Below are 72,089 nucleotides of genomic sequence, written 5' to 3'. Positions count from 1 at the left end.
TTTAAGTTCTGTTGAAATGTTTTATAAAGATATTTTGAAATAGTAAAAAATGTATAGAGATTTTATTTTAACCAACACATACTGATATAATAGAAGATACACATATTTCGCAAAGTATAATAGTTTATTACATTTTTGTTGAGCCTTCCGACTTTTGTTGCAATAGCTATCTACAAACCACAAAAAATTACTCTGTGGGTAAAGTGTTTGAAACTTAAATAACTTTCTTAACTATCCTGGATTTCTAATAAACTAGGACAGAAGCTTGTTTATGATTAAGATAGCTTAAAAAAAAATGTTTATCCGTATTTTTATTTATAACTGATTTTTTTGGTTTTCAAGTTCTGTAAGCTGATAAACATGCACTCTGGTTAGAGTTTAAAAAAAATCACATTTTCCAGTCGGGGCCTTTTAGTGATCGGTCGACTATATGGAAGGGGTTTTCTCGTTTTTGAAGACCTGATTGTTGCCTACAATTGCTTACATCCACTTCAGATTAGGAGGTTGAGCGTACACACACATGCATGCTTATCACGTCATCTTCTTTCTGTGAAAATCCCAAGTCAGTGGCTTGTAGTTCAGTGGTTGCCGTTGGTTCATGTCTGGCATATTATTTTATTTTTGGTTTTTGTAAATTGTTGTTTTTTCTAGATAATGCCGTTAGTTTTCGAATTTAATTGTTCAAAACTTGTTTATGTTGGGACCTTTTATATATATATATAGCCGATTATAAGGTATGGTCGCCTAATATAGCTTACATGTGTACATCCAATTAATTTGATGGATAGTTGTATAATTGCAAATTATATCACATCATTATTGAATATAAGCTTTGATAAGTTGGACAAGCGATTGTACAGGAAAGGCCCAAGTGATAGTACAGTAAACTCGTAAGCGATTGTACAGTCAATTAAAATTTATCCGATATTGAAAAAAATATATTTGTGAATCTCTACTGGTGCAATGGCTTTCAAACTTTCAGACAGGTAAGACCATACATCAGATCTAGAAATAGTACTTTTAAAATTTCTGGACTCAACGATGTGTATTTCAATGATTATTGACATTTTTATCGCTGTTGTGTAACAGTTCTGATCGATATATTAAAAGCTCCTCCATTCGACGAAAAACGTTTGTATGCATACGTCGTTTATTATTTGATTGGTTCATATATACATATAGAATGTTTTGAATGTCTAGAAGAAACGTTATATTGTATCATTTGATTCACTATTGGAAAACTTTCCATGTAGCAACTTGTTATATTTTCGAATGTCGAAAATGTAGAAACCGTACAGTTCCGTTCCCACACAATATAATAATGATGTAATCGGGTTTTTAAGATCCCCACGAATGCCACATTTTCCCATCTTAATGTCTATCAATCTCTTATGAAAGTATGTACAAATGTAAACTCCTGTGGTGTTAAGATGGACATAAAATAAAATTATTCTTTCATCAAGTTGAAAATAAACTACGCTAAATCATTAAGTTTATTCTACAACTATCATAAACTTATCAATTAGTAACGATCAAATGACAATTGTTTATTGGATAAGGTTGACTGAACATTGATGTTTGGGAATTTGCAATAAGCCTTCGGTCACATGGCATGCGCTGATAAAAAAGAAAGTCAATTTCAAAATTATGATATATATTGATACCCAAATTTATATTTATGAGTTATATACTTATATCTTCTCATATCCATGTTTGTGGTCTAATAACATCGTTTTAATGTCCTTAGTGCAAAAACTTTGTTCTTAATGCACCAATGATTTGTATAGTCCTTCAGTCCACTAAGAAGTCCTTTGCGGTATTTCTACACACCGTACAAAATTTGGCTGTGATCAAAATGTTAAAAAAAAAATACCCATTTATTATAACAATTTTTAAATATTTAAGATTAAATTATGCAAGGAAAAGTGTCTTTGTTTTCTGTCAAAATGATTTACCTTTTTTGACATAAAGTTGTCGATAAATAAATTGGATATGCATTTCAATAGCATATTATCAAATTGCTGAAAGATCACCTACATTTTCTTAACAGGGAATCCGTTAGTATTGAAACCCCCTGTCCTTTAGGGTGAATGGGGTATAGAAATATCGTCACTTGGCCAGTCTTCTCCCGACCGGCAGTAAAACGCTTGCCGAAATGGGGCGTCCATTTGGCTGTGCGGGATGTATCAAGTTCGCAGTCACGTCCGGTCAGAAGGGGGACGTGAAATCTGATGCCTCGTGTAAAGAGACTGCAACGCTCTTTGCTCTTTGCACGTTAAGAATCCTTGCAACAACTCTTTTGAGGGGTCCGTAGGTGGCCTGTTGCAAGACAAAATTTCTGTCCCTATACAAGGTATCCTCATTTTCCAGTGGCAGTCCAAATTTCCCTGACCATCATCCCAGATGGCCTCTATCGTATCAACATACCTAGTGTATATATTGTGAACTTGTTCTCGTCCTAAATATGCATGAAATATTTGCCACTGGACGTTAAGCAACAAACAATCAATCAATCATTCAATCAATCCCTGTCCTTAATAATTCAATTTGTCGTTCTGCATTATTTTGGCGTAAGAAAGACGCACACATTCAGGCTAACGCCCTTAAGGTGTATAGAAAATAGATATAGGAAGATGTGATGTGAGTGCCAATGAGACAATTCTCCATCCAAATTACAATTAATGAAAGTAAACCATGGTAGGCTTATGTACAGCCTTCAACACGGAGCCTTGGCTAGCAACGAACAACAAGCTATAAAGGGCCCCATGATTACTAGTGTAAAACCATTCAAACGGGGAAAACAACGGTTTAATAGTTTTGTATTTTATATAACTTTCCTGCCCTTACACCCACACTAATATAAGCTGTGATTTCTGTGTGAATAAATTTTTTTAAAGTTTCAAATGAAGTGCATGGATGTAAGTAATGATAGGCAACCGCAATGCCTTCAATAATGAGAAAAAAACATAACGTATAATCGGCTTTACATTGTCCCGCTTGATCATTATACGTTGTTGTTTCCTATAGAGAAATAAATTATCGATTTAAATTATTTTTTACATCATAAAAAAGGGTACAATATCATAAAATCAATTTTGTGAAAAGCGATGAAAATTTAGTGACCCCAATATAAATTTGAACTCCTCTTAATCTTTCCTGTGTTTACGAGCACAAAATTCAAGGATCCCTAATTTTTTTAACTGTCTTTATGAAAGTTAGCACCGACTGTTAGCTTTACACTAGTAAGTTTGTCTTAAAGATAATTGGCTTTGTGTTAAAACTGTCGTTACGTTGCTGTCTTGCGGACGAATACCCGAAATCTCTGTGTCATCAGCAATCATACAGAAATGACTTTATATCGGGTTATTTGGTTATTTTTAATACTCTGTTCTTTGCATAGAAATAATTCTTCGTTAATCTGAGCATTGAAAGAATACTTCATATCACAAGATATAAACATGGATACAAAAAAAAATCTAGGCGAAATCGATAATACCGCAAAGCATGAATAAATGTGTTGTATTTCAGTAAATAACACTTGTTTTCGTTTGATTGTAAACATGTTGTAGCCCATCATGCATTGTTTCTTGTTAAGTGGATTGGTAAAAAAAGCGCCCCAAAAAAAGAGTTCAAAATAATTACGTCACACGTTAATACATTATAACAAATGCTCGGACATACGTATGGTAATTCATGCATATCCTAAAAGGTCGTGTTCTCGATCTATTAAAACGGAAATGACACGGCCGGGTATTGTAAAGGTTTGAGGGACTTTTAATGTCAAATTCATATCCCTGGGCAACGAAATTATCGATTTGTTAAAAAAAACACCGTGTTTACGCTGGTGTCTTCCTCGAATGCCAACATTTTATATGTTACCTATTCCTTGAATGCCAACATTTTATATGTTACCTATTCCTTGAATGCCAACAAAAATATTTCTGTTTTTATAAGTATTTAACTTTAAAAAATAATTAGTGAACTTGATGAAATTGTAACATTTTATCCCATTTTGATAAGAAAAGTAGCAAAATTTAAGGGTTAAATAATTATGAATATAAAGATAGAAAGAAAATGATTTTTGTTACTATTTATTAAAAAATAAATAAATTTGGGAATGAACAAGTTTTATTAACATAAGACATATATATAAATATAACATTTATATTTAGTTAAATATAATTATTTCAAACTAAAAGAGGATATTAGAGATTTATTGTGTTCCATATTATTATAAATATTTATTTGTTACGTATATATACATGAATTAAATGAATATTTTAATTAAACAATTAACCATAAAATAGGGTAACAAGAATTTAGTCTATAGCGGATTGATTTTTTTAGTTGTTTGTGGCTTTGAACTAGATGCCAGTAACTGCAAGTTTTCTCAGAGGATGTACTTTACAAGTGTTTTTTGTTTGTTTGGATATACAAGAACCTGACCACGTCTATTCTGTGTAGTATTTCTATTTATTTACATCTGATAAGTTAAACCGGTTTCATCTGATGTGTATAGTTAGTTCCACTATGTGGTATGGGCTTTGCTCATAGTTGAAGACTGTACGGTGGCCTATACTTGTGAATTTCTGTGTCATTTGGTCTCTTGTGGAAATTTGTCTCAATTCCAATCAAACTACATTACTTTGTTTTATAAGAACACCGATGATTTGCGAACACGATAAACCCCTTACCAGTATCATTTTATGAATCACTTGCAAAAAAGTGTGTAGTATTATTACAAACTGAACATAATACATCAATAGTATTCTAACACGGTAGGATGTTACAGCACACACAACTATAGAAATATTGAAAAAAAATTTCAAAGTCCAAAGAGGCTTCACATTTGTGTAAACTGGAATTTCTCACAATATGCACATGTGATGCAACACTTTTCAAAGTTTCATTTTAAGAGAATCCATATTCATTCAAGTAGTATCATCAGAAAAAAAATTCAACAACGTAACAAACATGAATTAGATTTTAACTATCTGTTTAATTATGCCTCGTTCACGGACATTTAATTCGAATAAAAAAGAAGCGTGTATGTACGCGATTAGCGAATTCGATTCGCATTCGATTCGAATTCAATTCGAATTAAAGAAAATTGAGAATGGAAATGGGGAATGTGTCAAAGAGACAACAACCCGACCAAATAAACAAACAGCAAAAGGTCACCAACAGGTCTTCAATGTAGCGAGAAATTCCCGCACCGGAGGCGTCCTTCAGCTGGCTCCTAAACAAATATATACTAGTTCAGTGATAATGAACGCCATACTAATTTCCAAATTGTACACAAGAAACTAAAATAAAATAATACAAGACTAAGAAAGGCCAGAGGCTCCTGACTTGGGACAGGCGCAAAAATGCGGCGGGGTTAAACATGTTTGTGAGATCTCAACCCTCCCCCTATACCTCTAAATGTCCATTTTTGATAAGCATGCTCTCGTGTTGTGATAACTTTTTGCACCTATTCCTCGAAAGCCAACATTATTTATAGGTAAATTGTCGGTTGATCAAAGGATGTTGGCATTCAAGGAATAAACCTATACGCTGACTTATAAAAGTGTTTTAAAATTAGTCTTTCATGCTGTCTAGTCTGAGCAATGTTTGTAGGACGTTATAAATAAAAAAGGAAAACCGTCAAAACATTATGTGAACGGAAAATACATGGGCGTTGCATACGTGTCTCAAACGATTTAGAAAATCTAGAATATGTGTGAATAATGAATATTTATATTATTTAGACTTTAATATTGTTGTTTTTTGAATATTATATCTACAAGTTCATGACGATTTAGAGCTTGGCATTTCGTGTAGACACATGTTTCTTGTTGAAGACTAAACATGCGGTCTTGATTTATCTATAGTGTTTTTGTCGTTTGGTTGCCGTCAAATTGAAATATATCCCATATCTCTTATATTATGAGCTTTAACATCAGCTTATAAGAATTCATTATTGAAAGGTTTATTTGTAATTTTATATGAATATGCCGTAATATATTTATCGGTGTGAGCTGTACCACATCATGACTTATATATGAACTTTATTAATTTCGATCTAAAAAAAAGTTCCTAGAAATAGATATTTTAAAAAGTCTTAATAAATTCCAATGATCACAAATCCAAACTAAATCCATTTTTTTCCTGATTCTAACATACGTTGTTCCTTTTTTTTTGGTTTAATTTTGTAGTAATTTGCTAGTCAGTCAGATTCGGATTCCGGGTGACATTGCGTACGCTTTGTCCTTTGATTTAAAAATACATAATTTTAGCATTATTATTTTTTTTATCTTTGCTACGCTCGATGTTTTTGCTTCCGCTGTATCAAAGCTAGTGAATTAGTCAAAATGTCCGTACAATGTATAGTAATATTTCTTTTCATGACTTGTTTATTCTTCAATATAAGCGTTGGCTATTTTTATCTGACAATATCAAATTTGTCTAGAAAGTTCGCTGTAGTGTTCCATAAATGTCTTAGGGCTAGTGCACCAAAGCGGCCTGGTGGGTTTTAGACGTACCGGCAAGTCCCTGGACCACAATTGCACAACCGTCCTTTTGATGATCAATTTGTTAAATTGCTGGGACTATCATACTAATAACATAGTAGTCCCCGTTAATTTCAGAGCTCTACCGTTAAATAGTAATTATTACTAATGTTATAATTTTATTTTTACGCTGTCTTAATTTGTAAATAATTATTAAGTATAATATGTATAGTATAGCGTCGTGTAAGTCATTTTTGGGCTAGACATTGTTTGCTTTATAGTGTATTGAATAATTTTTATTGCAATCAATTTATAATTCATTACAAGGAAAAAGTGGACCGTATGTCATCGCACACAAGACAGCTGATTGGATAAATATGATAGGCTGTTACGCCTACATTGATACTGATGTCCAATCGAATACCAGCAGACACCTGTCAGTAAAAACAAATTTCAAGCGTGAATAATTAGAGATCTATTTGTGTATTCGATATTTGAAAAGTAAGTTAAACTATTCGTTTAATCTTTTTTAGGTGAATTTCAAAAACTGTTTTTTTCACTTTCTTATAGGAAGGTATTCAAATATGAGCGTACCACATGTAACGGAATTTTACAAGCATTTTATATAGCGAATTGTGTTTTCCGGAACCAGAGGCACTGCCGGAACGTACTATTTTCAATTAGATCATACAGGTTTCATCTACCATGTGCATAAAAAGCACTATCAAATTTTATTTGTAAATTGTAAAAGATTAAGAATATTTTTGTATATGTACTAAATAATCTGAAATAAAACAAAACATATTTCTCTCGGCCTGAATTCAATCGTAATCTGAAATAAAACAAAACATATTTCTCTCGGCCTGAATTCAGTCGTAAGCAAATTTTCATACTTTTTTTTTTTTTATCTATTTGCAAATGACGAAGAATTCTCCTTAAACTGTGATTCATTAATATTTAATATTACTTCCATGATTAAACCGACAGACTAACTTTAAAGGACAAAATACAAGAGTGTACTACCAGCCAAGGAAATGAGTTTAATTAGAGTAACTAATCTAAGTGGTCATCGATGTGTAATATTTGACACTGGGCATTATTTGTGGACCAATGCAATAAAATTAATGTATACTATCAATCAAAATTAAATACTTTTGAATGTAACAATATGCTACAAATTCATTTGATTCACTGAATTTTTATATTTTTTTTTTATCTAAATGAAAATGTAATAAACTGCTCCCGTTTAATATAAATAAGAAGATGTGGTATGTATGCCAATGAAACAACTCTCCGTCAAGTCACATGGTATAATTTAATTAGAGGTCAAAAGTACGGCCTCGACACGGAGCTTTGGTCCTCATTGAACAGCAAGCTATAACGGTCCCTAAAATGACAATACAATTAAGATGGAAAACAAAAGTATAATCTATAAGTACGGTAATTTCGCTACGTTTATTCGTCAATTCCGAATTACAAGTAAGCGTCTCACTGTTTATCAAAATGAGTAGTAGCACTTGTGCCTAAAAAAATCTGATTCGAAACTGAAATATAAACCATTAGATTTTATCCATCGTGTCTTAACTAACGTTGTTTGATATTTTTTCTATGATATGATTAACTCCTGTATTTATTTCGTGCTAAAAATATAACGATAAAAAAGATCAATGGAGTTATCGACATCGGTCTTTATATGTATATAATGGTCAATATAAACTGTCAATTAAATTTTTAAAATATACTTATATTGTTGTTGAATTTATTTTAAAAATAAAATGATGTTTTTTTGTAAATGTAATAATTCAACCCGGTTGAACCTTTTAAATTTTATATTAAAGATAAAACATGGAACTTCATTCATCATACGTCCATTACGTTCACGAATGGGTAACTGATATTAGAGTATAAGGCAGCATATCATTCGTTAATAAACTTCAGAAAAAAAAACGCAATTTGTAATCTGTGGTTTGAATTTTCGTCAGATGTGCCACTGACATAATGGCTGTATTATGGGTGAAATATTTGCCACTAGACGTTTAGTAAAACCCATTCAAATCCAAATCAAACCGCTCTATTTGATGCAAAAGAAACGTGACAGGCAGTGCTATCGAGGTATATGATCAGATTTTTTTCAGCCATCAGTGCACATGATAAATAAGTGATGCACGAAAAAAAAGGAGATGTACGATATACGCCAATGAGACAGCAACCGAACTACGGAAATAACCGAAAGCCATCTAAAGGGAGACGTGTCGACTTCAACAAAAGACAAATATTCCAACATTATGTCTTATAAGTGCTATCAATTATTTATTTCGGACAGAACTCGGACATCGTAGAGTCTATACATTTGTAACATATTGGACTTTCATGTTACGTATCGCATTGAAACATGAACGCGGACCTCGATGAGAACAAATGAATTGAAAGTTTGCAAGTTTACTATTTTATTTTCAACAGAATCACATTTTTTAAACCGTGCATCAATATTTTAATGTTTTTATTTAAATTTCTTTTAAAAATGTCACATCTATTGTTCATTCATTTGTTAACAATTGTGAAGCATGCAACTTTACTAAGAATACACACATTTAACTGAATTCGATAAAATTGGATGAAAAAAAACCCCGATAAATAAATAAAGTTTGTCTTGCTTGAGTGATTTATCTGTACAAAGCTCGGGTCTCAACGATGTTTAAAACGAATTGATGCCTGTTTGAAATAGTTTAACGGGGGCGTGGCCTAATAGTTGGACGTACATTACCAGCAACTTGATTTCAATTGATTCACCGCAAAGAAATCTATTTGACTGGCGTTAAAATGAATTGAAATGAATTGAAATGAAGTAAAAATATTTTTTAATTTTTGTCAATTTTTATCAAATAACAATTAATCTCATTTAAATAGCGTAAACACGTTTTTGTCCGTTCAAGCTAAATTCGGGTTACTAGTGGACCCAGGTGGTCGTGTCGTCTAGCGGGACGGCTGCAGTGCAGGCGATTTGGTGTCACGATATCACAGTAGCATGGGTTCGAATCCCGGCGAGGGAAGAACCAAATATTTGCGAAAGCAAATTTACAGATCTAACATTGTTGGGTTGATGTTTAGACGAGTTGTATTATACATTATTTACACAGCCATGTATCACCATCATTGATGGCGATCCGATGGATACATCTGTTGTAGGGTTGTCACTGACTCAGACGTACTTATGAATATAATTATTTTCTGTGACTGTATCTTACATTAATTTGTAGGATCCTTAACTATAGATTATTTAGCTGATCTGTAACAATAACATCTTCATGCCTTATATATCATGTACTGTAGTACGCCGCTAGATTAAAACTGACGTGGAAAGGTAACACATGTCCACCGAAAGCTCTTTTTTTGAGAGCCCAGGTGGTCGTGTGGTCTAGCGGGACGGCTGCAGTGCAGGCGATTTGGTGTCACGATATCACAGTAGCATGGGTTCGAATCCCGGCGAGGAAAGAACCAAAAATTTGCGAAAGCAAATTTACAGATCTAACATTGTTGGGTTGATGTTTAGACGAGTTGTATATATATATATATATATATATATATATTTTGATAAATAAAAAGTCCTTGGTACAGAAAATATAATTTTAAAGTAAAAAACACAAAAAATCACATCATAAATCGAACATTGTTTCTGTTAGCGCTTTCACCGCATCTCCAGCGGTTCATCAGACAGAATTGTTATCGTTAATAGTAACGACTTGTGACGTTACGTTATAGTAACGACTTGTGACGTTACGTTATAGTAACGACTTGTGACGTTACGTTATAGTAACGTCATGCGGTAATTGTATATATCTTACGGAATTTTATTAACGGATCGAATTTCACTTCCTATTTAGTGTGGGCTTATAAAGTTCAATAAAATAACAGAAACAATGTTCGATTTATGATGTGATTTTTTGTGTTTTTTACTTTAAAATTATATATATATATATATACATGTATATGTATATTCAGAAATAAATCATACCAACACCAATGGAATTTATTGAATGAATAGTGAAGGTCAATTTACAGTAATTTGGCTAAGTACAGCGATAACTTTGGCTCGTTGTAATTTAAAACTGAATATCGAAAAAAATGCATTCATCTTTTCTTATTTTTGAAATATTACTAATTAAATTAATTCAAAATAGGTAAAAATTTATTAGAAATCGCATCCGATAGACGAAAAACGTTCCTAAATTTGTTTTCAAATTTTCCAATCTCAAATTTCTATTCCATAGATTTTTCTTTTAAAAGCTTTTTGTTGTTGGTACACTAATTTGTGTTTAAATGAATTACAATAATCAAGGGGCCACCCACTTCGTTTGTACGGTTTATATCATTCAAAGTATTGTTCTAGGTAAATAAAAAATTAGCACTTAATGTCAAAAAAGAGTTACATCATCGTGTTAGAGACCATAAAATGTCGATTGTTTAGGTTTTTATCAAGCAACTTGATAACGGATTGGTAAATACCATAAAACAAAGTTGATGACCCCATGATTATTTTGTATATTAATTAAAACGGAAATTCATGTTCGCACAACATTAAGTGTTTGAGGGAAAATCTATGAAGTAGAAATTTCAGTTGAAAGGATTTTAGACAACTTAAAGAACGTTTTTGCTTCTTTTAAATGCTTGCTACATGTTCTATACAATTATTCTTTTATTTATAAAGAATACAATTAGTATTATTTCAGACAATAAAAGAGATGAATGCGTTTTTTTTTTCGATTTTCAGTTATATTTAAATGCTAAATTATACCACAATCTGTGACAGAGCCAATTTACAAGTTTACTAAACTCACAAAAATACTGAATTCAAAACGGAAAGTCCTTAACTAAATTGCAAAATCAGAAGCTCAAACACATCAAACGAATGGATAACAACTGTCATATTCTTGATGGGGAAACGACATTTTCTGATGTCGAAAAATAGCGGATTAAACATGGCTTTATAGCTAGTAAAACCTCTCACTTGCATGACCGGAACATTTGGAATTACAACTTACAACTTGTTTTGTCCAATTATTTAATAGTATACACTACAAAAGAAAAGTCTGAAATGGCCTTGATCTGTAGTCGACTGTACTGTTTTTGACACGACCAGTCTTAATTGGTCTTAAATTTACTCGACATTACTCGCCGACAGTCTGTACCATACTCGAATATTCATTTAAAATATCACACCCGATCAGAGAGTATTTAATTCAGAATAACATTCGTTCCAAATTGCAACATCCTATTTAACTAAAATCACAACGCCTTTTGACTCCATTAGATAAGTAAAACACAAGTTTATAAAAAATGGGATTTCTTTTTACCTGTAAAGTACACATATACTGAGGTAATTAAACCTTATTTAAGTGCTTCTTTTTTTTTTTTGATAATATATTTTTATTGCACTCTATTGCTGTTAACAATTTACTTAGTGTACAGCATTGCACTAAGTATCCCTGATATATAAGTTATTAGTTATCCAGAGAGAATATCTAATAAAAGTAAATTGATGTTACATTGCAATATTACAATATTTTAAATGATTTCATGTTTAAGTGCTTCTTGTATATCATGTCCTTAATTTTAACAACGAAATATTTATATTCAATTGAAATAAATGTGATCTGCAAAATTAGAACGCAAGTCCTTATCTAAAAGGTAATAAATGATTACTATAGTGCTATATATAGAATCTTAAAGAAAGTTGTCATTTTCTCACTTTAGGAGGTTGCTTTATATACTATGTTATGTATATGTATATATATATATATATACAAATCGTCTAAACATCAACCCAACAATGTTAGATCTGTAATTTGCTTTGGCAACTTTTCTGTTCTTCCCTCGCCGGGATTCGAACCCATGCTACTGAGATATCATGACACCAAATCGCCTCCACTGTAGCCGTCCCGCTAGACCACACGACCACCTGGGCTTCATAAAAATGAAGCTTTCGGTGGCCGGATGTTACCTTTTCACGTCAGTTTTAATCTAGCGTCGTACTACAGTATATGATATATCAGGCATGGAGATGTTATTTTTACAGATCAGCTAAATTATCTATAGTTAAGGATCCTACAAACTAATGTAAGATACAGTCACAGTCACAGAAAATAATAATATTAATAAGTACGTCTGAGCCAGTGACAACTCTACAACAGATATATCCATCGGATCACCAGCAGTGGTGGTGATACATGGCTGTTTACATTATTATAAACAACTTATCTAAACATCAACCCAACAATGTTAGATCTGTAAATTTGCTTTAGCAATTTTTTTCTTCCCTCGCACTGTAGCCGTTTTGATCAGCTTGTTTTATTTTTATTTGATTGTGATTTATATATATGTAAATGTTGATAATGAGGTGTTTAAGTAATATGTGTATCGTGATATTTTCGGTTCAATACTATATTTAATATGCAATTGTTATTTCAAACTTATTATTCAACTTACTAGTCAGGGGAAGTAACTATTGTTTAAACAGTTCCTTAATTGATGAAGTACAATAGATAGATACAAAAAAAAATAGGACTATGTTAGTAAAGATTAGGTCGAGTATTGTTCAGACTAAGTGGATTATTGTTGTTTATTCTGTAGTTTACTATGCTGTGTCATGTGTGCTGTTATTTGTTTGTCTTTTTTTCATTTTTAGCCATGACGTTGTCAGTTTGTTTTAGATTTATGAGTTTGACTGTCCCTTTGGTATCTCGAGTATAAGTTTAGACAGTAAAGTACGGACCAAATTACAGTCGAGTATTATAAAATCAATTTTAGCCTCATTTAGACTGCTTGACTAAAAATCAATAAGTCGAGAACAGATATAGGCAATTTCAGACTTTTACTGGTATGTCGTGATAGCTCACAACTTGTTATTATCTACATCATAATATTTTTCACTTAAACCATGTTTTTCATCTACACAGAGAAACGGAAAGGTTGTACTGGTATTGTTCATTTTTTTCCGTATGAATTTAAACTACGTAGGTCTCTTGAGAACATGGATGAGAGATACAAGAAATGATTTTACCAGAAACATGTACATCTTATTTAACTTTCTTTTCAATCATTAATAACAGAGAAGTTGAAATAATATGCATTTTGTTCTTAAAACAGAGAAAACCACAAATTTACCAAATTGACAGAATGGTAAATGTGACAAGAAAAAGCATTAAACTATGATAAAACTTTCTTTTATTAACACCTATCGTTAGTTTTTTTAAAGTCAAATTTATTCAAATTGTTCCACATCATCTTTATTGAAATTATGGAAAAAAGTTTATTTGTGGAACTGTGATTATTTTAAGGATAATAACCCCAAAATGGATAAAAAAAATTATGAAAAAACGGAAAAATCATCAAAATTGGGTACTTTTAAAGAGCCGTAGCAAAACAATAAGTGGACCACCACCATATAATTTTTTCAGTTAATACCAAAAAATCAAGTTTTAAAAGAAAAAAGTTCAATTCTAGAAATTTGAAGCTCCCCAGATGTGTATATCCTTAACACTTAACAAGTCAAAATATCTCTATGATTTTTACTTCTGTGCAATTGTTCCTTTGTCTACTGATAACCTTTTTTTTCCAATTTCAATACAAACACTTAAAAATATTTACTGTGTATTATCCTGTCGTTCATATATTTTATGTAACTAATTACAATATACTTATCTATTTGGTACATAACACTTACTTGTAACTGAAACAATAAAAGTAAAAATGCAATCTTAAATAAGTATAAAGAAATATCACTTTTTAAATATGTCTAACTATTGTTTTGAAGTGTTAATGATTTTTAAATAAAACTTTAAAGATGTGCTTATATCGTGTTACATGTATTTTATTTGTATCAATACAGTGCCAATAAAGGATAGTATGTGCAAAGCAATACTATGAGGTATGTACGAGTTTCAGTATTTAAACAGTTGTTAGAGAAAATTAAATTATTTATACAATCATCAAATTTTATTTGATATGCTTATTGTAGCTAGATGTACAAATACAGGTTCATAGAGACGGTCCGGAGTTTCTTCACAATGGTAACAAAATTTTACAGAGTTGAGTTCATTCAATAATTAAATAAGTCCATGTGTTCAGTAGTTCTTGATATTTGTTGAATATTTTGATAGAAAAGAGTAGATTTTTTATTAATTTTCTTTATCAACTATGCTAATTATATCTTGATGGAAACATGTTTAACTGGTAATCAAATCTCATCAGTTCGATAAGGAGAGGCAAATCAACAACAAACTTGAAGAATTACATGGTCTCTTATCGATGTACGTCAATGGAGTAAATTATGTCTGATGTACATGTTTCACTTGCAATGCAAATCATAATTTCGTCAAAGTTGCGTCATCTTGAATACGGTACGAAGTTTAAATTTGAGAATCAGACAACTGTTATTATAATTAAAGATCTAGGAAAACCTTGACATGTCGAAATGAGATAAGACCCATCGGCCTTAGTTGTGACTGTAAAGTTATGTGATGTAGAATCAGTATGTTAGTGCTGAAAAAAATCGGAAAATGATAAATGGATAGTTCAAATTGTTTGTTACAGTTACTAAATGGAAGATGTCAATTCTGAAAAAAAATCAAAATAAGAAGCATAACTTGTTCTTTCGGTTATATCCTTAATGTTATGTTCACTGTGATATATGAGATATAAGTACACATTGACATGTGGTTTATTGATTTACAAGACATCATCGATATACGTAATTGTTTGGTAAAAGAACATTGCAATTTTTTCATCAATGCCTTTGAGATAATTTTTGAAATCAAAGTTTTTGTTAGATCAGACATATATAGCAGAAGGTGTACATCCTACAATGTACAACTGTTTTATACTTATAAATGTGACACGAACACGAAATGACACTTCTATAATCTGTTGCAGTTTGATGGTGTATCACCTTTGTTACATAACTATGTAGATGTAATACATTTTCTAATAATATATTTCTGTACGGGCTTTATAAACCAGGTTTTTATCACACAATCTAATTTTAATACATGCATTAAAATGGTACCGTTAATTTTATTATGATTAATTCATTGGTTTTTTTTTGTATAATAAGCATTCATTGGTTTGTTGTACGTTAATACAAGTCGAGGAAATAAATAAAATCCGTTTTAAAACATTTAATGCCAATGTAAAATACTTGTAAACACATTTTAAAATTATTTAACAAACAAACAACACAGGACAACATAACCTCGAAATCATCATCAGTCCCGAATAAACTAAATAAAACAATGGTAAGTTCCACTCGGTTTTCACTACTGCAATAATTGTCACTTCAGTATTCCTTTTTCCTTTAGGATTCAAAAATATATTATTACTTTAAACCAGCATACAAGACAACAGATAATTCAAAATGGAAAGTCCTTTATCAAATGTTAAATCAAAACCTTAAACACATCAAACGAATAAAAACATTTGTCATATTCCTGACTTGGTACAATCATTTCCTCATACGGAAATGAGGGAGTAAATTTGGTTTTATAACTAATTTAACCTGTAATCTGTATGACAGTCGCATATAATTCCCTTAAATTGACAACAATGTGTGGGCGAAACAAATATAATATGTTATAAGGGGACCATTTTTCAATGCTAGTATAATAGATATAAATTGTTTATTTTCTCAAAAGACATTTTCAACAAGATACAATGAGCATTCGAAAATCATAAAAACCAATGAAAAAATACAACACCTGGACAAAAAAGGACAACAACAAACAGCAATTTTAAAACAATACATAGAAAACTCAGATGTAGCATTCGTCGTGTTGCTCATGTAAACATCTTGCTGTTTTGGGCAGTAAAATGTCCTCTGTGTTATTAGTATCCCGCAATCAAGTTATCATGAAAAGTCATTAGTTACCTGGTTGAAATTAGAAAATAAAACTAACAAACCTAATCAAACACTTCAAAAACTAAATCGAATGACAAGAAAATATCGTAAACGTGGTAATATTCAACCATATCCAGCTGATATTATGATGATCTTGTTTTAATATTGCAGTATGTATCTCATGGTCAGTGTTTACTATTTATTCTTTTATAACATGTGTAGTATAGAACGATCAAGTGATTGAGACACACAAAATGTATTTGTAAAACTTGTCTGTAGTAGATGACCGTTTTAGATATTTGTCATTTACAATAGACGTAGATAATACTTACTAATCACCCCTTTCCTTTCTGAAAAGATGAAACAGATCAATGGTGTTAGTTATATATGTATAAGTGAACGATGTCTAAACAAACAGACCAGTATATTTGCTTCTGTTCAATGTGAAAATGTGATGTGTCGTTCATTATTGAGTATTGTGTTTACGCTGTTCAATGTTGTTCTGGAATTTTCAATCAAACAGAACTTAAATGGTTTATCAAGAACTTTGAATAGTATTGTACGACCTTTCCTAAATTATTCTTGCACCATACATGTTTCCATTTGCTTAACATCAAAGTATTTTGCAAGTTGAGAGGTAGAATTCTGCTCTTAATCACTCTTTCTGTGTTATCATCAATGGGTTTAAGATATTTCTGAAACATTGCAATCATCTACAATGTATGTGGTTTTAAATAAGAACAAATGAAAGAAGTTGCATTTTCGAAGACCTAATATATTCTGCACTTCATTGCAATTAAGGAATAAAAAACGTTTTGTCTTCATAATTTGGATACACCATAAGATGCATAAATACATCTTTGTGTCATGTCCATAGAAACAAGGAACTTACCCACACGTGTTGCATTCGTACACGTATCTCCCTCGCTCTGTTGTGTTCACTTCCTGTTTGTAATCACTATAATGAGCAACACTAAGCTATTAATAACTGGTAGACACATAATCAGTGCAAAAATAGAAAACAGCATTTGAAATATATACAAGAGTCATATACCAAGTTAATGAATCTCGAATTAATTAATTAAGAAAGAAAAAGATCCGCGCACACACAGACAGAGATATTTCTTTTTTACCAGGAAGATATATTGCTTAAATTCAGGGAAGTTTTCTATGGTTCAGTGTAGAGGAGAAGCTGTTTACCTACCAAGAGTATCACAATTCACCATGTGTTGTAAGTGGGGGTTGTCGTTACGTAGTGTTCCTAATTTTTTGACAAGATCTTACATTTAATTTCGACTTTTTATTTAGTCTTATTGGTGTATGTCATTGCTTTAAACCAAATCGGATGACATCATCAAAATAATATAAGAGTTTACACCCAACAAGGAAACAATTCATTAACGTCATTCTTTTTTATATTCCAAATCCTTAAAGAATTATTCCTGATTTGCATACCCTTTTCCCTGTCTTTCTTACAGACAATAAAAAACTGAATGAAATGACGAACTATTTTAATTTAACCATTCATAAAACAGCATATTTGTAATCTCGTTTCAACTTGTTGAAGAACTATATACGAGTATTCCAATTATTTTGTAATAACTGATAGTTCTCATATTATACAATCAAAATCCCTTGTACAAACTTCATCTGCATTTCGGAAATGTGAATGATAAAATCATTCACCCCATCAAGAAAAGTCGATTGTGAAAGTGACTACTGGATTCGTTAACCTCTTAATCTACAGTCGATTGTGAATGTGAATGCTGGGTGGTTGAACTCTTCATTGACAGTCGACTGCGAATAACTTTGTCAATCGATAATATGTTAAAAAGAGGTGAAAATATCACAAGGAGGACAATTCCATATGAGGAAAGATATGCCATACAAAGACTATTTACAAAAGGACAAACTACCCTTAACAAAACAGTATGACTTTGTTATGGTGTTGTCAAACAGTATGGCGTATTTTTATTATACGTGCCTCAATAGTTCAAATTCAGTTGTGATGAATGACTTTTATATTTTCCTGATATCGTATAAGTATAAAGAAGTTCTAAATATTTCAACTAGACAGGCAGGTACATTTTAACAAGCAGTATATTTGCGAAAACTACAAAATCTAAACACCATTGAAAATAATTTATGATACTTGTATGCGTTTGCATATCATAAGAATATTTATTTACTTAAACGCAATCGTGATCGAGCCATTGTGTTCTAACGTACGTAATGGAAAAAAGAGGAGGGACATAAACCAGAGAGACATTCTAATTGATTTATCGAAAATAAAAATAAACTGGTGTACACAATATGTAAACAAACTTAATCAGCACCGTTGCAATTTCAAATGCTGATGTATGCAAGAAGATAATGTGTAATTCAATCAAACATTTGATAACAAGTTTACATTTATGAGTTTTGAACAGCGGTATACTACTGTTTCCATTATTTGCATTGTCAAATACGTAACTTTAAAAACTGTATAATATACAAATATATTTCCCTACCTCTTTGGTGAAGGCAATTCTCTTTCTCTGTTCATTGTTTGTTGTGTACGCATTTCCCTGATAAAAGATTTACCTTCCGGGAAAACATCCGAGGAAGACTGGAACTGGTGAGTTTTTGATATCTTCTGCCTACTATGAAAAGTTTTGCAATTTTCACAAAAGTATTGTTCACACTCCAAACAGTATTGGGATCCTGTAGCACTGATACATATCTCACATGTTCTTGAGGCTGCCTGTGCCATTTTTTCACTTATCGTCCGCAATGTAAACTACACAGGTAAGGTATATAACCATTGGTAACAACGTTCTACATTTGAATCAATAACGGTTATCTATGTATGTTGTGTATTTAGATGATAAATTGTGAAACATTAAATTTAGATTATAACGTGAATATCATTTGAACATTTTAGATAAAGACTTCATTGTATTGACTATATATAGCTAGTGTACAGTTATGTAAAGGACATTAGTTATTGATCTGCATTCTTTTTTTCTTTTAACAACATTATATATTTATTCATCAAATATGCGTGTTACATTGTTACACCAAGAAACCAAGCTTTTCTTGATGCATCCTGTAATATTCCACCGATTGCCCAGGTTAGCAATCAGCTGCTGGTATATATGTATATATTATAATAATATGTATAAATTTCTTGATCTGCATTCTTGACTCGGTAATCATAATTTAAATAAACAACACAAACTATTGTATTGAATTATACCATAATAACTGGGAATATGTATAGATGATATTACAAAATAAATGTGAACAAAAAAAAAAGATTTGGTATGATTGCCAATTAGTCAACTCTCTACAAGAGACCAGACGACACAAGAACTAGTAGCTAACGGTCACTGCACTAGAGATAAAGGATAAAACAGATACAGTGTTTCGGCCTCATATCTTGACTTACATTTGAAAATTGACAATGAGGGTAGGTTGAAAAAAACTTTCCATTTCTAAGAAGCAACATAACAGCAGCACCTGCATACGGGGAATATGTCTCCCAATTGATACAATATGCTCGTTCTTGTATTTCCTATCATGATGGTTACTGCTCAAAAGGAAACAAGAGTTGCAAATGGTGAACTCTCATTTTTAAAAATTGTTTTTTTTTTACTTAAATAAGGCCGTTAGTTTTCTCGTTTGAATTGCTTAACGTTGTCTTATTGGGGCCTTTTATAGCTGACTATGCGGTATTGTCTTTGTTCATTGTTGAAGGCTGTGTGGTGACCTATAGTTGTTAATGTCTGTGTCATTTTGGTCTTTTGTGGATAGTTGTCTCATTGGCAATCATACCACATCTTCTTTTTTATATTGAAATCATCCCTTCGTGAAAGTTACGGACGCCATCACGTGGTGGTTGGCCGTTGTGGAGTTACCGTTTCACAGATGATATTAGATATGTTCCTTACGTCGTAACTACTTTTGCCTCCCCTTTCATGAATGTGACCTAGCGAATTAGACTATTTACCGGATTTGTAATAACATTAGAACATGACGGGTGCCAAGTGTGGAACAGGATCTGCTTTCCCGTCCGTAGCACCTGAGATCACCTTTTTTTCGGTAGGGTTCGTGTTACTTATTCTTTAGTTTTCTATGTTGTGTCGTGTGTATTATTGTTTGTCTGTTTGGCGTTTTCATTTTTAGCCATGGCATTGTCAATTTATTTTCGATATATCAGTTTGACTGTCCCTCTGTCATGTAAATCATGATTATTAAATGATTAAATATAAGAAATGAATAAATTGCTTACTTTGTTTTAAAACTTGCAGAGGTTGACACTGTAAATGTTTAAGAAGGGTAAGCAGATCTGACTTCAAATAGTTAGCACTTTCGAATTCAAGCTACACTGAACATCAATGTTTTAATAAAAAGTCTTATCAAGTATCATAAGTTCAATAAACAATAACAAAAACATGTTTTAAAAGGAAAACATCACACTGTATTATACATAACACTCAGGCATAGATTACCTTAGCTGTTTTTGGCACACTTTTAGGAATTTTGGATCTCAGTGCTCTACAACTTCGTACTTTATTTGGTTTTTTTTTTTTTTTTTTAACTTTTTTTTTTTTTTTTTTTTTTTTTAACGTTTTTGGATTCGAGAGTCACTGATGAGTCTTATGTAGAAGAAACGCGTGTCTAGTGTATACATAAAAATTAGTCCTGGTATCTTTTATTGACGTAAAGCATAACAAATATCTCAGACAATAGGGAGTTTGGTCAGCAATGCTGTAATAAATTATGATTTATTTTGTTATCATTAAGAGAAATATTTGGTATCTGAATTGTTTTAGTCGGGTCAATTTCTTTCATGTTGATTAAATTATATGCCACAGAACAAAAAAACAACAACAACATAAAACAAACTTGAGCGTCTTCCTAAATTTTTTTTTGGCAGCATTTTGTTCAAGGTTATATTTGTCTTTCTGACATTGTTTTACATCTAACTCCTCTATTGGTTTTGTATTTACATGTTTCCCTATTTTCTCATCTTTTAAATTTTGTTTTGGAAAGGTACTTATTACGAATATAAATATTCTCTTAGGTTTGAAGTTTTTTTGGATGAACTTAAAAACCATTAATTTTGGAAAATGGGTGAGGTGAGGGGAGTAAAAGAGCAAAAAAATAACGATTTTTTAAAATTGTTTCTTGAAATCTAATGCGTGCGCCTACGTAACCCAGAGAAAGTATGGCGATTAAATGAGCAACAACAGTTCACATGACATTAAAAAAATCCTGGGTCACATTGGCTCACGCTCTTAAAAACTAAAAAATAGTTTTACTGAACACCTGAGAAATGAATAATAATTACAATACTTGAATAATAACAGAAAGTTTACCCCCTCACCTCCTCCAGTATCGAATAATAGTGGTTTTGAAGTTCATCCAAACAAACTTCAAACCTCATGGAATATTTTAACATGAAAAGTAGCTTTCCAAAAATGAGAAAATATGAGGCCAAAAATGGGTCATATCGTACCTTGTCCTTTGGGAAACGATCTGTATATCTATCGTGAGACTTTGAGATTTTTCACATTGCCTTGATTAACTGATTCTTAGTTTTCAATTTTCTATCTAGAGTTTGCGAAACAGAATTTTTTTGCTGTATTTCTGAATTGTCGAGTTCTTTTGTCATATTAGTTTGGAATATCCACTTTGCATCGTACTACTTTTCTATGTAGCAACATTCCAGCGGCGCTTGTATACGGATAATTTATCTCCCAATTGATACGATATTCCCGGGCTTGTATTTCCTATCATGATTTCCTTGATGGAGGATTGCTGTACACAAGGAAGCTATTGAAATTGAAATAATCCCTTCGTAAATTTACGGACGCTATCACGAGTTGGTCGGCCGTTATGGAATAACCGTTCCACAGATTGTGACTTACCAAACAAGACTGTTTTACTGGATTTGGAATAACATAAGCACCACGACGGGTGCAACATGTGGAGCAGGATCTGCTTACCCTTCTAAGACACCCGAATGCAACCCCAGTTTTGGTGGGGTTTGTCCTGCTTAGTCTTTACTTTTTTTATGTTTTGTCTTCCGTACTATTATTTGTCTGTTTGTCTTTTTATTTTTTTTAGCCATGGCGTTGTCAGTTTATTTTAAATCTATGAGTTTGACTATTGCTCTGATATCTTTTGTCCCTCCTTTGTTTATACTTAGCGGATTATAGGTTTTAAGCCAATATAATACATGAGTAACATTTAAAAGACAGTTTTAGAAGGTTCGTTGCAGTGATTTAATTCGTTACATATTAAATGAAAATGTTTGATGAGTTGTTCACATCTCATTCTAACTCAAATCATACAGTGCTTGATTTATTGCATATAAACTGTATTTAGTTTTGGATTGGTAGATTATATGTCATATCCGAAATTCATAATAACATCTTAACATTGTCCATTTGCTGATGTAGATAAATAAGTTGCATGTAAATAACTAAAATAAATAAAACACAATACGAAAAAAAAATAATATTTAGAATAAACCAATCACAGGTATACATAAGTAAATATCCAAATAACAAAGAAAAAATCAAGCGTTGTTTTAGATTATTCATCTTTATCAATATTTTCGTTCTTCTCTGTATCTGCGTTGTCTAGTGTTATTTTACACCATGTGTATGGGCCATATACCTGAAAGATAGAGGAAATAACATTAATGTTTTGCTAATTTAATTCAAATCATTTATTTTTCACATGTTTTATATCATCTTCGTCGGCCATTTGTGAATGTTGTGGTGTATACTATTTTAATATAGTTTAAGTATCTCTGACCACTTTAAGGCTTTCAAAGTTAAGGGTCACGTGATATGCTTTGATTGAAAGAAAACAGTCACGTGATATTTAAAATATATCATGTATTTGTTTAGTTCTTACAACAAAAATGTCAAGTATACTGATCGAAACCATAGCCCTAAGGAATGTGGGAAAGGTTTTGGAGTTTGACGTGGTTCAATTTTGACACATCAGTTATATCGTCAATATGTTCGATATGATTTATGTGAAAGAGAACTTCATCTCTATTATGGTATATAATATCAGCTGTGACAAGGTCATATATATATTCAATTTTTATGTTAATCAAATGATTTATTTAATCTTGTGTTCCAAGTACTTACCCGTTACAGGTAGCACAGCTAAAATGAGGAAATATTGTATTAATTTAAAAAATACAACACGAGGACCTTCAACATGAGTAAAAGTTTACGAATAAGATCTATTATGGATTTGCAATGGAAATTGTTCTGTTTTTGTTAGGATTTGAATAATAGAATTGTACATTTGTTATGTTTTGTTTCTTTAACCAAGCAAAGTACATACATTTACTTATAGTTCTGACGTATGAACTCTTCCTAAAAAGTCGTTAAATGGCACTTTTATAACTTGATACAACATGGCGAATGCTTCTTTTAGCGTCACTCATGTGTGAATGTATGTACCATGCTATGTATTTTATGTATGTTCATGACTAAGTTCGATAGTGTTGATGAAATCTAACACAACCTAACATTTTATTATTTATAACCTACTGCTGTTATTAAATTCTCTTTTGATGCAGTGAGAAATTATTTGAAGATGTAGTTTTACATCCCTGTTTTTTTTTTTCAATTATGATTATGGGGGTTATTCAGACGCCAAAACTTTTCATATTTTTGTTTAATATGTTGACATCAACAGGAATAACCGGTCGGTTATAGAGCATACTGGTTTAGAAGACTGTATTAGAACACTGTTATGTATGGACCAAAATGATTGAAAGTCAACAGTGAAATTAACATTAAAATGAAAACTCATCGCGTACTAGGCGCTCTGAAGCGTTTTCCGATTTGACCGCAAAAAGAGATGGGATATACTAACGGACATGCACTACTCTCTTAAAAGAGGAATAAAATGACAATACAATCCCAACAAAAAAACACCAAAATACAAACGAATTCACAAAATTCACGTAAAAACCTGTGATGATCTCAGTTTATCCGAAAGGGTATAAGATTAACAGAAATGCTTTTAATCATATCAACATAGAAGAACTGGTCATTGAACTGATGATACTCACAACATGCACAGAGATTAAAAGCACATATACCCCATCCGTGGTAATACTTAAAAAATTAGTTATAATTTGTTTAGTTAAGATTCATAAACAAATCCGCTTATTGAAAACGGTGTTCTATCATAAATTGAAGACAAAATAGTTTGATAGATGTCTGTTATCGTATAATATGAAGACACAGTGGTTAAATCTACTTTCACATGTTTCAATCTAAAGACATAATAAATTATTTGAGCTGTCAACGATGAGTCTATATTGAAAATGTAGTAAGTTTTCTTGTTATCTTTGAAAAATACCCCTTTGAAGGTAAAGGTGTTTTCAAGAATGTTTAACAAAATATGCCGATTGAAATTTTGGAAAGTCGCTTCTTCCGTTGAACAGAAGCTAGACATCGTTCACAAGTTTTGTCTTGCAGCAGGTTGACAACGGATTACTCACTTAGGTATAGCACATTTTAATACAAGGTTTATAATTATTCGTCAATACTCCATTAATTGGAGTCTAACACTGCTTCAGTGTTGATATTGATAACACAAATAGTACATTGAACATTTGTATGATATGAAGTATACCTTTAACAATGTCATTTATAATAAAGCACACATAATGTTTATTGATGGAACCTTTAAAAAGTCCAATAACAATGTGTATTGTCTTATTTTGTGCCAGTTTTTTTTATGCTAATTTTTATTCCGTTTTCAATCATAATACAAATGCCCCATTTAACAATCGACTCACAAACAATTTTGGTTACTGTTTTAAAATTGCTTTATTTAAGTTTTTTGTGAAACCTTATAAACACAAAATAAACAATGTAGGTTGACAAACGTTTAATAAAATGCATAAGTTACCCTCTAATTGATATCCTTACTCGTATACTGCTTTGAATTTACTTATTTATTTAAGTCGGGTATAAATGACAGTTATTATCACGTATTGAAAAAATACATGTACAAATGTAGGGTAGAAAATATCTAAAAGTAGAGGATTTGTAAACCATACCATCGTTTTCGAGTCCACTACTTCTTCGAGATTCTCAAACTTAACACAGTGTGTTTATACTTATACACAGTAAACTTATCTGTATGGTACATAACACTTACTATTCACTACAAAATAAAAAAGATATAAGTTCAGTTAGTGGGAACATCTTATCACTAAACAATAATCAATCATATCATTAATTCATCAAAATATTTACATTCTCAGAACTCTAAACAGTATTTCATGATTAACGTAGCTTCTAAAAAGAAGTATATATGTACAATTATTTATGTCGTATCAACACATACATATGTACATCATATAAAATATAAGTTGATAAGATATTAGTGTTTTACACAAGAGACAATCTGTCACATCAAGTTCGCTATGAAATTTGATTGACAATCCTTGTGATGATGGAATGGTACATTATGATATCATAGAGCTAGGACAAGCTTTGGGATAATGGAATGGTACACATGCTTCAAATTTTATCACATGCCTTTCCGTAACGTTATCGCATGGCATTCCGTTGATATTCGGCAAATTCCGGAAAATACACCTCAATGCTACGTTTTCAGTGAAAAACATAACAAAGTAGTGTACAAAACAATCCTTTGGATACTGAAAAGTATATTGTGTAAAAAAATAAATAATTATAATTTTTTTTTTATGAAATTAACGCATTGTTTTAACGTTTCAAACATAATTTAGAAAGTTTCTTTAACAAAAGATGACTTTTTCAAACAGTGTTCATAATAGGATTTAAAATCTAAATTTTAAATCAGTTATCGGTAGTGCTCATACCAGTGTCCGTCGTTATACTACTTCGTCAAGTAATAGTATTTGGTTTCTAGTTGGATTATCGATCTTTGCAAGTGATTGATTACCCTATAATCCTCCTTTTGACGTCAACATTTAGGAAAACCAGACGCATTTTTAGGCATAAATTTATATTCTAAAACCCGCCCACCCTCCCTTAAATTAGTAGAATGCAATTCCTACGGAAGATACTGCTGTTTGGTTTTGTTTGTTTATTTCAGAATTGTATTGTCTACATCGATTAAACCATCACTCAATGTGGAAAGATGTACACAAGTTTTAATGACGAGACGGTCATTCAAGAAAAAAGACGAATCCTGGACGATGAGGGGACTTGCATCCATATAGAAATTGAATGGATAACTTGGAAAGAAATTTATTACATTCAAACATGTAAACTTTGCGTTGGTAGCGATAACTTCTGATATCCAGGGTTAGTCGCTTGATTTATGGCAGATTTCGCTGCGCTTAGATAACATATTTGCAGTTTACAAACTTATTATTATCGTATGATTGTATTATCCTCTGATTTCCAGGGTCAATAGCTTATCTTGAACTTACCTTTTTCATATATGGTCTGCCACCTCAAACATATTCGGTGATCATCATATAACATTTTCAAAGACACATATGCATTTTTATCAGTTAATTTTAGTTCATATCACAAATTGCATTTCATATACATGTAATAGTACATATATCTTATCACAAATTGGATTTCATGTTATAGTACATATATCATATCTGTTAATAAATGCTGTGGCCATTTCCTGCCAATAACAATCTTGTTTTTGTATGAGCATCTAAGATAATGTATATTGTTGAATAATTTATGTTATCGATTCGTTCATATTAAAGTACTTTTCTTCTCTGTTTGCTTATGATAGAAAGATCTAAATCTAAATCTGGGGTCCGACGTCAGTGAACCTTTCAATCTTTGAACTTTTTTTTGGAACCACGTAAAAGGATCATTTTAATGAATCTGTTATTTTTCTCCATTGTTGAAGCATATGATAAAAAGATCATAAATTGTCAATTTTCATATCTCATGCATTATCAGCCCTCTGTCAATATCAGCCCTTGAGCTAGGGCTGATAATACATGCGATATGAAAAAAATATTATAATAATTGGATACTATCATAGAGCTAGGACAATAACGATTCTCTTTATTTCTTCAACAACTGGTGGTTAGTTCTCTCAGTGACAATTATACCACATCGCCTTATGTTGATGTCATAAAAAAACAGGCCAAATGCAAAAAGAACTTTTCTTTCAGAAGGCATTGCTGCAATCTCAGTGAGCCTGTTATTTAACAATAATCAATACTAAAACTTCATTTAAACAATTATCAATGTCTACTTTGTGTTTACACTGATCAATTTTGTTTTTTTATCTGGTATATAACACTAACTATTTGCTGAAAAATAAGAAAAATACACGTTTCATTTCTGAAGAATTATACTAAGCTATTAATTCTATTGATTATTATGTTATTCGATATTTATAAATAAACCTGTTATTAATTTATTGTAGCTTGATTTTATATTGACACAAGATTACTTAATTTTTTGTAGATACTATAAAAGTAGTCGTTTTTATAATAAGAAAGAATATAATATTCGTCCTTAAAACGCATTCGTTGAAAACATCAATATTGAAAATCATCAATAGTTGATGCCTTGTTTAGAATATATCAAAGATAACGCATATTTGAAGATTAAACACACCAAGGGGTGTCAAGATTGATCAAACGAAAGACCGACATAAATGTGTGTAATGGGACACGAAGAACCCGTAAAATATGCAGCGTCTGGTTATGAATGACTTTAACCAAAATGTTATGTTCAAGTGTTTCTGTATTAACATTATTTGTGATGGCTTATAGAAGATATTGTATAGACACCTACTAACGAAACTATATAGTGCATAATGTTTACTTCAAAATGTTGTCTGTAATTAAAAATAGAAAGTATATGTTACACACAAAGGACTTAAAAAAGAGGGACGAAAGATACAAGAGGGACAGTCAAACTCATAGATTGAAGACCAATGAAAACAAATTTACAACGCCGTGGCCAAAAACAAAAAGACAAACAGACAAAAATAGTACAGAAGACACAACTTAACTAAAGACTAAAGACTAAGCAACACCAACCCCACCGAATATTGGGCGTGATCTCAGGTGCTCCGGACGGGTAAGCAGATTCTGCTCCACATTTGCCTGTCGTCGTGTTGCTTATGTAATTACAAACACTTACCGTTTATATCTTTTATCTCATCTGAAAGGTATAACAGACCAAATTAGACAGGTACATATATATATACGACATATCCCCTTTCTCCTTAATAAACACTACTATTACGAACTCGTTGCATCGTTGGAATTGTAAAGTAATTACCTATGTTTTTATAAATACAATAAAATAAATTTGATTCTTAATAATAGCTGAGATATAGAGTCTGACTACATGTTCTTTCACCTAAGGGCAACAGATGTATACCGCTGTTCGAAAGTCATCAATCGATTTGTGAGAAAACAAATCCTGGTAACAAACTTAAACAGATGAAAACACATCAACTATAGGAAAGCAACTAAACAACAGAAACACCAAAGTGCAACAAAAAAACAAACGACACACACAAACAGATTTAGTTTTGAACTACAAAATAACTATCTACCATTTTCCTGACCTGATACAGCACATTTTAAGAAATGGCTAGCCAAACCTACATGTTTGAATATAGTAAATATGTTGATAGTTTTAACTAATCATACTACCACACCTGTGTATTTCAATTTAAAAAAAAATTCTCAACTGGAAAAAGAGATTTGCTCTGCATTTATAGAATCACATATCAGCGGGGAGTTTTTTGATTTTTTTTTGTTAAATATATAGTGTTATTACTTTTGTTATAATCTTTATTTACTATTTATTTTCGTGGTCTGTCTATAATAAAACTCCTTTATTTAGAAAATACAAAAAAGTAAACATTGGAGACAACATTACAAGCATTTATCAATATTGCGCAATATACCAGTTTGCAAGTTGGCCAGTTCATTCTTGCATTAACTTTAAATGTCTCTCCAGATTAAAATGTTGCAGAGTCCCGTTCCTTCATTTAGTCTAGCCACATCTACAATCACAGTCGCTCTCTACACATTGTTGCCAAACGATGTGAATCTAACTTTGAAAAGCAGTGGTTAACGAGTGGCAATAGTTTTTTTTTAACTTCAGGATCAGTTCCTTTGGTTATTTAGATTTAAAATTTGAAGAAATTAAAAAGCGTTGTTTAAAATATTGAAGTTCTAGGATTGACAGTCATTTGTAATTTTCATTAGAATAAGTTTCCTTCTGACGCCTCGATTTTGTGACTTGAATTATCACTACGTCGAGTATTTCAGCAATATTTACCGGGTAATCTTGTTAACGACAATAATGTTTCAATAATGCAAGTCTTTTCTCCTATAGTTTCCTTGGCTACTATAGTACATACGCGTCTGGTCAGATTTAAAGGGATATTTCTGTGTGCTAGATGGCATATTCTGATATTCCAAGATTGATAAATGCTTGAAATTCAACAATTTAATTTTTTTTAGAATATTCGACACATTTTTATAATTTGAATTTTGAGAAAAGAAAACTGTTTCTGATTATTTTTCATGGCTAATTTCATTGATTCTAGCAAACCGTTGATAACGGTCCAAAATATGTTAAGGACACGGAACAGTCATACTTAACTCCGAATTATACACAAGAAACACAAATTTAAAAATCATACAATACTAACAAAAACTACATAAATAAAACACAAATATAGACAATAGAAATAACGTCTCGGTACAAAAATTGCACCTATTAGTAAAAGTAGCAGCGGTAATCTTGCATATAATCTTAGAGACGAAACCATCAGAATTTTATTATTTGACAGTATGCACGTCTTTGAACATAAGTAAATACATGTGTATTTAAAGATGAACAAAACTTTAACAATATCATCAACAGATGAAGTATAACTGAAAAAGGTAAAATGTATAGAAACGTTGCCATATGGCGACGTCCACAAAGGGTATCTTTTATATATGAGCAATTGAAATATGTGACAAGCCTTTATTTTTTAAGAAATGAATTGTAAGCATAGGTTTCTTTCCAATTGATCTAGATATGTGAAGAAATAAAAAGAAGTTATCCGTTATTCGATTTTTAAATCTTTCAATTTAAGCATGGATACAATTTGATTTCATCTTCTTTTAGAATCATGGATCGTTTGCATGTCTATTCAAACTCATTTTTTTACGATTTAGTAAAGATTCAACATGGAACCATATAGAGAATAATGATACATCTACAAAATAAACACAGAATATGAACGCCCGCCTTCTATTTCTAGTTTAATACAAAACCTTAATCTGAACTATATTCTCAACATCAGGCATGTCCATGTTAGTTAACACATACTGAGTAACGTCATAATGCTGTTTTACATTGCTAACATCTATACTTTAGCGAACATACGAACTTACGCGAAAAAAATCGACTTTAGCGTATTGAATGGTTGACCGATATGGAATAACCGTTTCACAGATGATATCGTTATGTTCCTTTTGCCGTGACTACAACAGCATTCCCTTTTCACGAATGTGACCTACCGAATTAGACTATTTACCGGATTTGTAATCAACACGACGGATGCAACATGTGAAGCAGGATCTGCTTCCCTTCCGGAGCACCTGAGATCAACCCAGTTTTGGTTGGGTTCGTGTTACTTAGTCTTTAGTTTATGCTGTGTCTTCTGTACTAGTATTTGTCTGTTTGGTTTTTTTTATTTTTAGCCATAGCGTTGTCAGTTTATTTTCTATGTACGAGTTTGATTCTCCCTCTGATATCTTTCGTCCCTCTATTTGAAGCGTCGGGCTTAAAAGAGTTCCTTTGAATAGCAATGCCCATCGTACTTTAGCTTATCAAAACATTGCACTTTAGCGTGGACAATCGAATATTAGTAGGTTCGTCGGGTTTGAGCGTCCCAATCAACTGTTAAATTCCTATATAAATACATAACTTTACACCACGTCAGAACAAAAAATATTAAGTAACTAACCCACATCGTTGACATCTGTACAGATATTTCCCTATTTCTTTCAATTGATTACTACATATAATGGTTTGATTAAATTTTTAAATCATTATATTACAAATTAAAATAAAATACTCATCTAAACAGTATCAATATAGTATTAGACAAATAAGTAGAACACTATATTAACAATGATAACTCGACCTTTAAATTGAAATAAAACATTTATTTTCTCTCTGTACAAAGATTTTGCAATTTTTATTTGATAAACTAGAAATACTGTAAAAATAAACAACATTTCTTTCCAATTATCGTTCTTATATACCTACATAGAGTTAATTTCATTCAGAACGACGAATCATTCTTTCTGAATTTTACGGTGCTTATTGTTATGCGTTTACTTTTCTACATTGACTAGAGGTAAAGGGGGAGGGTTGAGATCTCAAAAACATATTTAACATTTTTACGTCTGTCTCAAGTCAGGAGCCTCCAGTCTTTGTAAGTGTTGTATGATTTTTAATTTAAGTTATTTGTGTATAATTTGGAGTTTAGTATGACGTCCATGATAAATGAACCATTATATATATTTGTTGAGGGGCCTGCTGAGGATGCCTCCGGGTGCGGGAGTTTCTCGCTGTATTGAAGATGTATTGGTGAACTTCTGCTATGGTCTGCTCTATGGTCGGGCTGTTGTCTCTTTGACACATTCCCCATTTCCATTCTCAATCAATTTTAATTCGACGAATCAAACAAGACGACTCTAAGTTTCAATAAAATTTTCTTCAATGCATAACATAATTACCTCTATCGCACCGCGGGTAAATTATCACGTTGTGACGTTGTGATTGGTTTAACGCCGTCACCTGGCGACCCCTTATGAGACCGTAGGGGGTTATTAAGTTTCATAGGGTGTTCATGACGCTTTAATGGTGACGTCATCTACTAATGTTTTTGTGTTGCATTGTTTATTTTTCAACAAAACGCAGCGGAAAAAGTCCAGCGTGCGATAAATTTGTTATACGGTTTACTACTGACCCCCTAGCTCCATAGAGGTTGATTATAATACATAGGGGATTCGGCCTACGGCCTCACCCCCTATATATTTTACTAACCCTCTATGGATCCGAAGGGGGTCAGTAGTGAACCATAAAACGTATAGTAAAAGGTCAATATTGTCTTGATTACAATGCAAACTTTAATTTATTTAAACATTTAATGGGTTTGATAGCTCTCGTGTGTTGTTGCCAATTTACGGTTAACTTATTTTAATTATCCATATATACAGATTTAATGCAGAAACAATCTTTTTCATCGTTTATTTGACTGAAATACCAAAAATGACCGTTGATGAATATTTAAACTTTGACATTTTGGTGCAGGAAAATTGTTACCGTTAAAGTTATCTCAAAACAAATCATATGAGGTCTTATTAATTAATCTATCGCTTCAAAAAAGGGAATATTATTTTTATATTATATTTAATTAAGGCAAAACCTTTCATAATTAATAAAGGTTTATCACATTCGTTTGTAGGATCGTTGAAATCCTATTTATTCACATTTAATAAGAAAACATACTTTGACCAATGGATACTCGTGTTTCGTGTTACATGTACAATCATCATGGTTTTGTTCTCTTTTCATACCAGTTCTATTTTTTATATTACATATTTATAGACCTTTTACTATATGTAATGACCAAATGGACAAATAACATTATTTTATATAGAATCACACGGGAGTTTGGGGTGGGGGGTGGTGTGGAGGGGATATAATATTAAGTGTACGTGATTTAATCTAAAAGAAGAATTGATGGTACTTTTTATCAACACAAACAAGATTAAGAACAAATCAAGGTGACTGAAGAAAACAGAAAAGGAAGAAATTATTTTCCCCGATTTTCCCCAGTATTTTCTATATTTGAAAATGCCTGTTCAAGTCAGTAATATTGTAATACCACAGTTGTTGTCCATTTGTTTAATGTGTTTTATCCTTTGATGTTGCCATTTGATTAGGGACTTTCCGTTTTGAATTTATGAACGCCGAGGAAAATTCAAAACGAAAGATCCCTAAACAAACACATAAATAAACATGTAGTAAAACACACTTAACTTCCATAGTACAATAACACATTGGCGGGATGTATTGATACCGAGTCATGACAAAAAGATATCTCGAAAAAATGAACATGACAGTAAATGTTGAATCTTTACAACGAAAGGATCACTATACATTTACCACGTACATAAGATGATTAACAACTGTTCCCAATCAAGCCCATCATTTCTTTCAATCGACTTTATTTTGATATCCCGAAAACAAGGAATTAATATCACAAATGTTGCCTAAATAATCAATAACGACCTAAATATGGATGCAATGAAAATGGCAACGTCTCATACAAAAAGCTCCTGTTACTCAATTAGGTAATACAACCCAAGGCTCTTTCAGTTTTAAACATTTGACTTTCTTCACTTTACACATGTATTCCCATTTAAAACTAAAAGACAAGTTGATAGAGTAGTTATTCTTTGTTTCATAAAAAAGGAATGACCAACATAATATCATGTATAATTGAGAGATACATCGTTCTTTGTAAGAAATCACTCTAAATCAACAAAATATTCCCTGCAAAATTGAAGATCTTTTCTGGATTTACTTCCATGAGGAACGGAAAAGCCGAAAAAATTGAAAACTAAGGATGTATAAGGACCGAAAACGTTAAAGAGATAAAATCAAAACGGACATTAATAAAGCTAAATCTCTCTAAGGCAAACGTTACCTGAGGTAGGTGAAATCTTAGTGTCTCTATGATATCAAAATTTATAAATTGGCAATTGAAGAAATAAAAAAACAAGATGTGGTATGATTACCAATGAGATAACTCTCCACAAGAGGCAATTTAAGACAGTTTGTTATAGATCATGTCAGTACCTAAGTTCGGACTACTGAGCGCTTTTCACAGACATAACCAAGATACTTTATATCTTGATTGACAGCACATTTGTGACGTGTTTTTTTTCCGGCAGACAAACGACATTCCTTATTGGAACCAGCAGTGCCCCTCTTCGTGTCGACTTGTTTTGATTAATCGGGTTCGTGTTGGTGAGTCTTAATTTGTCTATCGAATATTTTGTAAGATTGTCTATCGTTTCGTACTCGTATTTTTTTACCTTGAAGTTGTCACTTTCTCTTTGATCGACATATTTCAAATGTTCCCTTTGTGACGTTAGCCCCTTTTTGAACAATGGTTTGTATTTGTACATTGACAGTCACACAACATCTCCTTATTGTAACTTAATGGTTATTCTGTCTTTAAAATTGATCAAATGTTGCACTTTGTAAATACAGCTGTTTCGCAAACCACGCCTCTTTTGGGGAGATATGTATTATTCATATACATTTTGTTTTGATTTACGTACTGGTTCCAAGATTCAATTATTAATTGAGATTGTAATTTTTGTTAATTAACTTTTGATCAAATAGGTAGGTGTCAAAATATATATTTTACATGTTGTGTATAACTTTAAAAAATAGGTTAAATAAATGGTTATCGAAATGCTAAATGGTTATCGAAATGCCCGACATAATTATGCTGTTTTCATAGTGTATATGTCTACTGTTATGATATTGTAATTATTGTATTTATTTATGTTGGCCTGATTTGTATTGTGTGGCCTGATAGTTGTTTACAGAATAATTTTAGAATTGTGCAGTTTGGAAATCTCTGGAACAATTACAGAATGATTGGAACTTTCCAGAATGATCCTAATAAAAGATGCATTATATAAACTTCTACATTTTACTAGAAACTTCTGTTGTAACTTTCTAGGATGTTCCATTATAGACTGTTCTAGAATCTTCCATGACAAATATATATATATATATACAGACACTAAAGTTAAACTAACTCTTGGACTTACTCTTGGACTTGGACTTAGACATCGATAGACATTAATATTCATAGCATTTGGATTGACACTTTTATTCTACAAACAACATCATACTGGATTGTGACCGTAATATTCAGATTGGATTCCGAAAGATATCCGGATACAGATAAAGATAAAAGATTGGACTCATATTTTGACAGTTAAGTTGACAGGAATATTTGTGTAATACTTCTTGTAAACTTTTGTATAATAAATATTGCTAAATTTTACTATTGATTTGTGTCTTTTGTTGGCTACAATTTAAAGGCGATTTCTGGCCGTAACAGAAATTGGGGGCTCGTCCGGGATCACGAAAATATCTTATTCAAAATTTATTCAGTATTTTTATTATAACTAGCCAACAAAATTCTACAAAATGGCATTTGATGCTGGTAAATTTTTGAAAACGCCAGACTTGGAGGGGTTTGATAATTTAAAGAAGGAGGAATAAGTGTTGCTTACTAAACATCTGAAATTAGATTTTAGAGTGTCTATGAGAAAACAAATTATAAAAAATTTGGTTATAGACAAATTAGTTGACACAGAAATTTTAGGTGAAGAGGCTCTTAAACTTAAGGTAGACAATATTGACGCCTTTAAATTAAAACAGCTTGAATTAGAACATGAACTCAAATTAAAAGAACATGAATTTAAATTAAAACAAGCAGAACTGGAAATGAAGGAAAGGTTGGAAATAGAGAAAAAAGAAAAAGAAGATGAATTTAAATTAAAAGAACTGGAAATGAAGGAGAGGGAGAAAATAAAAGAACTTGAAATGAGAGAAAGGCTAGAGATGGAAAAACTGAAAATTGAAATAATCAAAGAAGAAAGCAACTCTAAAGTCCAATCAAAATCAGATTATTTTGATGCAGCAAAAAATATACGTTTGGTTCCCAGATTTTGTGAAAAAACAGTTGATAAATATTTTCCACAGTTTGAGAAAATTGCTCGTAATTTGAATTGGCCAAAGCCGTATTGGACTACAATGCTACAAAGTGTTTTTGAGGGTAAAGCCGCTGAAATATACTCCGCACTTCCATCAGAAAAAAGTTCTGATTATGACACGGTAAAACAGGAAGTTTTGAAAGCTTATGAGCTAGTGCCAGAAGCATATAGACAGAAATTTAGATCTTATAAAAAGTTTGATTCACAAACCTATGTGGAATTTGCTCGGGAAAAAGAAGATCTATTTGATAAATGGCTTACTTCAAAGAAAACAGATAACAATTTTGATAACCTAAGACAATTGATGTTATTAGAAGAGTTCAAACAATGTGTTAATTTAGACTTAAAAACACATTTAGACGACAAAACTGTTGGGACAATACATGATGCAGCTGTAATTTCAGATAATTATACCCTTTCACATAAAAGAAGTTTCAAGGGTCAAAATGTTAATACTTCTAATGGAAATTACAAAAATCAAAGCACTGAGCGTACTGATAGTAAGCCTATTGCACAGAATAAGAGGCAGTCCAGTTATAATATGTCTAGTCCAAAATTTGATACTTTTAAGAAGAAGTCACTGATTTGTGCTTATTGTAAGAAAAATGGTCACCTGATGGCTGATTGTTTTAGACTCCAGAAGAAGAACGAACGAGATAATAAGCCGAAGTCCAGTGCTTGTACGACACCTTATATTACCAGTACGTTAGAATGTCCTGCGAGTCAGGCTTTTAAGTCCAGTTTTTGTGATTACATGGAGGAATATAAACCCTTTATGTCTGATGGGTTTATTTCTATTGTTGATGATACCACTCTTCAGCCTATTAAGATTTTATGGGACACTGGAGCTTCTCAGTCTTTATTGTTAGAAGGTGTGTTGCCTTTGTCCGAGAAGACTTCTGTTGGTGCCTCCGTTTTGTTACAAGGTGTAGAGTTAGGTTGTATAGATGTTCCTCTCCATCGTATTTATCTGAAGTCAGATTTGATAACTGGACCAGTTATTGTGGGTGTTCGTCCTAATCTCCCTGTTGAGGGTGTTACATTATTGCTAGGAAATGATCTAGCTAGGAACAAAGTGGTTGCTGAACCAATTGTTACCAGTGAACCAGTGGTGGATGTTAAATCATCTGAAGATGATGCTGAATTGTATCCAGCTTGTGTTGTTACTAGGGCGATGGCTAGAAAACAACAAGATGAGAATTTGCAAGAAGACCAGTTTGATTACATGGACCTTTCTGACACTTTCCTAGCTGACATTGAAGGTTCTGGTAGCTCAGAAAAGGCCATAATAAGACCACCTAATGTTAACAAGAATGTAATTATGCCATGGCCAGACGTAAACAGTCATTCATTAAACAGAAAGAACCTTTTGGAAGAACAAAATAAAGACCCTGAGGTTCTTCAGCTCTGCAAGAGGGCTCAACCACAGGAGGAAGCAGACAAAGTGGCTGAATGCTATTTCCATCAGGACGGCATTTTAATGAGGAAGTGGAGGCCTCCTGATGCTACCCTAGAAGAAGAATGTAGAGTGGTATACCAAGTGGTGGTGCCTAAAGTTTATAGGCAAGAAATTATTGGTCTTGCCCATGACACCCCCTTGGCTGGACACTTAGGTATAAGAAAAACTTGCCTTAAGATCTTGCAGAATTTCTACTGGCCAAGACTTAGAAATGATGTTGCAGAATACTGCAAATCATGTCATATATGCCAGATTGTTGGAAAGCCTAATCAGAAAATACCACCAGCATCACTTCTGCCTATTCCAGCCTTTGACGAACCTTTCAGCAGAGTTCTAATTGACTGCGTTGGACCTTTACCAAAGACCAAAACTGGAAATGCGTATTTATTGACAATCATGTGTACATCCACTCGCTTTCCTGAGGCTATTCCGCTAAGAAATATCAAGACACCTACTATTGTCAAAGCACTTATAAAATTTTTCACATTAGTAGGACTTCCTAAGTCTATACAGTCCGACCAGGGATCAAATTTCATGTCAGGTTTATTTCAGCAAGTCGTGTACCAGTTAGGAATTGCTCAGTATAGATCAAGTGCGTACCATCCAGAATCTCAAGGTGCCTTAGAACGTTTTCATCAAACATTGAAGAACATGATTAGAACCTTTTGTCTTCAATTTGACAGAGACTGGGATGATGGAGTTCACTTTTTACTTTTTGCAGTCCGAGAGGCTGTTCAAGAATCCCTTGGATTTAGTCCCTTTGAGTTGGTATTTGGCCATACTTTAAGGGGACCGTTAAAATTGATTAAGGAAAAGTGGCTTACTGAACATACTGACTTGAATCTTTTAGACTATGTATCTAGATTTAAAGAAAAATTGTATACTGCTTGTCAAATTGCTCAGAAAAACTTAAAAAAATGTACAGAACAAGATGAAAATATGGTATGATAAAGATGCCAGGGATAGAGTTTTTGCGCCTGGTGATAAGGTACTTGTATTTTTGCCAGTCCCTGGACATCCTTTACAGGCTAAATATTGTGGTCCTTATACAATAGAGAGTAAAATCAATGATTTGAATTATATTGTAAAAACTCCAGGTCGGCGTAAACAAAACAGAGTGTGTCATATTAATATGTTAAAACCATATTTTGAGCGTACTAATGAATGTGATAGTAAACCAGTTGCCACTTTAGGCATGGTTAAATTTGAGAACAACCATGACAAACCAGATGTAATTGAACCACCTTTTAGTTCTAAAACTTTGGAAGAGACAGTTAGATTGAAAAATTCAGAAATTTTGTCAAATTTAGACTCAAAACTTGCACATCTGTCTTTTGATCGTAGAGAAGAAATAAAAACTTTGGTATTTTCTTTTAAAAATCTTTTTCCAGATGTGCCAAACAAAACCACTGCTGTTTGTCATGATGTTGATGTAGGAGATGCTTCTCCCATTAAGCAACATCCTTACCGGCTCAATCCACTCAAACTTGAAGTTATGAGAAAAGAAATTGAATATATGCTTGACAATGATATTATTGAGCCGAGTAACAGTGAATGGAGCTTTCCTTGTCTCCTTGTGCCAAAACCAGATAAAACCTTTCGTTTCGTGACTGATTTCAGAAAAGTAAATTCAGTCTCAAAATCTGATTCCTATCCGATTCCAAAGATAGACGATTGTATTGACAACATTGGTCAAGCAAAATTTGTGAGCAAATTTGATTTGTTGAAAGGTTATTGGCAAGTTCCATTGACACTGAGAGCTCGTGAAATATCAGCTTTTGTTACACCAGATGGCTTATTTCAATATACTGTAATGCCGTTTGGCATGAAAAGTGCACCATCTACATTTCAAAGAATGATTAATAATGTTATAAAAGATTTACACTGTTGTTATGCTTATATTGATGATCTAATTGTATGTAGTGATAGCTGGGAACATCATTTAACACATTTGTATGATACTGTTGATAGATTGTCACAATCAAATTTGACTGTTAATCTTGGTAAAAGTGAATTTTGTCAGGCCACTGTTGAGTATTTAGGGCATACAGTTGGCCAAGGTCAAGTGAAACCTATTATGGCTAAAGTGGAAGCCATTTCCAAATTTCCTCCTCCTACAAATAGAAAACAACTTATGAGATATTTAGGCATGATTGGATTTTACAGAAAATTTTGTTCAAATTTTGCTACTGTGGTTCAACCATTGACTCATCTTTTACGAAAAGATTATAAATTTATCTGGAGTGAAAATTGTCAAAACGCTTTTGAAAATAGCAAATCACTTTTAATTAATAGTCCAGTTCTGATTACTCCAGACTTTGAAAAACAATTTAAACTTGCCGTTGATGCAAGCGATGTAGGAATTGGAGCTGTTTTATATCAAGAGACAGATGATAATGTTGAGAAACCTATATCATATTTTTCTAAGAAATTAGATAAACATCAGAAAAATTATTCAACTATTGAAAAAGAGTGTTTTGCAATGTTGTCAGCACTTCAACATTTTGATGTATATTTGAATCCCACTGTATATCCTATTCTTGTTTGTACTGATCATAATCCTCTCACCTTCATACATAAAATGAGAAACAAGAACCAGAGGTTGACTAGGTGGAGTTTGCTGTTACAGGAATATGATGTAATTGTAAAACATATTAAGGGTAAATATAATGTAATAGCAGATGCTTTATCTAGAGCTTATTAAAACACTTTGTATATACTTCATTTTATTCATGATAAGTTTTTGTTACACTAAAACTTCTTTTAAGGGGGGAGGTGTTATGATATTGTAATTATTGTATTTATTTATGTTGGCCTGATTTGTATTGTGTGGCCTGATAGTTGTTTTCAGAATAATTTTAGAATTGTGCAGTTTGGAAATCTCTGGAACAATTACAGAATGATTGGAACTTTCCAGAATGATCCTAATAAAAGATGCATTATATAAACTTCTACATTTTACTAGAAACTTCTGTTGTAACTTTCTAGGATGTTCCATTATAGACTGTTCTAGAATCTTCCATGACAAATATATATATATACAGACACTAAAGTTAAACTCACTCTTGGACTTACTCTTGGACTTGGACTTAGACATCGATAGACATTAATATTCATAGCATTTGGATTGACACTTTTATTCTACAAACAACATCATACTGGATTGTGACCGTAATATTCAGATTGGATTCCGAAAGATATCCGGATACAGATAAAGATAAAAGATTGGACTCATATTTTGACAGTTAAGTTGACAGTAATATTTGTGTAATACTTCTTGTAAACTTTTGTATAATAAATATTGTTAAATTTTACTATTGATTTGTGTCTTTTGTTGGCTACAATTTAAAGGCGATTTCTGGCCGTAACACTACAGTGATAATAATTATATGAATACCAGGAAGCTGAAATCAACTTATGGGTTGCAGTTTTAAAAATACCAGAAGATACTATTGCATAAATGTAGTTGTGTTACATTTATATACAATCAATTCAAACAGGTTAAACTAGCAAATTCTAAATAAAATACAGTCATGAGAGTGGATAAAGTTCATATTAGTTACTAATATAGGAAAATCCAAAAATACCGAAAAGTTTGAATGATTCATATGGTGCAACGAATAAAGCTTCATACATATGTGGTTAAAACCTCAATGTAGCTAACTATTTTAAATATTTTCATATATGTAACTAGAATCATATATATTTATATCATCAAAAGAAACATGCGAGCATACATAAGCTTCAAATTGTGTTCTATTGTTCAAGAAATACGTTTATGTTCCTTTTTCTAGTAAATGATGCAGGCTTTTTCTTTGCTATTTTGCTATAGGCTTATACCATCTGCAATAAAATGAATAAAATTAATATTATTTGATGCTTTAACATGTTTAAATATGCATCAAAATAACATCATAATGGTTATTTTTTATTTCAAAATAAAAAACAGTTGTTTTAGATCTTATGTGTAGCCTTTGCATTTTGAATGCAAATGGTTCGTCCTTTATGTATTCCGAGTTCGTGTGCATGTTTTGCTAAAACATTTGGAGCATTTTCAGTCTTCAAAATTATTTTCAGTGTTTTTTAGTTTTTAAGTGCCAGACTGCCTAGGGATTAGGCTGTGATGAAAACATGACATAAAAAACCCAATCAAGTTGACAATGTATATTGGTGCACGAATATAACATTTGTTTCTTTTTCCCGTGATCGTAATTCAACTTATAATTATGTTGAAAAGTGCATGAGTATGTAAAAACTAAGAAGAGCTGACTCTAAATTTTTGCTATCATGCTAACTTAAAGTTGTCTATATATTTCAGGAGTTACCAGACAGGCAGAAATGAAAGACCTATCAATAGTGTCATTCAAAAGAAATAATTTGTAAATAAATTTAATCTTTCATGAACCCTTACAAACAGAAGTTAAGCGGACTACTGCAGGACAAGTCTATTCTCTCCACATTCCTGTCGTGCCGTTACATAACTCAATTAAAAAAATGCGTAGTAAATGCTAATTGGAAGATTCAAACAAAACAACTCAAAATAAGCATGTCATACTTCTTTTAATTATATTACTAATACTTTTAACACTACGATCTCTACGCCTTTGTATGACTTATTCATATTATTTTAATGTTAGTTTCTTGTGTACAATTTGGAACTTAGTATGGCGTTCATTATCACTGAACTAGTATATATTTGTTTAGGGGCCAGCTGAAGGACGCCTCCGGGTGCGCGAGTTGTTGTCTCTTTAGCACATTCCCCATTTCCATTCTCAATTTTCTGTACTGCCAAGCAATAGAAAAGAAATATGGATAGTAAGTTTTATCTAAAGTACTTACCCTCCACACGAACAGCTAAAATAAGAAAATATTATATTATGTAGAGCGAGTCACTCGGACTTACTAGTCGAACTTATCAGTGAATGTTTTCACGTTTCAATTACTTCACATACTTTCATGTAGGGATCTCTTCAAATTATAATACGGTATTATAATGCCAATTATTAAAATTAGTAGGCTGACTTTTTATTACTACCACCTAATTTCATTATGCTTTTTCTTTATAGCTGCCTCATTGGAAATATTTAATCACATGTTCTTATGTTTACTTCCTGTTTTTTTTTATAAAGGATTTGTAATCAATGCGTAATCAATCTGATTAAAGTATCCACGTTTATTTGATCCCATGGAATTCACAATGACATTGTTCTTCATTTTGAATTCAATTTTCAACATTACATCATACAAATGCACCACATCTTAATATTGGCCGTTTGCCATATATTGTCTATAACAACAAATGCTCAAAGCTATTATTCATACTTATCGGTTTGCTAAGTGACACTTACCGACAAAAGGTTATGAACATTAAAACATTGAAATTGTCAATGATATGAAACTTGTTTTAGAGAATGTAAAGGACGAACACGTTGTGTGGTCAACTATGAATATTTTAGTATCGCATTAATTTAGGAACGTTGTCATTTATTGTTTTAATAAATGTAGGCAACATCTTCAATTTGTTTTAACTTGACAAAGGTGATGTTGATGATAATCTCTGAAAGACTGCCTGGCTATTTTTCATTTGGAAGCTATTTTTCTGATGTGTTTCCCAAGTTTGTTGCATATTCAATCTTTGTGATCGATGATTATATAAATTAAAATATAGGTGTCATAAAGATACTCCCAGGGAAGAACAATAAGCTGTGTCATCAAACAAGTGAGTATAATAAGTCATACACTAATAATATAATTTAGAAAACTCTGCTGAGATAATGCTTGCCCCAAAAAGTGGTAACATTTTACAATACAGACTATAAACGTGAGTTGTAAAATTGACATATTTAATCAGTACATGTACACGAACAAACTATAAAAACTGTATTGCAGGTGGTGGATTTGGAAAAAGTTCATAGTTATGTAGCTATACGTCTCCCTAGATTTGGATTGACAGCATAATTAATATGCCAAATGTCAAAGACAACTTTAAAAGGCTTTATATATATCAATATATAGCAAAACAACAAATAACACGGTCAAATGCCTTCAAATACCAACCAAAGAATACAAAAGGAAGCTAGTACATGAATCAAGCTCAAAGTATGAATTTATTAATACACACATGGTTTTGTAAAGCTGAATAAGTACGAATCGACGATGTTGTGTTAAAAAAACATACCATATGCAGTGCCAAAATGAAACGCAAGATGTAACATAATGCTTAAAATAATGTTTACAAAAGTAGTTGCTACATCGACATGCCATATCAATACGCATTTAAGATATAACGTTGGTTCTTTGAAATGATTTGTCTTATATCAAAGCAAAACTTTGAATTTGTATAAGAACATTTAAACTAATAACAAAGTTTTGAAAATACGGATATTTTAGAAAAATGACATGGTTTACATGCCAGTATACAATATTAAACATGTACAAATAGACATGCATCGGATTTAATGCTTTTGTAAAGCTACATGCATGATTGTGCTTTCATTAGTTTCAATAAACAAGTACTAAATAAACCAATCCAGTCTTGTAATGTGATACACCATCTGAAATAACATAAACAGTACCAATTTTTCTGCAACAGATGCGCAATCCTACAATCAATCTCTGTTCAATGATGATCAAGGACAAAATATTTGAAAATCTAAAGCTTATTAAACATACGAAGAGCTTTAAACAAAACAAAAACTACAAAAAAGTATAATCCGAATAGGTTTTGTTACTTATATATAATTATGTCTTTAATCATTTTTTTTTTTTATATTTTCCCATTCAATAAAAACGTCAGATACAATTTCACTATCACTTATTCTTTTATTCTTCATTTTTTTTAACTCATCATAATATACTTATCTGTTTGGTACTTTACACTTACAATGCACTGAAAAATATCAATATAAATACAGTTAAAATCTCATTAAAAAATTGAGAGAACCATAAAAGGGCAAATACTCATTTAAAACACCAGATGTAACGTTTTACTTAATAGGTTCAGCATGTTGTCTTGAAATGTTGTTTATATTTAGAAGAAACTGTGATATCCTGAATGTGGGAGCTGCATGTTTTAATTGTTTTTTTAATAGATACAATAAACGGTTATTTACTTAGACATAACTGTCTTCAATAAAGTGCGGACACTTGTTTTGTATGTGTAATCATAATAAAATAAACAATGGAAATGGAGATTGTGTCAAACAGACAACAACCCGACCATAGAAAAAACAACAGCAGAAAATCACCAACAGGTCTTCAATGTAGCGATAAATTCTCGCACCCGGAAGCGTCCTTCAGCTGGCCCCGAAATAAAAATATATACTAGTTCAGTGATCTCTCTAGTTCATCTCTATTTCATGTTATTATTTCAAAACAAGAACAGTTTTCAAGGACGTTTCGTCCCCGAGGGTATCACCAGCCCAGTAGTCAGCACTTCGGTGTTGACATGAATATCAATTATATGGTCCTTTTTAAAAAATTCCTGTTTACAAAACTTTGAATTTTTCGAAAAAAAACTAAGGATATTCCTATCCCAGGAATAGATTACCTTAGCTGTATTTGCCACAACTTGTGGGTCCTCAATGCTCTTCAATTTTGTACTTGTTTGGATTTATAACTATTTTAATCTGAGCGTCACTGATGAGCCTTATGTTGCCGAAACGCGCGTCTGGCATATTTAATTATAATCCTGGTACCTTTTAAGGCCAATAAGTCGATGCCACTGCTGGGGTACGTTTCGTCGTCACCAGCCCAGTAGTCAGCACTTCGGTGTTGATATGAATATTAATAATATGGTCACTTTTATAAATTTCCTGTTTACAAATCTTTGCATTTTAAAAAAAAAAAACTAAGGATATTATTATCCCAGGAATAGATTACACAAGGAAAATTGCAACATATGTTGTTCATATGTTTTCAAAACATATGGAAAACATATGATATTCATATGTTTTGAAACATATGAAAGCATATTGAAGCAAACATATGTTTTCAAATGTTTTATAAATCCTGTTTACATATGTTTGAAAACATATGAAAAACATGATTTTCATATATTTTCATATGTTTCAAAGGACATGGGAAAGTAAATGTTTTGAGAAAATGTCAAAATTTGTAATTTGACTATCACATACATTTATTCATGTATTATCTATATAATGGATTTCTCAAACATGAAAGTGCAATATTCTACTCTTCCCACTAAATGCCACATGCAACGGTGTCAACGTGATGATCGTAACTGCAATTACGATCATCCCAATATGGCGAACATTGGGAAATTTTAAAAGGCCGGTTTCTCCACTTTAACAGCTTATTTTCATATTTGTATTAGGTAAAAACATATCCTTATAAGCATTGCCATTGAAATATTTCTTCGTACATGATGGAAAAAGAACAAGAAGAATGAAAATCGAGATACAAGAAATCGCGATGATGATCGTAACGTTTATATTTTTTTTATCAACGATGATCATAATTATTATCAAAGATGATCGTAACTGTCTGTTCCAACGAAGCATTTTTTAAAACATACCAAAATAATGTAAATTCGTCCCTAATATAACTTAATAGTTATTTCTAGAATATTCAGTGAATGTTTTGGTCTTGTCTGTATTCTCAAACTGTATCATGAGGATGACAATTATATTGACTTTATATAAACGTATTCCATTTTGAATGTTAACTAAATTACTAATAAGAAAAAAAAAACTTCAAGCATATAAGCCTGCTATTTCCCTCCTATGTCATTTATGTTGGACAAATAGCGGTGTTCCAGACCCTCATACTCGGGGGGGGGGGGGGGGGGGGGGAGGGACGCTTTAATACTTAATTGATAGGGGTGCCGCTGGGGTTCTGTTAAATTACCTTTTCATATAGTTTATAAATTTTAAAAATGTATACCTTTTCCCATATTGTTAGAATTGTGTGTGGAGTGTAATGTAAAAGTTGAATATCAAAGTGCCAAAAGAGAGAAAATATGTCGATAAAATACAGCCCGGAACACCAAAAAAGATGACAGACGAAACTATTGCAACTTTATTCAATTTATCATATACTCTTGATAGTTTCCGAACTTTTCATTTTTTTTAAGCTTGAAAAGGTGAATTATTCTAGCGGCACGTCCTATCACCTTGTATATCGGAAGTAGACCCACCTAGCCCTCATATAACGTAAATGTACGAAAGCTTGCATGGTACGTCGAATACGAAAAGCCGGAAATCTTTTCACGGTTATCGTTTTTTTATATTATGACGCTAAATCCTTGGACGCTCACGCGGTCATCTGCTGCTGTTTTGTTTTAAGTTTTGAAGAATTGACAGAGATAGATGATACAAATAACTTTGGTTTTTCACACTGGTGAACCAACATTTACTATAAACAGATACATTGAAAAGGGTGACTTGTCGATTAACTGGAAGAAACCGGGGAACAAATTCGCAACATGAAAAATTTATGAAGTTCAACGCAACGAAAGTGTTTTTGTTTTGATGGATAATTTTACGTACCCTAAACGCACAACGAAAGGTAAATATTATTAGGCACATTTTGTTTGATTATTGGATAAAAGTAGGAAGATTTATTTTTCACGAAAAACTATAATCCGACTAAGACTGTAGACATTTATAAACACGAGAACGATATTGTAATATACATTTAATTGCATTGGGTAATCCGTTTCATTACCTATTTCTATATATCATGATAAGGATGTTACAAAATTAAGACACACATACATACCAAATAACTATAAAATTTGTATACCCTTTAGACAATAAGACACACTTGGAAAAAAGAGGGGGGGGGGGACATCATATACTTGATAAAATGTATTGAAATTGTTTATCTAATGTCACTACAGGACTTAATTAATAAATTACTTTTACTGATGCAGACCTGTATAATCGTGTCGTGTGTGGTATTTGTATTTGTTTATCAGTTGTTTTAAAACCATGAAACTGTGCAAACAAATTTATTACCTCTCTAGCAATAAATACTTAGCTATTTTACATTTAATAGATAGGGGTGTCCCTGGGGATCAACTACTCCCCTCTTTTCATATAATTTAGATTTAAAAAATGTATATATATATACCTTTTGCGTAGGTAATAATGTACATGTAACCTTTTCCCAATTTTAAGTATGAGTGATTCCAGAAAAAGTAACATATTATGGAATTACCGAGAAAACCATCCCATTTGATTAAAGCTCAAAGCTGAGGCTCCAAGTCCTTATGATATGTTTACTTTAAGGCAAAACAAGACTTGCAACTTAAATAAATTACAGGGCTTTGCATATGACAATTTAAATATAATAAGCCTTAATTAAACTTAGTCTGATACTACTATTACTGAGACCTATAACAATAAACATCTATTAATTAACAGCCTTATCATACATGTATTATACTTCTGATAGTTGTTCACACCTATTCATATATTTTTAAGCTGAAAAATATGACCCAGTTTATTACAGCGGCAGGTCTTATCACCTTGTAAATTAAGAAGTGGACTCCTAGAGTGCATGAATGGTCTACTTTACATATACTTACATGTAAATATAGAAATAAGAAGATGTGGTATGATTGCCAATGGGAAGAGTCATATTCTCCACCAGAGATCAAACAACATAAATTTAACAACTATTAATTATGATACAAGTCTGAAGATGGCTTGAACAATGAGCAAATTAAAGCCCATACAACAATGTCAGCTACATGTATTATATTAAAGACATTTAATGAAAATGACAAATGTAAAACAATGCAAATTTAAATGAGGAAACTAGCAGACTGATATTAATTTATAAACAAAACCAGGAACAAATAAACAAATATGATATACAGCAACAAAGTGAACAAACGACAACTTGGATCGCTGAATTACAGGCTCCTGACTTCGGACAGGCACATACAGCATTGATTTGGTGGAATCCGACTATTGATTATTGATGCAAAACCCTCACTTTAAGGGAGCTATAATTTTTTTCTTATGTGTGTTTGGGGGGAGGGAGAGGTTTGGCATGCATGAAATTTGAAAAAAAAGGCAAGATGAGACACTTTGAAAAAAAAAGACAGGATGACAATTGATATAAAAAAAGTCAGGATAAACTATAATTAAAAATTTTCTTTTTTAGACTTGGTTTTCCCGTTTGAATGGTTTTACACTAGTTATTTTTTAGGCCGTTTTTTGTAGTTTGCTGTTTTCATCACTTCATACAACGGTCATATGGATTTAATAAACATAAGATGGATTATATACAAAGAAGATATGGTATGATTGCCAATGAGACAACTCCCCCACAAGAGCCCAATGACACAGAAATGAACTATAGGTCACCGTACGGCCTTCAACAATGAGCAAAGCCCATACCGCATGGTCAGCTATAAATAAACGAATTTAGAATGTAAGACAATTCAACGAAAAAACTAACGAACTAATTTATGTAAAAAAAATGAACGAACTAAAAATATGTAACACATAATCAAACGACAACTACTGAATAACAGGCTCCTGAACATTCAAATAATTTAATACTTTTTATATAGTTATTTTTTTCAGGGCAAGTCTAGATCTGTTGTTTTAGTTCAAAAAGATCAAAAATAGCCAATTTTGCCATATACATTTTTTTTATTGCAATTCGGCAAATATATTGTAATTTCATTTTATTAATGCAATTTGGCAAATATATTGTAATTTCATTTTATTAATGCAATTCGGCAAATATATTGTAATTTCATTTCATTAATGCAATTTGGCAAATATATTGTAATTTCATTTTATTAAATTGCAATTTGGCAAATATATTGTAATTTCATTTTATTAATGCAATTCGGCAAATATATTGTAATTTCATTTCATTAATGCAATTTGGCAAATATATTGCAATTTCATTTTATTATACATTTGTACATGTCATACATTATTTCTTTTAGCATTTTCAATGAAAGTACATCTTGTACATGTACTTCAAGAAGTATAATAATCTAAGCAACAGATAATAATTCATTTGCGACATTGCTTTCTAGATTATATAATGGAATCATAGATGTTCATATTGATTGATGTACATATAACATGTATAAGGAGCAGTAAGCAATAATTATTTTGTGATGAGAGGTATGTAATGAAAAGGATAACTTTGTTCAAATATTTTTTTGTTGTCAGACTCTGTATACATGTTGCAAGTTTTGAGGTCATAGAGTTGAATGTTTTGATTCTTGTTGTGAGCTATTTCTATAAGCTGTGAGAAATTATTATTTTTTAAAGGTCAATTTTAAAGAAAATAGCGTTGATAGCTCTATTAACACTTTATTGCTTGTTCTGTTTTTTGTCTTTCAACAACAGTCGTGAGGGTGAATCTTAGGCAGGCTGTTTTTATTAGAGGCGAAGTCATAAAAATTTTGTTTAAAATTGTGATTTGGTCAGTTTAAGAGGAACCAAGCAATCAATTCCTCAGTCATGGTTGGTTGATTTTGATATTTTTACTTAACTTAAATGTGAAAAGTTTCTGATTAGGAAAGTTTGAGTGTACCAATTATGATAAATCATTGATATTTGGTATGCAGTTGTATATATCAGAGTACTAGCACCTTTCATATCCCTTGTTTTTATTTTGCCCAGCCCATCAGTCATACATGTAGTATATTAGTATTGATTTTGAAACTTTGTCAAGTCATAGATGATGGTGTGTGACTTTGGATGTTTTAGCATCAGACATGGGGTAATGCAAATTTGTAGTTGTAATGCATGGAAAGGAAGGTTTGGATGATTTAGGGGGTTATGGTCCCAACAGTTTAGAAATTAAGGGCCTACAAAGGGTGTTAAATAAGCATTTTGCTAGTTTTCAAGTTAGTCCAAAACGGGGTCCAAAATTTAGTTTTTGGTTTTTGATTTAAAAAAAAATTGAATATATGGGGTTCTTTGATATGCTAAATCTAACCATATATTTACAGTTTTGATTTTTGGGCCCCGTTATCAAATTAGTCCACATTTAGGTCAAACGGGTCCAAAATTAAACCTTGTTTGATTTCATCAAAAATTTAATTCTTCGGGTTCTTTGATATGCTCAATCTAACAATGTATTTATATGTTGGATATTGGGCCATAAAACTAAAAGTTAAATGTCCAATTTCCAATTTGTAAGCTCTTAGACCACATTCATTCTGTGTCAGAAACCTATGAAGTGTATATTGAATTTCTCTTGATTTGGTCTTTTCTTTAGATACTAAAAGTATAGGTGAACTACTTTATGTTTATGGAATGATTGTAAGGTGTTTATATTTGTCTTGCCAGATTAAATTATTATATAGGTTAATATAAGCATATCCCAAGTCAATCATTACAATTTTGGCCGATCAAATTTTTTCAAAAGAGTTATGAGTCTTGGAATCAATGGATTTATTAAGTTTATGGAAAATGGTCTCGTATATGCTCTCAATTTTCTTTATAAAACTTTTAGTAACTATTATAGTAATGCCTTTGTCTTTGAAGTTTGATGGTCAGTTTGAAATATTTAGTATACAAGAAAAAGAACGCCCCCTCCAAAGCACATTTCTTTTATTTATAAATATTTTTGAGATCAAAATAACATGTTTTTGTTAATATTGCCTCTTGATAGATAAAAAAAAGTGAAACTAGCTAGACATTCAAACTATTTTTTTACTTCCAGGAACTGATAAGTAAAGAAACAGAATCAAAGAATATTTATTTTAAATGAATACAATATTGAACTTACAGTCAATCTAGTTGTTTTTCTTAATCGTGCAGGATATTTCCAAAAAGCAGCTGCATTTACAGGCACCAGTAAAAGCCAGCAGTGAAGACAGTTACATATCTGTGTATTTTGATATAGCAATAGAAATATCACATACATCATATGAAAATAGAATATAGACAATAGAAATGGGGTATGTCAAAAGGACAAAAATATGAAAATAGAATATAGAAAATAGAAATGGAATATGTCAAAGAGACACACATATGAAAATTGAAAATAGACAATGAAAGTGGGGTATGTCAAAGAGACAAAAATATGAAAATAAAATATAGACAATAGAAATGGGATATGTCAAAGAGACAAAAATATGAAAAAAGAATATAGACAATAGAAATGGGATATGTCAAAGAGACAAAAATATGAAAATAGAATATAGACAATACAAATGGGATATGTCAAAGAGACAAACATATGAAAATAGAAAATAGACAATTGAAATGGATATGTCAAAAGACAAAAATATGAAAATAGAAATTGACAATAGAAATGGGATATGTCAAAGAGACAAAAATATGAAAATAGAATATAGACAATATAAATGGGATATGTCAAAGAGACAAACATATGAAAATGGAAAATAGACAATTGAAATGGATATGTCAAAAGACAAAAATATGAAAATAGAATATAGTCAATAGAAATGGGGTATGTCAAAGAGACAAATACCTGATAATAGAATATAGACAATAGAGAAATGGTGTATGTCGAAGAGACAAACAAACGAAAATAGAATATAGACAATAGAAATGTGGTATATCAAAGAAACTAACGTGTGAAGATTGAATATAGACAATAGAAATGTGGTATATCAAAGAGACTAACGTATGAAGATTGAATATAGACAATAGAAATGGTGTATGTCGAAGAGACAAACAAACGAAAATAGAATATAGACAATAGAAATGTGGTATGTCAAAGAGACAAAAATATGAATTTAGAAGAAACAACTTATTTTTTTCAATAAAAAATAATTTCTACTTGATACAAAAATTATGGAGCACTGTTATTTTCTGCATACAGGAATGCCTGTATACAGTTTTTTTTTTTTTTTATTTCTTTGAACTTTTGATTCTGCCATGTATTTTCTGTGGAGTTTGGTATTTTGGGTTAATTACTTTTTAAAGCAACAACTTATCACAATGAATTGTTAACACTCAAAATGAGTTCCTGACAACAACAAAAAGGACAACAAAGAAAAACCTATTAAAACATAACCCTTAAAAACCCATCGAAAAAAAACCACAACATACATTTAAGCTAGGTATGAAAACATTTGAAAAACATATGTTTGTAAAAAAAATGATTCTAAAAACATATGTTTTTCATAAGTTTTTCATATGTTTTCCTTCTTTTTTTTTATATATGTGTCGAAAACATATGTTTTCAAACATATGAAAAACATATGTTAAACGTATGAAAACATATGATAAACACAGGAAAACATATGTTGCAATTTTTCCTATGTACCTTAGCCGTATTTGGCACAACTTTTTTGAATTTTGGGTCGTAAATGCTCTACAACTTTGTACTTAATTGGCTTTATAACTATTTTGATCTGAGCGTCACTGATGAGTATTATAATGCAGACGAATTTTCCTATTTCGGTAAAAAAAAAACACAAACAGCATTCACTTTTACTTGTTCTAATTTTCTTAACTTTTATCAACTTATCACAATATACTTATCTGGTTGGTATATAACACTTACTTTGCACTGAAAAATAAATCCAAATTAGTATTAAATATGAGGAGTAACATAAGACAATCATGATACAGCAAAAGCAGTTGATGAATTTTACTAATACGTTCAGCATATTGTTTTGAAGTGTATTTTTTACTTAAATGTGGTTGCTGTTAACACGAAGCTTAAATAAGATATCAAACAAAGTGGTGAACATCAATATCGCCTTTAAAAAATGTAAATGGCTGTTCAAACCTTATAATTTTGTCTTTTGGAGATAATAAAAAATACCTGATATCATTAACTTGTTTTGTATATGTTTTGTTTCGCCCACTGTTAAATAATATAGAAATCATAGAAAATAACATAACAAAGTATGTCTAATTTGTTCTGTTTTGTCAGATACACGTCTCTTTTATAAACAAAGTGCTTCAAACGTTTGCAATTGTTAATGTTGTTTTAATATTTTAAAAGACAGAATGATAATGGAAATGCATAACGTATACAATTTCCGAAATTCTTCTCAACATATGTATACAACACACTGGTAGTATGCAATGTAACATTAAACGCGGATATGTGTTATATTTAATTTCTTAATAGAGGTATGTAAGTGTTTATGATCAATAACAATCTAAAATTGCAGGATTTAAAACACCCTTTTGTTATTGAGAAATGAGAAATGAGAAATTATAAGTGTGTCGTTAGACATACATCATTTGTTTCTTTTTGATTGGGTACTACAAAAATACATATTATAAACCTACTATAGTATTGAAAATATAAGTCGCTTTTGCAGACCATTTATTGATGTTTAGGTACGAACTGCATAGTCAAAATAAGGACACGCAAGAGTGTGACAAAAGGGACAAAATTGAATAGTTGGGACGTTACTACCACATTTAGGTTTACACAAACCTGCATAAATAAGCACACGCTTATAGCTTTACAAACTATGTCTCGAATATCATAATCATGTCAGATTATTTCAAAAGCTAAGTCAGGAGACGATTTGAAATGTGCAGTGGAATAAATTGTTTCATATAAAGTTCGACGATAATGTCATACCAATAGCATTATTATATCCATAGCATATAACTAACGAATATTTGCTAATATAACTACGTTTTAATCCAATATTTACAATGTATACAATCATTTCGTATTACAATTTCACAACATTGTTTTCGATGTTAACTTATCGCATGATAAAGACGATCTGTTTACGTCTGAACATTAGACATAAAATTTCACGCTAATTTAACCTGATTCCCAGAGAATGACCAAAACAAAGTAATTAAATCAAATCAGGTGCACGTGCAGACGATTTTACTTGAACTCTAAATGACTAGACTGACCTACTGAAGGTGTCATAAAATTTAAGAATACCGTTAAGATTAACAATTAACTTTCTACACAGTTATAAATTCTTTGGAAAATACTGTTATCTTTAACTAATCTTAGCAGACGAAAATGTAGCTCTATTTCAACATAATTATATTGAAAATTAACGATAAAAATAAACTTGCAAAATTATAAGTGCAATCAATAAAAACCGATTTCTACTCTATTAAAAATCCTAACTATAAACAATCATACTAATAAAAACTAAAAAGCTATTGTTTTCAATTCAGCTGGCACAAATGCTGTGATTTTTGGCCAAAAAAATAATATGTGTGGTTCCAGTTACACCTAAAATAATAGTTATCTTAGGTAGATAATTATTTTTCTTTTCTTTTATGCATTTGTTTTTACACTATGTACATGGGAGTAACATTTTGACTTAAAAAAGCGCTTGATGGAAAACAACAAAAAAGTTTTTTATGGTAGGCTGTTATTCAGACTAAAACGTATGGGAGGTAGGGTAATTTGAATCACACATGCCTTTTTCAATATTTTCCTCATAATCTTTCTCAAGAGTCATTTTAAAAAGTACAAATAATGGTAAATAACCAATCAATGTTTAAACATTTTTTTTTAAATATTTCTCTTTTAAATAGCATGTTGCTCGTTAAGCTTTGCTACTCTATTAACAAAATTTTATAAACATCGTTAAATCATAAATTGTATATATAAGTGAATGCTATATTTATTTGTTTATAACTTTACATTTACCGGCCAAAAAGGGAAATAATTAATCATAGAATACAGCATACTATTTAGCAATGTAGTATAAAAATGACAGTACAATTAATTGAATTAAAGCGATTGTGGAGCATGTTGAGATGTCAGCTTGTTCTTTCAGACTAGTGAGTATTATAGTCCTTTATCAATTATTGAAATGTGAAAAGGAATAACTTCAAAGTGTCGATTTATAAATTCATAAATTACAAAGAAATCCTCTTTAGGAATGTTGAACTTGAGTTGATTTGACCAGTTTTATATATCTTCTCTATGGTCATATAGTTCTTTAAAAGGATGGTTATTATTCGTCCGTGGGTTTCATCATCTCAGCTTTCAGCGTCTCCCATGCAGTGAAATCTAGGAAATAGTGCACGAAATCGTCCCGTTGGTTTTTCGTTATTTTGTTGTTGTGTATATTGTTGTTGTTCTCTTTATACTTTTGCCATGTCATTGCCAGTTTGAATGATGAGTTTGAATCTCTCTTTGGCATCTTTAGCCTCTTTTGTAGACGGAACACGCGTCTGAGATAATCTCTCTTTGTCATCTTTAGCCTCTCTTGTAGACGGAACACGCGTCTGAGATAATCATTTAAAAGGTATATTTATTGATTTACTTAACTATTCTGCTACCACTAATTTATAGAATGAATTGCATATTATGCATGTGTACGCTATACTTATCTGTTTTGTATTTGACACTTACCAGCTGAAAAAAATCAAATAAATAATTATAAAATAAAGCATACAATTCAGCAATAAATTAATACAACGTCAATGGAATAAGTTGAATAAGTAGTAATGTGAGAGAAGAACATTTTAAGATTAGAGTTGTCAGCTAGATTATTAAAAAGTATTTCGGTCAGTAATGATGCATAATATTGATATGGGAAATTTGTATGATTTGGTGCCTTATAATAAAGAATGTGTAAATCAAATTTGGTTCATCATTCTCAAGAAAGTTGACGTAAAAACGATATAATCATATTTTTGTATGTTCTCTATGGACATAAATTTCAACAGTTTTTGTAATGATACGTCATAGGTTTTATACATTTCTGCTATGGGTATTTCCTATAAAGGTTAATCTAGAAAACAGCGAATGTCGTCGTGACGTATACAGTTTACATATGACTAATTAGTTTGAACGTCTATTTGGTAGCTTCTACCTCTTTTGTAAAGGAATGGACGTCTGACATTCATCATTGTAATGTTATAATTATTGTTTACTTTACCATACTAATCACATCTTATTTTATTGTAAATTAATGTAGAAAATCAAGAATGCAATGTTTTTTTTAGACATATGCATGGTATATTAATGCTTATACTTTACACCTTTGTTTTAATATCTTCATATAATGAACTTCATATATATATATAGTACGCCGCTAGATTAAAACTGACGTGGAAAGGTAACACATGCCCACCGAAAGCTCTTTTTTTGAGAGCCCAGGTGGTCGTGTGGTCTAGCGGGACGGCTGCAGTGCAGGCGATTTGGTGTCACGATATCACAGTAGCATGGGTTCGAATCCCGGCGAGGGAAGAACCAAAAATTTGCGAAAGCAAATTTACAGATCTAACATTGTTGGGTTGATGTTTAGACGAGTTGTATATACATTATGTACACAGCCATGTATCACCATCATTGATGGCGATCCGATGGATACATCTGTTGTAGGGTTGTCACTGACTCAGACGTACTTATGAATATAATTATTTTCTGTGACTGTATCTTACATTAATTTGTAGGATCCTTTACTATAGATAATTTAGCTGATCTGTAACAATAACATCTTCATGCCTTATATATCATGTACTGTAGTACGCCGCTAGATTAAAACTGACGTGGAAAGGTAACACATGCCCACCGAAAGCTCTTTTTTTGAGAGCCCAGGTGGTCGTGTGGTCTAGCGGGACGGCTGCAGTGCAGGTGATTTGGTGTCACGATATCACAGTAGCATGGGTTCGAATCCCGGCGAGGGAAGAACCAAAAATTTGCGAAAGCAAATTTACAGATCTAACATTGTTGGGTTGATGTTTAGACGAGTTGTATATACATTATGTACACAGCCATGTATCACCATCATTGATGGCGATCCGATGGATACATCTGTTGTAGGGTTGTCACTGACTCAGACGTACTTATGAATATAATTATTTTCTGTGACTGTATCTTACATTAATTTGTAGGTTCCTTTACTATAGATAATTTAGCTGATCTGTAACAATAACATCTTCATGCCTTATATATCATGTACTGTAGTACGCCGCTAGATTAAAACTGACGTGGAAAGGTAACACATGCCCACCGAAAGCTCTTTTTTTGAGAGCCCAGGTGGTCGTGTGGTCTAGCGGGACGGCTGCAGTGCAGGCGATTTGGTGTCACGATATCACAGTAGCATGGGTTCGAATCCCGGCGAGGGAAGAACCAAAAATTTGCGAAAGCAAATTTACAGATCTAACATTGTTGGGTTGATGTTTAGACGAGTTGTATATATATATATATATATATATATATATATATATATATATATATTCAGAAATAAATCATACCAACACAAATGGAATTTATTGAATGAATAGTGAAGGTCAATTTACAGTAAATTGGCTAAGAACAGCGACATCTTTGGCTCGTTGTAATGACATTTTCTTATGTGGAAAAATAGCGAATTGAACCTGGTTTTATAGCTAGCAAAACCTCTCACTTGCATGACCGGAACATTTGGAATTACAACTTACATCTTGTTTTGTCCAATTATTTAATAGTATACACTACAAAAAAAAAGTCTGAAATGGCTTAGATCTGTACTCGACTGTGTGTTTTACACGACCAGTCATAATTGGTCTTAAATTTACTCGACATTACTCGACCATACTCGAATATTCATTTAAAATATCACACCCGATCAGAGAGTATTTAATTCAGAATAACATACAGTCCAAATTGCAACATCCTATTTAACTTAAATCACAAGGCCTTTTGACTCCACTAGATAAGTAAAACACAAGTTTATAAAAAATGGGATTTGTTTTTACCTGTAAAGTACAAATATACTGAGGTAATTACACCTTATTTAAGTGCTTCTTGTATGTCATGTCCTTAATTTTAACAATCAAATTTTAAATGCAATTGAAAAAAAGATGTACTGCTAAATTAGAACGCATGTCCTTATCTAAAAGGTAATAGATGATTACTTTTGTGTTATATATAGAATCTTAGAAAGTTGTCATTTTCTAAATTGATGAAGTTGCTTAATATACTATCTATAATACTAAAATAACGAGGTCCAATTGGTCAGCCGTCATCGGGTAAAAACGACAAATCCAAGAATTCAACTTTTTATATAGCTTATATAGGACAATAAGGCGTATAGGTACAGTTTTCAATTTGTTAGTGGGCATGACGTAAAACACCGATTCAAAGAGTGCAACTTTATTTATAACTTATGTAGGACAATGCTGTTGATTAAAAAATACTCCATTCAAGGACCTTTTGATTTCCAAATAATTAATATGACCAATAATTGATAAGTTCCAGGTCGACGGATTCAAGCAGAAAGATTTTGAAAGCAGAGAAAACTGTGCATCTTATAAGCGGCATGACTATCAGATGACAATACCAATACTAAAATAAGGCTTACGCATATTTATATACTTTAAATCAGTCACGGCCCGCGATATCACGACTCCACTCTAATATATTTAAGATTAAAATATGTGCACTGTATTATTAACTAAGACCAACCGACACCAGAAGTATATACTAGGCTTAAATTAATAGTGAAAACTGTAACCATAAAATATATCTGAAACATTCATAAAATATTCAATAAAATAATAAAATATAAGTCACAATTCAGTTTTGAGATGTTTTAATCAGCTTGTTTTATTTTTATTTTAAGTGTGATTTATATTATATGTAAATTTTGACAATGAGGTGTTTAAGTTATATTATGTTTATCGTTAAATATTCGGTTCAATACTATATTTAATATACATGTGTTCTTTCAAATTGTTATTCAACTTACTAGTCAGGGGAAATAACTGTTGTTAAAACAGTTCCTTAATTGATAAAATACGATAGATAGATACAAAAAATAGGTCTATGTTGGTTAAGATCAGGTTTAGTTTTGTTCAGACTAGGTGGAGAATTGATCAGACTAAGTCGAGTATGGTTCAGACTAGGTCGAGTATGGTTCAGACTAGGTCAAACATGGTTCAGACTAGGTCAAACATGGTTCAGACTAGGTCAAACATGGTTCAGACTAGGACGAGCATAGTTGAGGCGCGTATAAAATGGTGAAGTACTTGCCTAGTAAAGGTCGAGTATAAGTTTAGACAGTAAAGTATGGACCAGACTACAGTTGAGTATTACAAAATCCATGTTAGCCTCATTTAGACTGTTCGACTAAAAATCAGTTCAGTCGAGAACAGATATCGTCAATTTCAGAATTTTACTGGTATGTCGTGATAGCTTACAATTTGTTATAATCTACATGGTCATATATTTCAAATGTTTTGTTTTATAATACGCCTTCAGCTTTAACCGTTTCTGCTTTGAGCGTTTCCCATCAAAGTATACCTACAGAAAAGCAATTGGAATAACCGCGGTTGTTTGATTTTGGTATACTGTTATGTGTGTATATAGATTCAGACCTATTTACTATTTGTGTTTGGTATCTTTTACCTCTTCTGAAGACTGGACACACGTTTGCAATCATCATTTCGTTCATATCTTTTGTATAACTAATTACAATATACTTATTTGGTACATAACACTTACATGCGACTGAAACAATAAAAATAAAAATGCAATCTTAAATAAGTATAAAGAAACATCACTTTGTAAATATGTCTAACTATTGTTTTGAAGTGTTAATAATTTTTAGATGAAACTTTAAATATGTGCTTATATCGAGTTAAATGTATTTTATTTGTATCAATACAGTCCCAATAAAGGATAGTATGTGCAAAGCAATACTATGAGGTTTGTACGAGCTTCAGTATTAACAGTTCTTAGAGAAAATTAATTTATTTATACAATCATCAAATTATATTTGATATGCTTCTTGTAGCTAGATATACAAATGCAGGTTCATGGTGACCGTCTGGAGCTTCTTTACAATGACAACAACATTTTACAAAGTTCAGTTCATTCAATAATTAAATAAGTCCATGTTTAGTAGTTTTGATATTTGTTGAATATTTTGATAGAAAAGAGTAGACCTCTCTTTATTAATTTTCTTTATCAACTATGTTAACTATATCTTGATGGAAACATGTTTAACTGGTGATCAAATCTCATCAGTTCGATAAGAGAGGCAAATCAACAACAAACTTGAAGAATTACATGGTCTCTTATCGATGTACGTCAATGGAGTAAATTATTTCTGATGTACATGTGTCCCTTGCAATGCAAATCATAATTTCGTCAAAATAGCGTCATCTGGAATACGATACGAAGTGTAAATTTGAGAATCAGCCAACTGTTATTATAATTAAAGATCTAGGAAAACCTTGACTAGTCGTAAGTGAGATAAGACCTATCAGCCTTAATTTTGACTGTAAAGTTATGTGATGTCAAATCAGTATGTTAGTGCTCAAAATGGAAAAATGATCAATGGATAGTTAAAATTGTTTGTCACAGTTACTAAATTGAAGATGTCAATTCTGAAAAAAAATCAAAAAAAAAAAGCACAACTTGTTCTTTCTGTAATATCATTTATTTTAAGTTCACTGTGATATATGAGATATAAGCACATATTGTCATGTGGTTTATTGATTTATAAGACATCATCAATCAATGCCTTGAGATAATTTTGAAATCAAAGTTATGATTATTTTTTTTCTAGTTAGATCAGACATATATAGCAGAAGGTGTACATACTACAATGTTCAACTGTTTTATACTTAGAAATGTGACACGAACAGCGAAATGACACTTCTATAATCCGTCGCAGTTTGATGTTGTATCACCTTTATTACATAACTAGGGAGATGTAATACATTTGCTAATAATATATCTCTGTAAGGGCTTTATAAACCAGGTTTTGATCACCCAATTTAATTTGAATAAATGCATTTTATGATTGATTCATTGAATTTTTATATAATAAGCTAGCATTGGGTTGTTGTAAGTTAATACAAGCCGAGGAAATAAATAAAATCCGTTTTAAAACACTTAATACCAATGTAAAATCCTTGTAAACACATTTTAAAACTATTTAAAAAACCAAACAACAAAGGACAACATAACTTCAAAATCTTCATCAGTCCCGAATAAACTAAAAAAATAAAACAATGTTAAGTTCAACTCGGATTTCACTACTGCAATAATTGTCACGTTTTACTTCAGGATTCAAAAACATATTCAGGTAAAGATATATTATTACTTTAAACCAACATACAAGACAACAGATAATTCAAAATGGAAAGTCCTTTATCAAATGGCAAATCAAAACCTTACACATATCAAACGAATAATTTTTTTTGTCATATTCCTGACTTTGTACAATCATTTCCTCATACGGAAATGAGGGAGTAAATTTTGTTTTATAACTTAACCTGTATTCTGCATGACAGTCGCATATAATTCCCTTCAATTGACAACAATGTGTGAAAGCAACAACTATAATATGTTATAAGGGGACCATTATTTCGATTCCAGTATTCTGTTTATATTATATAATATAATTGTTTATTTTCTCAAAAGACATGTTCAACAAGACACAATGGGCATTCGAAAATCATAAAAACCAATGAAAAAATACAACACCTGGACAAAAAAAGACGACAAGACAAACAACAATTTTAAAACAATACATAGAAAACGCAGATGTAGCATTCGTCGTGTTACTCACAAGGTAAAAATCAGGTTTTGAAAGATAAAAGATTAATTCTAGAAATTTTGAGCTGATCAGAGGTGTATATCTTTAACACTTAACAAGTCAAAATATCTCTATGATTTTTACATCTGTGCAATTGCGTCTTTGTTTACTAAAAACCTTTTTTTTTAATTTCAATATAAACACTAAAAAATATTTACTGTGTATTATTCTTTCGTTCATATCTGTTGTGTAACTAATTACAATATACTTATCTATTTGGTACATAACACTTACAAGTAACTGAAACAAAAAAAAAAGAATGCAATCTTAAATAGGTATAAAGAAACATCACTTTGTAAATATGGCTAGCTATTATTTTGAAGTGTTAATGATTTTTAGATAAAACTTTAAAGATGTGCTTATTTCGAGTTACATGTATTTTATTTGTATCAATACAGTCCCAATAAAGGATAGTATGTGCAAAGCAATACTATGAGGTTTGTACGAGTTTCAGTATTAACATTTGTTAGAGAAAATTAAATTATTGATGCAAACATCAAATTGTATTTGATATGCTTCTTGTAGCTAGATATACAAATAGGGGTACTTAGAGACGGTCTGGAGTTTCTTTACAATGGCAACAAAATTTTACAGAATTCAGTTCAAATTGAATGAGTCCATGTGTTTAGTAGTTGTTTGATATTTGTTGAATATTTTGATAGAAAAGAGTAAACCTCTCTTTATTAATTTTCTTTATCAACTATGCTAACTATATCTTGATGGAAACATGTTTAACTGGTAATCAAATCTCATCAGTTCGATAAGGAGAGGCAAATCAACAACAAACTCGAAGAATTACATGGTCTCTTATCGATGTACGTCAATGGAGTAAATTATTTCTGATGAACATGTTTCACTTGCAATGCAAATAATTATTTCGTCAAAATGGCGTCGTCTGGAATACGATACGAGTGGTCAATTTGAGAATCAGACAACTGTTATTATAATTAAAGGAAAACCTTGACATGTCGTAAGTGAGATAAGACCCATCAGCCTTAATTGTGACTGTAAAGTTATGTGATGTCGAATCAATATGTTAGTGCTGAAAAATGGGAAAATGATAAATGGATAGTTGAAATTATTTGTCAAAGTTACTAGATGGAAGATGTCAATTCTGAAAAAAAATCAAAATAGGAAGCAAATCTTGTTCTTTTGGTTATATCCTTAATTTTAAATTCACTGTGATATATGAGATATAAGCATACATTGACATGTGGTTTATTGATTTACAAGACATCATCGATAATCGTAATTGTTAGGTAAAAGAACATTGCAATTTTTTTTTTCAATGCCTTTGAGATAATTTTGAAATCAAAGTTATGATTAATTTTTTTCTAGTTAGATCAGACATATATAGCAGAAGGTGTACATACTACAATATTCAACTTATTATACTTCGAAATGTGACACGAACAGAGAAATGATACTTCTATCATCTGTCGCAGTTTGATGCTGTATCACCTTTGTTACATAACTATGGAGATGTAATTCGATTGCTAATAATATATCTTTGTACTGGCTTTATAAACCAGGTTCACACAATTTAATTTTAATACATGCATTTTATGATTGCTTCATTGATTTTTTTTATATAAAATAAGCAAGCATTGGTTTGTTGTAAGCTAATACAAGCCGAGGAAATAAATAAAATACGGTTTTAAACACTTAATGCCACTGTAAAATACATGTAAACACATTTTAAAATTATTTAAAAAACAAACAACAACGGACAACATAACTTCGAAATCATCATCTGTCCAGAATAAACTAAATAAAATAATGTTAAATTCCACTCGGATTTCACAACTGCAATAATTGTCACTCTAGTATTCCCTTTTCCTTAAGGATTCAAAAATATATTATTACTTTAAACCAATATACAAGACAACAGATAATTCAATATGGAAAGTCTTTTATCAAATAGCAAAGCAAAACCTTAAACACATCAAACGAACAAAAACATTTGTCACATTCCTGACTTGGTACAATATTTTTTTCATACGGAAATGAGGGAGTAAATTTGGTTTTAAAACTAACTTAACCTGTAATCTGTATGACAGTCGCATATAATTCCCTTAAATTGACAACAATGTGTGAGAGAAACCAATAAAATATGTTATAAGGGGACCATTTTTTCGATTCCAGTATTCTGTTTATATTATATAATATCATTGTTTATTTTCTCAAAAGACATGTTCAACAAGATACAATGGGCATTCGAAAATCATAAAAACCAATGAAAAAATACAACACCCGGACAAAAAAGACAAAAAGCCAAACAACAATTTTAAAACAATACATAGAAAACTCAGATGTAGCATTCGTCGTGTTACTCATGTAAACATCTTGCTGTTTGGGGAGTAAAATGTCCTATGTGGTATAAGTATTCCGCAATCAAGAAAATCATGAGAAGTCATTAGTTACCTGATTGAAATTAGAAAATAAAATTGTTGAAAACTTACAAACTGAATCAAACACTTCAAAAACAAAATCGAATGACAAGAAAATATCGTAAACGTCATAATACTCAATCATATTCAGCTGATATCATGAAGATCTTGTTTTAATATTGCAGTATGTATCTAATGGTCAGTGTTTAATATTTATTCTTTTATAAAATGTGTAGTATCGGAACGATCAAGCGATTAAGATACACAAAATGTATTTGTTAAACTTGTCTGTAGTAGATGACCGTTTTAAATACTTGTCATTTACAATAGACGTAGATAATACTTACTTATCAGTATTCTTTTTTTTTCTGAAAGATAGAACAGATCAATGGTGTTAGTTATAAATGTATAAGTGAAAGACGTCTAAATAAACAGGCCAGTATGGTCCGAGACCACAATTGACGTCCCTTGATTTTCGTTGTTCACGAATATAGTCCCTAGTGTTGACAGTGGGTTACTTGCCATTAAATTTTATACCCCTTCCAAATTTATTTCTCCATGTTTAATGCCTCAATTTGCAAGTAGGGGGGCGAAATTACACTGTAAAAAAATGGGTCCAGAATTTTAAAGGAAAGTAGTGATTTGGTCCAGCTGAAAAAGGTTAAAAATTAGCACTTCGGAAGCTGTCAAAAGATTTTAAGACGCCCTAAACATAGAATTGTCCATATTTTGAGTTAGAGCCGATGAAGTTTTCTATAATTTTGATATAATTTGTCCCAAAAGTAGTACAGCACACTGTAAAAATTTCTTTGAGAAAGCGCAGGTGGGATTTTTTTTATTTTCATTTATGTTCTAAGGGAAATGCACTACGAAATAATTGTGTTCTCGGACCGTATATTTGCTTCTGTTCAAAGTGAAAATATGATGTGTCGTTCATTATTGAGGACTGAGGCTGCTCAATTTTGTTCTGGAATTTCCAATCAATCAGACATCAATGGTTTATCAAGAACTAAGTATAGTATTGGACGATCTTTTTTTTTAATTGTCCTCGCATCATACATGCTTCCCGTTAAGAATGTCATCTATGTAAAATTGAGAATTATGGAAAATCAAATGATGAATGTGTCAAAGAGACAAAAACTAGACTTAAGAGTAAAAAACAGCCGACGGCCACCAATGGGTCTGTAACACAGCGAAAAAATACTGCAAGTTCTGTGAAAATAGACCTCATACTAATCTCCAATCACATTAATGAACTGAAATAAAATTAGAAAGACAAACAAAGACCAAAGGCTCCTGAATTTAGAAAGACGCAAAAATGCGGCGGCGTTAGAGAAGTTTAGTGAGATCTCAACTTTTCCTATGCTTAAATATCAAAGTATTTACAAGTTGAGAGATAGAATAATGCTCATAAACGCTCTTTCTGTTTTTTTCATCAATGGGTTTAAAATATTTATGAAACATTGCAATCATATACAATGTATGTGGTTTTAAATAAGAACAAAGGACAGAAGTTGCATTTTCGAAGACCAAACATATTCTGCACTTCATTGAAGTTAAGGAATAAAAAAAAAACGTTCTGTCTTCATACTTTTGATACGCCATATGATACATAATATTATATACATCTTTGTGTCATGGCCATAGATACAAGGAACTTACCCACACTTGTTGCATTTGAACAGGTATCTCCCTCGCTCTTTTGTGTTCACTTCCGGGTTGTAATCACTATAAATAGCAACACTTAGCTATTACTAACTGGTAGACACATAATCAGTGTAAAAATAGCAAACAGCATTTGAAATATATACAAGAGTCATATACCAAGTTAATAAATCTCAAATTAATTGAAATAATAATCTATAAGAAAAACAAATCCGCTCACACCCAGACTGAGATACATTTCTTTTTCCAGGAAGAGATATTGCTTAAATTCAGAGAAGTTTTCTATGGTTCAGTGTAGAAGAGAAGCTGTTTACCCACCAAGAGTATTACAATTCACCATTTGTTGTAAATGAGGGTTGTCGTTACGTAGTATTCCTATTTTTTTTTTACAAGACCTTATGTTTAATTTCGACTTTGTTTTTAGTCTTATTGGTGTATGTCGTTCCTTTAAACCAAATCGGATGACATCATCAAAACAATATAAGAGTTTACACCAACAAGGAAACAATACATCAACGTCATTCTTTTTTATATTCCAACATTGTCCAAATCCTTAAAGAATTATTCCTGATTTGCATACCCTTTTCCCTGTCTTTCTTACAGACAAAAAAAAACTGAATTAAATGACGAACTATTTTAATTTAACCTTTCATAAATCAGCATATTTGTAATCTTGTTTCAAATTGTTGAAGAACTATATACGAGTATTCCACTCATGTTGTAATGACTGATAGTTCTCATATTAATACAATTGAAACCCCTTGTACTAACTTCATCTGCATTTTGGAAATGTGACTGATAAAATCATTCACCCCATCAAGATAAGTCGATTGCGAAAGTGACTACTGGATTCGTTAACAACTTAATCTACAGTCGAATGTGAATGTGAATGCTTAAGTGGTTGAACTTAATGTGAATGCTTAAGTGGTTGAACTCTTCATTGACACTCGATTGCGAATAACTTTGTCAATCGATAATATGTTAAAAAGAGGTGAAAATATAACAAAGCGGACAATTCCATATGAGGAAAGATATGACATACAAAGACTATTTACAAAAGGACAAACTACACTTAACAAAACAGTATGACTTTGTTATGTTGTTGTAAAACAGTATGGCGTCTTTTGATTATACGTGTCTCAATAGTCCAGACAATTGGGATGATTGACTCTTATATTTTGTATAAGTTTAAAGAGGTTCTTAATATTTCAACTAGATAATCAAGGACATTTGCAACAAAATCTAAACACTATTGAATAAATAATTTATGCTTCAAGTATGCGTTTGCATATCATAAGAAGACTTATTAACTCAAATGCAATCGTGCTCGAGCCAGTGTGTTCTAACGTACGTAGTGGAAAAAAGAGGAGAGACATAAACCAGAGACATTCTATAAGTATACAGAGGTTTTAAATATTTCAACTAGACATGAAGGCACATTTTAACGAGCAGTATATTTACGAAAATTAAATGCAACACAATCTAAACACTATTGAAAATAACTAATGCTTCTAGTATGCGTTTGCATATCATAAGAAGAATTATTATCTTAAATGCAATCGTGCTCGAGTCAGTGTGTTCTAACATACGTAGTGGAAAATAGAGGAGCGACATAAACCAGAGAGACATTGTAATTGACTTATCGAAAATAAAATTAAACAGTGTACTGGTGTACGCAATATATAAAACAAACTTAATCAGAACTCTTGCAACGTCAAATGCTTAGGTATGCAAGACGATAATGTGTAATTCAATCAAACATTTGATGACAAGTTTAGTTGTTTCCCCGATTTTGTTTTTTCTCCATGGATTTATGAGTTTTGGACAGCGGTATACTACTGTTGCCCTTATTTACATGGTCAAATACGTAACTATAAAAACTGTATAATATACAAATATATTTCCCTACCTCTTTGGTGAAGGCAATTCTCTTTCTATGATCATTGTTTGTTGTGTACGCATTTCACTGATAAAAGAAAAACTGAAATTTTTACATTATTTTCTCAAAATGTTCTGTCAAGTGTCAGGAGAATGACAGTTGTTAACACATAGTCATTTTCTTTGTATGTTGGCGTTTGTTTTTGTAGCAGTAAAGTGTTGTTATCGTTCTGTTGCTTTCCACTTGTAATTAATGTGTATTTCCCTCAGTTTTGTTCGGATTTTTTCCCCCTGTTTAATCGATTTATGACTATTGTAAAGTGGTATACTTCTATTGTCTTTATTTCTATTATAATATTGCATAAAATGCATGAACTTAGAATAACAAATTTTAAATAACGGGAAAAACATGTATATCTGTACTAGTTTGAAAGCAAGTTTTTTGCACATCTACATAAGTTTACGATTTGTCGAGATTGGTACATGCACAACTTAAAATATACACTACCATAGACCCCGTATTTATCTACTGGAGCACATTGTAAATCCATAATATTAAACAATACATTTGTAATGAACATATATTTGTATTTTATGAATTATCTCTCTTTCGCCTGACATATCTTTTTCAGATATAAGTTGATATTTTAGAATGCAACATGATTTTGATTTCGCAAAAATACATGTCTCATTAAGATACCATGGTTATATTAAAGCATGTATTACGACCACAAAAATGCTCAGTCATTTTTAGTAGAATTACCTGATTATGTAGTTACCAAACAGCTGTTTAACGTCGTTATCTGTTGCAGACTTAGCAGTATACTTTATGTTCGGAAACTCGGGAATTGGCTTTATCATCAGCTCTGCAATGTCATCTGTAAGTTTCTGTAAAGACTTTAACAAATTTCCATCGTTTCTCACCTTGTCGAGTTCATAAATCTGCTTGTCTAAATCGCTTCCTGCCTTCAAATCCATTCTAATATCTGCCATGATCTTTGTTAATTTGTCCTTTTCTCTCCTAAATTGGTCATTGACCGATGAAATCATCTCTGCGACACATTTGTCAACCATAGCCTTGAGCTTTGCACCTTCATTTGTGATAGCTTTAACTACTTCTTCCACCTTAACATCAAATTCCTTTATACCTTCTTCTATCTGCTTCATGTTTTGTGTTGACTCTTGTACTTTTCTACTTAGGTATGTTGTGTTCTTCTCCTTCAGCTGTGTTATGCTGTCCATAAGCTTGGAAAAAGCATGCCCTGTGTGACTGCCAGTCACACAACTACTGCATACTACTACGTTACATGTTTTGCATACAAAACTGAAGTCTTCATTGTGGTCCTTACATTTCGATTTACCTTCCGGGATCACGCCTGTTGAAGACTGGAACTGGTGAGTTTTTGATATCTTCTGTCTATTATGAAACGTTTTACAATTTTCACAAAAGTACTGTTCACACTCCAAACAGTATTGGGATCCTGTAGCACTTATACATATCTCACATGTTTTAGAGGCTGTCTGTGCCATTTTTTCACTGATCGTCCGCAATATATTCTACACAGGTAAGGTATATAACCATTGATAACGGTTATCTATGTATGTTGTGTGTTTAGATGATAAACTGTGAAACATTAAATTTAGATTATAACGTGAATATCATTTGAACTTTTAGATAAAGACTTCATTGTATTGACTATACATAGCTAGTGTACAGTTATGTGAATGACATTAGTTATTGACCTGCATTCTTGACTCAGTAATCATAATTTTAATAACCAACACAAACTATTGTATTGAATTATACCATAATAACTGGAATATGTATAGATGATATTGCAAAATAAATGTGAACAAAAAAAAAAATTTGGTATGATTGCCAATTAGACAACTTTCTACAGAGAACAAATGATACAAGAACTAGTAGCTAACGGTCACCGAACAAGAAATAAAGGATACAACAGATACAGTAATTCGGCCTCATATCTTGACTTACATCTGGAAATTGACAATGAGGGTAGGTTGAAAAAAAAACTTAACTACAAAAGAGATTATTTTAGCTTTCCAATTGTGAACTTTCCATTTCTAAGTAGCAACATTACAACAGCGCCTACATATATGTCTCCCAATTGATACAATATGCCCGTTTTTGTATTTCCTATCATGATGGTTACTGCTCAAAAGGAAAATATTAAATCAAGACTTCCAAATGGTGAAGTTGAAATCCTCCCTTCGTGAAATTTACGGACTCCATCACGTGTTGGTTGACCGTTGTTGAATTACCGTTTCACAGTTGATATCAGCTACGTTCCTTACGTCGTAATTATATTTCCCTCCCCTTTCATGTATATGACCTAGAGACTTACCGGATTTGTTATAACATGAGCAACACGACAGTTGCCAAGTGTGGAACAGAATCTGCTTTCCCTTCCGTAGCACCTGCGATCACCTCTTGTTTTTGGTAGGGTTCCTGTCACATATGCTTTAGTTTTCTATGTTGTGTCGTATGTACTATTGTTAGTCTGTTTGACGTTTTCACTTTTAACCATGGCATTGTCAATTTATTTTCGATTTATAAGTGTGACAGTCCCTCTGTCATGTAAATCATGATTATCAAATGATTAAATATAAGAAATGAATAAATCGGTTACTTTGTTTTAAAACTTGTAGAGGTTGACACTGTAGATGTTTAAGAAGGGTAAGCAGATCTGACTTCAAATAGTTAACATTTTCGAATTCAAGCTGCACTGAACATCAATGTTTTAATTAAAGTCTTATCAAGTATCATAAGTTCAATAAACAATAACAAAAACATGTTTTAAAAGGAAAACATCACACTGTATTATACATAACACGCACACATAAGGCATAGATTACCTTAGCTGTTTCTGGCAACACTTTTAGGAATTTTGGATCTCAATGCTCTTCAACTTCGTACTTTATTTGGCTTTTTTTTTTTACTGATGAGTCTTTTGTAGACGAAAAGCGCGTCTGGCGTATGTACAAAATTTATTCCTGGTATCTATAATGAGTTTATTTATACATAACACAAAAGATTTACCAACACGTACCTAGCGGGAAACCTGAAGTAAAAAAAAATTATTTTTTTTAATTTGTCTGTTTAATTAATATATTTTCAATAATGAATTATGAAGAAGACAGTATTATGATATTAAATGTTATAGCAATAAAGGTTTTTTGTAGAGTAAAAGGAAATTAGTTAACTTGCTAAAAATCAACAGTTATATAGTGACTTAAATGTAATTATTAGCTTATCACAATATTGCATGTCAACATGAAATCCGCTTCGTGAGGCGAAGTCCAATTGAGGTCTTTATTGACTAAATTCTGTTTGGATGCCTCAGTTCCATCATCACTAAAAATACTGACGCCGTGGTATGGCCTAGGGTAATTTATTGACGTAAAGCATAAAAAATATCACAAACAATAGGGAGTTAGGTCAGCAATGCTGTAATAAATTATGATTTATTTTGTTATCATTTAAAAGAGAAATATTTGGTATCTGAATTGTTTTAGTCGGATCAAAAAACAACAACAACTTAAACAAACCTGAACGTCTTCCTAAATTTTTTTTGGCAGCATTTTGTTCAAGGTTATATTTATCTTTCTGACATTGTTTTACATCTAACCCCTCTATTGGTTTTGTATTTACATTTTTCTCTATTTTCTCATTTTTTAAATTTTGTTTTGGAAAAGTTCTTATTACGATTAAATATTCTCTTACGTTTGAAGTTTTTTTGGATGAACTTTAAGGTGAAGGGGGAGGGAGATGGGGGGGGGGGGGGGGGGGGGGGGAGGGGGTTAAAAGGGCAAAAAGAAGGAAAAATTACGAGTTTTTAAAATTGTTTCTTGAAATCTAATAAAGTGCCTATGTAACCCAGAGAAAATTATGGCGATTAAATGGGACAACAACAGTTCACATGACATTAAAAACATTGGCGCAGGCACTTCAAAAACTAAAAAATAGTTTTACTGAACACC

The 72,089-nt window shown here is 31.6% G+C and overlaps 1 protein-coding gene across 1 annotated transcript; it reads right to left on the bottom strand.

The window, feature by feature from the left end:
* Positions 1-16,711: 16,711 nt before the first annotated feature.
* On the bottom strand, positions 16,712-69,617 carry LOC139494612 (E3 ubiquitin-protein ligase TRIM71-like). The gene is made up of 4 exons (XM_071282771.1): positions 68,851-69,617; positions 18,891-18,947; positions 17,273-17,338; positions 16,712-16,730 (listed from the first exon to the last, which is right to left on the bottom strand). The coding sequence occupies exons 1-4, from the start codon at positions 69,615-69,617 to the stop codon at positions 16,712-16,714; spliced, it is 909 nt and encodes a 302-aa protein (XP_071138872.1).
* Between the last annotated feature and the right edge of the window lie 2,472 nt (positions 69,618-72,089).

The sequence above is a fragment of the Mytilus edulis genome, chromosome 11 (assembly GCF_963676685.1).
Source record: "Mytilus edulis chromosome 11, xbMytEdul2.2, whole genome shotgun sequence".
In the NCBI taxonomy this organism is placed as follows: domain Eukaryota; kingdom Metazoa; phylum Mollusca; class Bivalvia; order Mytilida; family Mytilidae; genus Mytilus; species Mytilus edulis.
Note: the sequence above shows the minus strand (reverse complement) of the source record. Positions and strands in the feature narration are given on the sequence as shown.

What these genes read in the sequence shown, in the direction of transcription:
- LOC139494612 (XM_071282771.1), bottom strand. Translation starts at nt 69,617, where the DNA reads ATGGCACAGACAGCCTCTAAAACATGTGAGATATGTATAAGTGCTACA. An exon ending in TTTGGTAACTACATAATCAG is followed by an intron (nt 18,948 to 68,850) that starts GTAATTCTACTA and finishes ATCTTTTATCAG; the next exon opens with GGAAATGCGTACACAACAAA. An exon ending in GAATTGCCTTCACCAAAGAG is followed by an intron (nt 17,339 to 18,890) that starts GTAGGGAAATAT and finishes TGCTCATTATAG; the next exon opens with TGATTACAAACAGGAAGTGA.